The sequence below is a fragment of the Dunckerocampus dactyliophorus genome, chromosome 21, assembly GCF_027744805.1.
Source record: "Dunckerocampus dactyliophorus isolate RoL2022-P2 chromosome 21, RoL_Ddac_1.1, whole genome shotgun sequence".
In the NCBI taxonomy this organism is placed as follows: Eukaryota; Metazoa; Chordata; class Actinopteri; order Syngnathiformes; family Syngnathidae; genus Dunckerocampus; species Dunckerocampus dactyliophorus.
This window is the reverse complement of record NC_072839.1, coordinates 8,179,488-8,251,576: the sequence shown is the minus strand read 5'-3', so window position 1 is coordinate 8,251,576 and position 72,089 is coordinate 8,179,488.

The window sequence follows — 72,089 nt, the reverse complement described above, 5'->3', positions numbered from 1 at the left end:
GCACATTCTGCTGGCTTGCAATCACTAAATCTAACAGTTATTGCTTAAAAAGGCGTTTCAGGCCGAATAGAGTGCAATTGTGAACATTGCCCACAACTGCCCTACAATGAACCACATATGCACCAAACCACCTAAAAAGTGCTTTAAACAGCTTGTCAGGCCGAATGAGTTACTTTTTCTCATTTTGCCTGTAACTGCCCAGCAGTACATCCCAGCATCACCAAACCACATTCACATGCAGGGGGTGAGAAGCTACACCACATATATGAGATTCAGGCCTCTAGCACGTTCTGCTGGCTTGCAATCACTAAATCTAACAGTTATTGCTTAAAAAGTTAATTCAGGCCGAATAGAGTGCAATTGTGAACATTGCCCACAACTGCCCTACAATGAACCACATATGCACCAAACCACCTAAAAAGTGCTTTAAACAGCTTGTCAGGCCGAATGAGTTATTTTTCTCATTTTGCCTCTAACTGCCCAGCAGTACATCCCAGCATCACCAAACCACATTCACATGCAGGGGGTGAGAAGCTACACCACATATATGAGATTCAGGCCTCTGGCACGTTCTGCTGGCTTGCAATCACTAAATTTAACAGTTATTGCTTAAAAAGTTAATTCAGACCGAATAGAGTGCAATTGTGAACATTGCCCACAACTGCCCTACAATGAACCACATATGCACCAAACCACCTAAAAAGTGCTTTAAACAGCTTGTCAGGCCGAATGAGTTACTTTTTCTCATTTTGCCTGTAACTGCCCAGCAGTACATCCCAGCATCACCAAACCACATTCACATGCAGGGGGTGAGAAGCTACACCACATATAGGAGATTCAGGCCTCTAGCACATTCTGCTGGCTTGCAATCACTAAATCTAACAGTTATTGCTTAAAAAGGCGTTTCAGGCCGAATAGAGTGCAATTGTGAACATTGCCCACAACTGCCCTACAATGAACCACATATGCACCAAACCACCTAAAAAGTGCTTTAAACAGCTTGTCAGGCCGAATGAGTTACTTTTTCTCATTTTGCCTGTAACTGCCCAGCAGTACATCCCAGCATCACCAAACCACATTCACATGCAGGGGGTGAGAAGCTACACCACATATATGAGATTCAGGCCTCTAGCACGTTCTGCTGGCTTGCAATCACTAAATCTAACAGTTATTGCTTAAAAAGGCGTTTCAGGCCGAATAGAGTGCAATTGTGAACATTGCCCACAACTGCCCTACAATGAACCACATATGCACCAAACCACCTAAAAAGTGCTTTAAACAGCTTGTCAGGCCGAATGAGTTACTTTTTCTCATTTTGCCTGTAACTGCCCAGCAGTACATCCCAGCATCACCAAACCACATTCCCATGCAGGGGGTGAGAAGCTACACCACATATATGAGATTCAGGCCTCTAGCACGTTCTGCTGGCTTGCAATCACTAAATCTAACAGTTATTGCTTAAAAAGTTAATTCAGACCGAATAGAGTGCAATTGTGAACATTGCCCACAACTGCCCTACAATGAACCACATATGCACCAAACCACCTAAAAAGTGCTTTAAACAGCTTGTCAGGCCGAATGAGTTACTTTTTCTCATTTTGCCTGTAACTGCCCAGCAGTACATCCCAGCATCACCAAACCACATTCACATGCAGGGGGTGAGAAGCTACACCACATATATGAGATTCAGGCCTCTAGCACGTTCTGCTGGCTTGCAATCACTAAATCTAACAGTTATTGCTTAAAAAGGCGTTTCAGGCCGAATAGAGTGCAATTGTGAACATTGCCCACAACTGCCCTACAATGAACCACATATGCACCAAACCACCTAAAAAGTGCTTTAAACAGCTTGTCAGGCCGAATGAGTTACTTTTTCTCATTTTGCCTGTAACTGCCCAGCAGTACATCCCAGCATCACCAAACCACATTCACATGCAGGGGGTGAGAAGCTACACCACATATATGAGATTCAGGCCTCTAGCACGTTCTGCTGGCTTGCAATCACTAAATCTAACAGTTATTGCTTAAAAAGGCGTTTCAGGCCGAATAGAGTGCAATTGTGAACATTGCCCACAACTGCCCTACAATGAACCACATATGCACCAAACCACCTAAAAAGTGCTTTAAACAGCTTGTCAGGCCGAATGAGTTACTTTTTCTCATTTTGCCTGTAACTGCCCAGCAGTACATCCCAGCATCACCAAACCACATTCACATGCAGGGGGTGAGAAGCTACACCACATATATGAGATTCAGGCCTCTAGCACGTTCTGCTGGCTTGCAATCACTAAATCTAACAGTTATTGCTTAAAAAGGCGTTTCAGGCCGAATAGAGTGCAATTGTGAACATTGCCCACAACTGCCCTACAATGAACCACATATGCACCAAACCACCTAAAAAGTGCTTTAAACAGCTTGTCAGGCCGAATGAGTTACTTTTTCTCATTTTGCCTGTAACTGCCCAGCAGTACATCCCAGCATCACCAAACCACATTCACATGCAGGGGGTGAGAAGCTACACCACATATATGAGATTCAGGCCTCTAGCACGTTCTGCTGGCTTGCAATCACTAAATCTAACAGTTATTGCTTAAAAAGGCGTTTCAGGCCGAATAGAGTGCAATTGTGAACATTGCCCACAACTGCCCTACAATGAACCACATATGCACCAAACCACCTAAAAAGTGCTTTAAACAGCTTGTCAGGCCGAATGAGTTACTTTTTCTCATTTTGCCTGTAACTGCCCAGCAGTACATCCCAGCATCACCAAACCACATTCCCATGCAGGGGGTGAGAAGCTACACCACATATATGAGATTCAGGCCTCTAGCACGTTCTGCTGGCTTGCAATCACTAAATCTAACAGTTATTGCTTAAAAAGTTAATTCAGACCGAATAGAGTGCAATTGTGAACATTGCCCACAACTGCCCTACAATGAACCACATATGCACCAAACCACCTAAAAAGTGCTTTAAACAGCTTGTCAGGCCGAATGAGTTACTTTTTCTCATTTTGCCTGTAACTGCCCAGCAGTACATCCCAGCATCACCAAACCACATTCACATGCAGGGGGTGAGAAGCTACACCACATATATGAGATTCAGGCCTCTAGCACGTTCTGCTGGCTTGCAATCACTAAATCTAACAGTTATTGCTTAAAAAGGCGTTTCAGGCCGAATAGAGTGCAATTGTGAACATTGCCCACAACTGCCCTACAATGAACCACATATGCACCAAACCACCTAAAAAGTGCTTTAAACAGCTTGTCAGGCCGAATGAGTTACTTTTTCTCATTTTGCCTGTAACTGCCCAGCAGTACATCCCAGCATCACCAAACCACATTCACATGCAGGGGGTGAGAAGCTACACCACATATATGAGATTCAGGCCTCTAGCACGTTCTGCTGGCTTGCAATCACTAAATCTAACAGTTATTGCTTAAAAAGGCGTTTCAGGCCGAATAGAGTGCAATTGTGAACATTGCCCACAACTGCCCTACAATGAACCACATATGCACCAAACCACCTAAAAAGTGCTTTAAACAGCTTGTCAGGCCGAATGAGTTACTTTTTCTCATTTTGCCTGTAACTGCCCAGCAGTACATCCCAGCATCACCAAACCACATTCCCATGCAGGGGGTGAGAAGCTACACCACATATATGAGATTCAGGCCTCTAGCACGTTCTGCTGGCTTGCAATCACTAAATCTAACAGTTATTGCTTAAAAAGTTAATTCAGACCGAATAGAGTGCAATTGTGAACATTGCCCACAACTGCCCTACAATGAACCACATATGCACCAAACCACCTAAAAAGTGCTTTAAACAGCTTGTCAGGCCGAATGAGTTACTTTTTCTCATTTTGCCTGTAACTGCCCAGCAGTACATCCCAGCATCACCAAACCACATTCACATGCAGGGGGTGAGAAGCTACACCACATATATGAGATTCAGGCCTCTAGCACGTTCTGCTGGCTTGCAATCACTAAATCTAACAGTTATTGCTTAAAAAGGCGTTTCAGGCCGAATAGAGTGCAATTGTGAACATTGCCCACAACTGCCCTACAATGAACCACATATGCACCAAACCACCTAAAAAGTGCTTTAAACAGCTTGTCAGGCCGAATGAGTTACTTTTTCTCATTTTGCCTGTAACTGCCCAGCAGTACATCCCAGCATCACCAAACCACATTCCCATGCAGGGGGTGAGAAGCTACACCACATATATGAGATTCAGGCCTCTAGCACATTCTGCTGGCTTGCAATCACTAAATCTAACAGTTATTGCTTAAAAAGGCGTTTCAGGCCGAATAGAGTGCAATTGTGAACATTGCCCACAACTGCCCTACAATGAACCACATATGCACCAAACCACCTAAAAAGTGCTTTAAACAGCTTGTCAGGCCGAATGAGTTACTTTTTCTCATTTTGCCTGTAACTGCCCAGCAGTACATCCCAGTATCACCAAACCACATTCACATGCAGGGGGTGAGAAGCTACACCACATATATGAGATTCAGGCCTCTAGCACGTTCTGCTGGCTTGCAATCACTAAATCTAACAGTTATTGCTTAAAAAGTTGTTTCAGGCCGAATAGAGTGCAATTGTGAACATTGCCCACAACTGCCCTACAATGAACCACATATGCACCAAACCACCTAAAAAGTGCTTTAAACAGCTTGTCAGGCCGAATGAGTTACTTTTTCTCATTTTGCCTGTAACTGCCCAGCAGTACATCCCAGCATCACCAAACCACATTCACATGCAGGGGGTGAGAAGCTACACCACATATATGAGATTCAGGCCTCTAGCACGTTCTGCTGGCTTGCAATCACTAAATCTAACAGTTATTGCTTAAAAAGTTAATTCAGGCCGAATAGAGTGCAATTGTGAACATTGCCCACAACTGCCCTACAATGAACCACATATGCACCAAACCACCTAAAAAGTGCTTTAAACAGCTTGTCAGGCCGAATGAGTTATTTTTCTCATTTTGCCTCTAACTGCCCAGCAGTACATCCCAGCATCACCAAACCACATTCACATGCAGGGGGTGAGAAGCTACACCACATATATGAGATTCAGGCCTCTGGCACGTTCTGCTGGCTTGCAATCACTAAATTTAACAGTTATTGCTTAAAAAGTTAATTCAGACCGAATAGAGTGCAATTGTGAACATTGCCCACAACTGCCCTACAATGAACCACATATGCACCAAACCACCTAAAAAGTGCTTTAAACAGCTTGTCAGGCCGAATGAGTTACTTTTTCTCATTTTGCCTGTAACTGCCCAGCAGTACATCCCAGCATCACCAAACCACATTCACATGCAGGGGGTGAGAAGCTACACCACATATAGGAGATTCAGGCCTCTAGCACATTCTGCTGGCTTGCAATCACTAAATCTAACAGTTATTGCTTAAAAAGGCGTTTCAGGCCGAATAGAGTGCAATTGTGAACATTGCCCACAACTGCCCTACAATGAACCACATATGCACCAAACCACCTAAAAAGTGCTTTAAACAGCTTGTCAGGCCGAATGAGTTACTTTTTCTCATTTTGCCTGTAACTGCCCAGCAGTACATCCCAGCATCACCAAACCACATTCACATGCAGGGGGTGAGAAGCTACACCACATATATGAGATTCAGGCCTCTAGCACGTTCTGCTGGCTTGCAATCACTAAATCTAACAGTTATTGCTTAAAAAGGCGTTTCAGGCCGAATAGAGTGCAATTGTGAACATTGCCCACAACTGCCCTACAATGAACCACATATGCACCAAACCACCTAAAAAGTGCTTTAAACAGCTTGTCAGGCCGAATGAGTTACTTTTTCTCATTTTGCCTGTAACTGCCCAGCAGTACATCCCAGCATCACCAAACCACATTCACATGCAGGGGGTGAGAAGCTACACCACATATATGAGATTCAGGCCTCTAGCACGTTCTGCTGGCTTGCAATCACTAAATCTAACAGTTATTGCTTAAAAAGTTAATTCAGGCCGAATAGAGTGCAATTGTGAACATTGCCCACAACTGCCCTACAATGAACCACATATGCACCAAACCACCTAAAAAGTGCTTTAAACAGCTTGTCAGGCCGAATGAGTTATTTTTCTCATTTTGCCTCTAACTGCCCAGCAGTACATCCCAGCATCACCAAACCACATTCACATGCAGGGGGTGAGAAGCTACACCACATATATGAGATTCAGGCCTCTGGCACGTTCTGCTGGCTTGCAATCACTAAATTTAACAGTTATTGCTTAAAAAGTTAATTCAGACCGAATAGAGTGCAATTGTGAACATTGCCCACAACTGCCCTACAATGAACCACATATGCACCAAACCACCTAAAAAGTGCTTTAAACAGCTTGTCAGGCCGAATGAGTTACTTTTTCTCATTTTGCCTGTAACTGCCCAGCAGTACATCCCAGCATCACCAAACCACATTCACATGCAGGGGGTGAGAAGCTACACCACATATATGAGATTCAGGCCTCTAGCACGTTCTGCTGGCTTGCAATCACTAAATCTAACAGTTATTGCTTAAAAAGTTGTTTCAGGCCGAATAGAGTGCAATTGTGAACATTGCCCACAACTGCCCTACAATGAACCACATATGCACCAAACCACCTAAAAAGTGCTTTAAACAGCTTGTCAGGCCGAATGAGTTACTTTTTCTCATTTTGCCTGTAACTGCCCAGCAGTACATCCCAGCATCACCAAACCACATTCACATGCAGGGGGTGAGAAGCTACACCACATATATGAGATTCAGGCCTCTAGCACGTTCTGCTGGCTTGCAATCACTAAATCTAACAGTTATTGCTTAAAAAGGCGTTTCAGACCGAATAGAGTGCAATTGTGAACATTGCCCACAACTGCCCTACAATGAACCACATATGCACCAAACCACCTAAAAAGTGCTTTAAACAGCTTGTCAGGCCGAATGAGTTACTTTTTCTCATTTTGCCTGTAACTGCCCAGCAGTACATCCCAGCATCACCAAACCACATTCACATGCAGGGGGTGAGAAGCTACACCACATATATGAGATTCAGGCCTCTAGCACGTTCTGCTGGCTTGCAATCACTAAATCTAACAGTTATTGCTTAAAAAGTTAATTCAGACCGAATAGAGTGCAATTGTGAACATTGCCCACAACTGCCCTACAATGAACCACATATGCACCAAACCACCTAAAAAGTGCTTTAAACAGCTTGTCAGGCCGAATGAGTTACTTTTTCTCATTTTGCCTGTAACTGCCCAGCAGTACATCCCAGCATCACCAAACCACATTCACATGCAGGGGGTGAGAAGCTACACCACATATATGAGATTCAGGCCTCTAGCACGTTCTGCTGGCTTGCAATCACTAAATCTAACAGTTATTGCTTAAAAAGGCGTTTCAGGCCGAATAGAGTGCAATTGTGAACATTGCCCACAACTGCCCTACAATGAACCACATATGCACCAAACCACCTAAAAAGTGCTTTAAACAGCTTGTCAGGCCGAATGAGTTACTTTTTCTCATTTTGCCTCTAACTGCCCAGCAGTACATCCCAGCATCACCAAACCACATTCACATGCAGGGGGTGAGAAGCTACACCACATATATGAGATTCAGGCCTCTGGCACGTTCTGCTGGCTTGCAATCACTAAATTTAACAGTTATTGCTTAAAAAGTTAATTCAGACCGAATAGAGTGCAATTGTGAACATTGCCCACAACTGCCCTACAATGAACCACATATGCACCAAACCACCTAAAAAGTGCTTTAAACAGCTTGTCAGGCCGAATGAGTTACTTTTTCTCATTTTGCCTGTAACTGCCCAGCAGTACATCCCAGCATCACCAAACCACATTCACATGCAGGGGGTGAGAAGCTACACCACATATATGAGATTCAGGCCTCTAGCACGTTCTGCTGGCTTGCAATCACTAAATCTAACAGTTATTGCTTAAAAAGTTGTTTCAGGCCGAATAGAGTGCAATTGTGAACATTGCCCACAACTGCCCTACAATGAACCACATATGCACCAAACCACCTAAAAAGTGCTTTAAACAGCTTGTCAGGCCGAATGAGTTACTTTTTCTCATTTTGCCTGTAACTGCCCAGCAGTACATCCCAGCATCACCAAACCACATTCACATGCAGGGGGTGAGAAGCTACACCACATATATGAGATTCAGGCCTCTAGCACATTCTGCTGGCTTGCAATCACTAAATCTAACAGTTATTGCTTAAAAAGGCGTTTCAGGCCGAATAGAGTGCAATTGTGAACATTGCCCACAACTGCCCTACAATGAACCACATATGCACCAAACCACCTAAAAAGTGCTTTAAACAGCTTGTCAGGCCGAATGAGTTACTTTTTCTCATTTTGCCTGTAACTGCCCAGCAGTACATCCCAGTATCACCAAACCACATTCACATGCAGGGGGTGAGAAGCTACACCACATATATGAGATTCAGGCCTCTAGCACGTTCTGCTGGCTTGCAATCACTAAATCTAACAGTTATTGCTTAAAAAGTTGTTTCAGGCCGAATAGAGTGCAATTGTGAACATTGCCCACAACTGCCCTACAATGAACCACATATGCACCAAACCACCTAAAAAGTGCTTTAAACAGCTTGTCAGGCCGAATGAGTTACTTTTTCTCATTTTGCCTGTAACTGCCCAGCAGTACATCCCAGCATCACCAAACCACATTCACATGCAGGGGGTGAGAAGCTACACCACATATATGAGATTCAGGCCTCTAAGCACATTCTGCTGGCTTGCAATCACTAAATCTAACAGTTATTGCTTAAAAAGTTAATTCAGGCCGAATAGAGTGCAATTGTGAACATTGCCCACAACTGCCCTACAATGAACCACATATGCACCAAACCACCTAAAAAGTGCTTTAAACAGCTTGTCAGGCCGAATGAGTTATTTTTCTCATTTTGCCTCTAACTGCCCAGCAGTACATCCCAGCATCACCAAACCACATTCACATGCAGGGGGTGAGAAGCTACACCACATATATGAGATTCAGGCCTCTGGCACGTTCTGCTGGCTTGCAATCACTAAATTTAACAGTTATTGCTTAAAAAGTTAATTCAGACCGAATAGAGTGCAATTGTGAACATTGCCCACAACTGCCCTACAATGAACCACATATGCACCAAACCACCTAAAAAGTGCTTTAAACAGCTTGTCAGGCCGAATGAGTTACTTTTTCTCATTTTGCCTGTAACTGCCCAGCAGTACATCCCAGCATCACCAAACCACATTCACATGCAGGGGGTGAGAAGCTACACCACATATAGGAGATTCAGGCCTCTAGCACATTCTGCTGGCTTGCAATCACTAAATCTAACAGTTATTGCTTAAAAAGGCGTTTCAGGCCGAATAGAGTGCAATTGTGAACATTGCCCACAACTGCCCTACAATGAACCACATATGCACCAAACCACCTAAAAAGTGCTTTAAACAGCTTGTCAGGCCGAATGAGTTACTTTTTCTCATTTTGCCTGTAACTGCCCAGCAGTACATCCCAGCATCACCAAACCACATTCACATGCAGGGGGTGAGAAGCTACACCACATATATGAGATTCAGGCCTCTAGCACGTTCTGCTGGCTTGCAATCACTAAATCTAACAGTTATTGCTTAAAAAGGCGTTTCAGGCCGAATAGAGTGCAATTGTGAACATTGCCCACAACTGCCCTACAATGAACCACATATGCACCAAACCACCTAAAAAGTGCTTTAAACAGCTTGTCAGGCCGAATGAGTTACTTTTTCTCATTTTGCCTGTAACTGCCCAGCAGTACATCCCAGCATCACCAAACCACATTCCCATGCAGGGGGTGAGAAGCTACACCACATATATGAGATTCAGGCCTCTAGCACGTTCTGCTGGCTTGCAATCACTAAATCTAACAGTTATTGCTTAAAAAGTTAATTCAGACCGAATAGAGTGCAATTGTGAACATTGCCCACAACTGCCCTACAATGAACCACATATGCACCAAACCACCTAAAAAGTGCTTTAAACAGCTTGTCAGGCCGAATGAGTTACTTTTTCTCATTTTGCCTGTAACTGCCCAGCAGTACATCCCAGCATCACCAAACCACATTCACATGCAGGGGGTGAGAAGCTACACCACATATATGAGATTCAGGCCTCTAGCACGTTCTGCTGGCTTGCAATCACTAAATCTAACAGTTATTGCTTAAAAAGGCGTTTCAGGCCGAATAGAGTGCAATTGTGAACATTGCCCACAACTGCCCTACAATGAACCACATATGCACCAAACCACCTAAAAAGTGCTTTAAACAGCTTGTCAGGCCGAATGAGTTACTTTTTCTCATTTTGCCTGTAACTGCCCAGCAGTACATCCCAGCATCACCAAACCACATTCCCATGCAGGGGGTGAGAAGCTACACCACATATATGAGATTCAGGCCTCTAGCACGTTCTGCTGGCTTGCAATCACTAAATCTAACAGTTATTGCTTAAAAAGTTAATTCAGACCGAATAGAGTGCAATTGTGAACATTGCCCACAACTGCCCTACAATGAACCACATATGCACCAAACCACCTAAAAAGTGCTTTAAACAGCTTGTCAGGCCGAATGAGTTACTTTTTCTCATTTTGCCTGTAACTGCCCAGCAGTACATCCCAGCATCACCAAACCACATTCACATGCAGGGGGTGAGAAGCTACACCACATATATGAGATTCAGGCCTCTAGCACGTTCTGCTGGCTTGCAATCACTAAATCTAACAGTTATTGCTTAAAAAGTTAATTCAGACCGAATAGAGTGCAATTGTGAACATTGCCCACAACTGCCCTACAATGAACCACATATGCACCAAACCACCTAAAAAGTGCTTTAAACAGCTTGTCAGGCCGAATGAGTTACTTTTTCTCATTTTGCCTGTAACTGCCCAGCAGTACATCCCAGCATCACCAAACCACATTCACATGCAGGGGGTGAGAAGCTACACCACATATATGAGATTCAGGCCTCTAGCACGTTCTGCTGGCTTGCAATCACTAAATCTAACAGTTATTGCTTAAAAAGGCGTTTCAGGCCGAATAGAGTGCAATTGTGAACATTGCCCACAACTGCCCTACAATGAACCACATATGCACCAAACCACCTAAAAAGTGCTTTAAACAGCTTGTCAGGCCGAATGAGTTACTTTTTCTCATTTTGCCTGTAACTGCCCAGCAGTACATCCCAGCATCACCAAACCACATTCCCATGCAGGGGGTGAGAAGCTACACCACATATATGAGATTCAGGCCTCTAGCACGTTCTGCTGGCTTGCAATCACTAAATCTAACAGTTATTGCTTAAAAAGGCGTTTCAGGCCGAATAGAGTGCAATTGTGAACATTGCCCACAACTGCCCTACAATGAACCACATATGCACCAAACCACCTAAAAAGTGCTTTAAACAGCTTGTCAGGCCGAATGAGTTACTTTTTCTCATTTTGCCTGTAACTGCCCAGCAGTACATCCCAGCATCACCAAACCACATTCACATGCAGGGGGTGAGAAGCTACACCACATATATGAGATTCAGGCCTCTAGCACGTTCTGCTGGCTTGCAATCACTAAATCTAACAGTTATTGCTTAAAAAGGCGTTTCAGGCCGAATAGAGTGCAATTGTGAACATTGCCCACAACTGCCCTACAATGAACCACATATGCACCAAACCACCTAAAAAGTGCTTTAAACAGCTTGTCAGGCCGAATGAGTTACTTTTTCTCATTTTGCCTGTAACTGCCCAGCAGTACATCCCAGCATCACCAAACCACATTCACATGCAGGGGGTGAGAAGCTACACCACATATATGAGATTCAGGCCTCTAGCACGTTCTGCTGGCTTGCAATCACTAAATCTAACAGTTATTGCTTAAAAAGGCGTTTCAGGCCGAATAGAGTGCAATTGTGAACATTGCCCACAACTGCCCTACAATGAACCACATATGCACCAAACCACCTAAAAAGTGCTTTAAACAGCTTGTCAGGCCGAATGAGTTACTTTTTCTCATTTTGCCTGTAACTGCCCAGCAGTACATCCCAGCATCACCAAACCACATTCACATGCAGGGGGTGAGAAGCTACACCACATATATGAGATTCAGGCCTCTAGCACGTTCTGCTGGCTTGCAATCACTAAATCTAACAGTTATTGCTTAAAAAGGCGTTTCAGGCCGAATAGAGTGCAATTGTGAACATTGCCCACAACTGCCCTACAATGAACCACATATGCACCAAACCACCTAAAAAGTGCTTTAAACAGCTTGTCAGGCCGAATGAGTTACTTTTTCTCATTTTGCCTGTAACTGCCCAGCAGTACATCCCAGCATCACCAAACCACATTCCCATGCAGGGGGTGAGAAGCTACACCACATATATGAGATTCAGGCCTCTAGCACGTTCTGCTGGCTTGCAATCACTAAATCTAACAGTTATTGCTTAAAAAGTTAATTCAGACCGAATAGAGTGCAATTGTGAACATTGCCCACAACTGCCCTACAATGAACCACATATGCACCAAACCACCTAAAAAGTGCTTTAAACAGCTTGTCAGGCCGAATGAGTTACTTTTTCTCATTTTGCCTGTAACTGCCCAGCAGTACATCCCAGCATCACCAAACCACATTCACATGCAGGGGGTGAGAAGCTACACCACATATATGAGATTCAGGCCTCTAGCACGTTCTGCTGGCTTGCAATCACTAAATCTAACAGTTATTGCTTAAAAAGGCGTTTCAGGCCGAATAGAGTGCAATTGTGAACATTGCCCACAACTGCCCTACAATGAACCACATATGCACCAAACCACCTAAAAAGTGCTTTAAACAGCTTGTCAGGCCGAATGAGTTACTTTTTCTCATTTTGCCTGTAACTGCCCAGCAGTACATCCCAGCATCACCAAACCACATTCCCATGCAGGGGGTGAGAAGCTACACCACATATATGAGATTCAGGCCTCTAGCACGTTCTGCTGGCTTGCAATCACTAAATCTAACAGTTATTGCTTAAAAAGGCGTTTCAGGCCGAATAGAGTGCAATTGTGAACATTGCCCACAACTGCCCTACAATGAACCACATATGCACCAAACCACCTAAAAAGTGCTTTAAACAGCTTGTCAGGCCGAATGAGTTACTTTTTCTCATTTTGCCTGTAACTGCCCAGCAGTACATCCCAGCATCACCAAACCACATTCACATGCAGGGGGTGAGAAGCTACACCACATATATGAGATTCAGGCCTCTAGCACGTTCTGCTGGCTTGCAATCACTAAATCTAACAGTTATTGCTTAAAAAGGCGTTTCAGGCCGAATAGAGTGCAATTGTGAACATTGCCCACAACTGCCCTACAATGAACCACATATGCACCAAACCACCTAAAAAGTGCTTTAAACAGCTTGTCAGGCCGAATGAGTTACTTTTTCTCATTTTGCCTGTAACTGCCCAGCAGTACATCCCAGCATCACCAAACCACATTCACATGCAGGGGGTGAGAAGCTACACCACATATATGAGATTCAGGCCTCTAGCACGTTCTGCTGGCTTGCAATCACTAAATCTAACAGTTATTGCTTAAAAAGGCGTTTCAGGCCGAATAGAGTGCAATTGTGAACATTGCCCACAACTGCCCTACAATGAACCACATATGCACCAAACCACCTAAAAAGTGCTTTAAACAGCTTGTCAGGCCGAATGAGTTACTTTTTCTCATTTTGCCTGTAACTGCCCAGCAGTACATCCCAGCATCACCAAACCACATTCCCATGCAGGGGGTGAGAAGCTACACCACATATATGAGATTCAGGCCTCTAGCACGTTCTGCTGGCTTGCAATCACTAAATCTAACAGTTATTGCTTAAAAAGTTAATTCAGACCGAATAGAGTGCAATTGTGAACATTGCCCACAACTGCCCTACAATGAACCACATATGCACCAAACCACCTAAAAAGTGCTTTAAACAGCTTGTCAGGCCGAATGAGTTACTTTTTCTCATTTTGCCTGTAACTGCCCAGCAGTACATCCCAGCATCACCAAACCACATTCACATGCAGGGGGTGAGAAGCTACACCACATATATGAGATTCAGGCCTCTAGCACGTTCTGCTGGCTTGCAATCACTAAATCTAACAGTTATTGCTTAAAAAGGCGTTTCAGGCCGAATAGAGTGCAATTGTGAACATTGCCCACAACTGCCCTACAATGAACCACATATGCACCAAACCACCTAAAAAGTGCTTTAAACAGCTTGTCAGGCCGAATGAGTTACTTTTTCTCATTTTGCCTGTAACTGCCCAGCAGTACATCCCAGCATCACCAAACCACATTCCCATGCAGGGGGTGAGAAGCTACACCACATATATGAGATTCAGGCCTCTAGCACGTTCTGCTGGCTTGCAATCACTAAATCTAACAGTTATTGCTTAAAAAGTTAATTCAGACCGAATAGAGTGCAATTGTGAACATTGCCCACAACTGCCCTACAATGAACCACATATGCACCAAACCACCTAAAAAGTGCTTTAAACAGCTTGTCAGGCCGAATGAGTTACTTTTTCTCATTTTGCCTGTAACTGCCCAGCAGTACATCCCAGCATCACCAAACCACATTCACATGCAGGGGGTGAGAAGCTACACCACATATATGAGATTCAGGCCTCTAGCACGTTCTGCTGGCTTGCAATCACTAAATCTAACAGTTATTGCTTAAAAAGTTAATTCAGACCGAATAGAGTGCAATTGTGAACATTGCCCACAACTGCCCTACAATGAACCACATATGCACCAAACCACCTAAAAAGTGCTTTAAACAGCTTGTCAGGCCGAATGAGTTACTTTTTCTCATTTTGCCTGTAACTGCCCAGCAGTACATCCCAGCATCACCAAACCACATTCACATGCAGGGGGTGAGAAGCTACACCACATATATGAGATTCAGGCCTCTAGCACGTTCTGCTGGCTTGCAATCACTAAATCTAACAGTTATTGCTTAAAAAGGCGTTTCAGGCCGAATAGAGTGCAATTGTGAACATTGCCCACAACTGCCCTACAATGAACCACATATGCACCAAACCACCTAAAAAGTGCTTTAAACAGCTTGTCAGGCCGAATGAGTTACTTTTTCTCATTTTGCCTGTAACTGCCCAGCAGTACATCCCAGCATCACCAAACCACATTCCCATGCAGGGGGTGAGAAGCTACACCACATATATGAGATTCAGGCCTCTAGCACGTTCTGCTGGCTTGCAATCACTAAATCTAACAGTTATTGCTTAAAAAGTTAATTCAGACCGAATAGAGTGCAATTGTGAACATTGCCCACAACTGCCCTACAATGAACCACATATGCACCAAACCACCTAAAAAGTGCTTTAAACAGCTTGTCAGGCCGAATGAGTTACTTTTTCTCATTTTGCCTGTAACTGCCCAGCAGTACATCCCAGCATCACCAAACCACATTCACATGCAGGGGGTGAGAAGCTACACCACATATATGAGATTCAGGCCTCTAGCACGTTCTGCTGGCTTGCAATCACTAAATCTAACAGTTATTGCTTAAAAAGGCGTTTCAGGCCGAATAGAGTGCAATTGTGAACATTGCCCACAACTGCCCTACAATGAACCACATATGCACCAAACCACCTAAAAAGTGCTTTAAACAGCTTGTCAGGCCGAATGAGTTACTTTTTCTCATTTTGCCTGTAACTGCCCAGCAGTACATCCCAGCATCACCAAACCACATTCACATGCAGGGGGTGAGAAGCTACACCACATATATGAGATTCAGGCCTCTAGCACGTTCTGCTGGCTTGCAATCACTAAATCTAACAGTTATTGCTTAAAAAGGCGTTTCAGGCCGAATAGAGTGCAATTGTGAACATTGCCCACAACTGCCCTACAATGAACCACATATGCACCAAACCACCTAAAAAGTGCTTTAAACAGCTTGTCAGGCCGAATGAGTTACTTTTTCTCATTTTGCCTGTAACTGCCCAGCAGTACATCCCAGCATCACCAAACCACATTCACATGCAGGGGGTGAGAAGCTACACCACATATATGAGATTCAGGCCTCTAGCACGTTCTGCTGGCTTGCAATCACTAAATCTAACAGTTATTGCTTAAAAAGGCGTTTCAGGCCGAATAGAGTGCAATTGTGAACATTGCCCACAACTGCCCTACAATGAACCACATATGCACCAAACCACCTAAAAAGTGCTTTAAACAGCTTGTCAGGCCGAATGAGTTACTTTTTCTCATTTTGCCTGTAACTGCCCAGCAGTACATCCCAGCATCACCAAACCACATTCACATGCAGGGGGTGAGAAGCTACACCACATATATGAGATTCAGGCCTCTAGCACGTTCTGCTGGCTTGCAATCACTAAATCTAACAGTTATTGCTTAAAAAGTTAATTCAGACCGAATAGAGTGCAATTGTGAACATTGCCCACAACTGCCCTACAATGAACCACATATGCACCAAACCACCTAAAAAGTGCTTTAAACAGCTTGTCAGGCCGAATGAGTTACTTTTTCTCATTTTGCCTGTAACTGCCCAGCAGTACATCCCAGCATCACCAAACCACATTCACATGCAGGGGGTGAGAAGCTACACCACATATATGAGATTCAGGCCTCTAGCACGTTCTGCTGGCTTGCAATCACTAAATCTAACAGTTATTGCTTAAAAAGGCGTTTCAGGCCGAATAGAGTGCAATTGTGAACATTGCCCACAACTGCCCTACAATGAACCACATATGCACCAAACCACCTAAAAAGTGCTTTAAACAGCTTGTCAGGCCGAATGAGTTACTTTTTCTCATTTTGCCTGTAACTGCCCAGCAGTACATCCCAGCATCACCAAACCACATTCCCATGCAGGGGGTGAGAAGCTACACCACATATATGAGATTCAGGCCTCTAGCACGTTCTGCTGGCTTGCAATCACTAAATCTAACAGTTATTGCTTAAAAAGTTAATTCAGACCGAATAGAGTGCAATTGTGAACATTGCCCACAACTGCCCTACAATGAACCACATATGCACCAAACCACCTAAAAAGTGCTTTAAACAGCTTGTCAGGCCGAATGAGTTACTTTTTCTCATTTTGCCTGTAACTGCCCAGCAGTACATCCCAGCATCACCAAACCACATTCACATGCAGGGGGTGAGAAGCTACACCACATATATGAGATTCAGGCCTCTAGCACGTTCTGCTGGCTTGCAATCACTAAATCTAACAGTTATTGCTTAAAAAGTTAATTCAGGCCGAATAGAGTGCAATTGTGAACATTGCCCACAACTGCCCTACAATGAACCACATATGCACCAAACCACCTAAAAAGTGCTTTAAACAGCTTGTCAGGCCGAATGAGTTATTTTTCTCATTTTGCCTCTAACTGCCCAGCAGTACATCCCAGCATCACCAAACCACATTCACATGCAGGGGGTGAGAAGCTACACCACATATATGAGATTCAGGCCTCTAGCACGTTCTGCTGGCTTGCAATCACTAAATCTAACAGTTATTGCTTAAAAAGGCGTTTCAGGCCGAATAGAGTGCAATTGTGAACATTGCCCACAACTGCCCTACAATGAACCACATATGCACCAAACCACCTAAAAAGTGCTTTAAACAGCTTGTCAGGCCGAATGAGTTACTTTTTCTCATTTTGCCTGTAACTGCCCAGCAGTACATCCCAGCATCACCAAACCACATTCACATGCAGGGGGTGAGAAGCTACACCACATATATGAGATTCAGGCCTCTAGCACGTTCTGCTGGCTTGCAATCACTAAATCTAACAGTTATTGCTTAAAAAGGCGTTTCAGGCCGAATAGAGTGCAATTGTGAACATTGCCCACAACTGCCCTACAATGAACCACATATGCACCAAACCACCTAAAAAGTGCTTTAAACAGCTTGTCAGGCCGAATGAGTTACTTTTTCTCATTTTGCCTGTAACTGCCCAGCAGTACATCCCAGCATCACCAAACCACATTCACATGCAGGGGGTGAGAAGCTACACCACATATATGAGATTCAGGCCTCTAGCACGTTCTGCTGGCTTGCAATCACTAAATCTAACAGTTATTGCTTAAAAAGGCGTTTCAGGCCGAATAGAGTGCAATTGTGAACATTGCCCACAACTGCCCTACAATGAACCACATATGCACCAAACCACCTAAAAAGTGCTTTAAACAGCTTGTCAGGCCGAATGAGTTACTTTTTCTCATTTTGCCTGTAACTGCCCAGCAGTACATCCCAGCATCACCAAACCACATTCCCATGCAGGGGGTGAGAAGCTACACCACATATATGAGATTCAGGCCTCTAGCACGTTCTGCTGGCTTGCAATCACTAAATCTAACAGTTATTGCTTAAAAAGTTAATTCAGACCGAATAGAGTGCAATTGTGAACATTGCCCACAACTGCCCTACAATGAACCACATATGCACCAAACCACCTAAAAAGTGCTTTAAACAGCTTGTCAGGCCGAATGAGTTACTTTTTCTCATTTTGCCTGTAACTGCCCAGCAGTACATCCCAGCATCACCAAACCACATTCACATGCAGGGGGTGAGAAGCTACACCACATATATGAGATTCAGGCCTCTAGCACGTTCTGCTGGCTTGCAATCACTAAATCTAACAGTTATTGCTTAAAAAGGCGTTTCAGGCCGAATAGAGTGCAATTGTGAACATTGCCCACAACTGCCCTACAATGAACCACATATGCACCAAACCACCTAAAAAGTGCTTTAAACAGCTTGTCAGGCCGAATGAGTTACTTTTTCTCATTTTGCCTGTAACTGCCCAGCAGTACATCCCAGCATCACCAAACCACATTCCCATGCAGGGGGTGAGAAGCTACACCACATATATGAGATTCAGGCCTCTAGCACGTTCTGCTGGCTTGCAATCACTAAATCTAACAGTTATTGCTTAAAAAGTTAATTCAGACCGAATAGAGTGCAATTGTGAACATTGCCCACAACTGCCCTACAATGAACCACATATGCACCAAACCACCTAAAAAGTGCTTTAAACAGCTTGTCAGGCCGAATGAGTTACTTTTTCTCATTTTGCCTGTAACTGCCCAGCAGTACATCCCAGCATCACCAAACCACATTCACATGCAGGGGGTGAGAAGCTACACCACATATATGAGATTCAGGCCTCTAGCACGTTCTGCTGGCTTGCAATCACTAAATCTAACAGTTATTGCTTAAAAAGTTAATTCAGACCGAATAGAGTGCAATTGTGAACATTGCCCACAACTGCCCTACAATGAACCACATATGCACCAAACCACCTAAAAAGTGCTTTAAACAGCTTGTCAGGCCGAATGAGTTACTTTTTCTCATTTTGCCTGTAACTGCCCAGCAGTACATCCCAGCATCACCAAACCACATTCACATGCAGGGGGTGAGAAGCTACACCACATATATGAGATTCAGGCCTCTAGCACGTTCTGCTGGCTTGCAATCACTAAATCTAACAGTTATTGCTTAAAAAGGCGTTTCAGGCCGAATAGAGTGCAATTGTGAACATTGCCCACAACTGCCCTACAATGAACCACATATGCACCAAACCACCTAAAAAGTGCTTTAAACAGCTTGTCAGGCCGAATGAGTTACTTTTTCTCATTTTGCCTGTAACTGCCCAGCAGTACATCCCAGCATCACCAAACCACATTCCCATGCAGGGGGTGAGAAGCTACACCACATATATGAGATTCAGGCCTCTAGCACGTTCTGCTGGCTTGCAATCACTAAATCTAACAGTTATTGCTTAAAAAGGCGTTTCAGGCCGAATAGAGTGCAATTGTGAACATTGCCCACAACTGCCCTACAATGAACCACATATGCACCAAACCACCTAAAAAGTGCTTTAAACAGCTTGTCAGGCCGAATGAGTTACTTTTTCTCATTTTGCCTGTAACTGCCCAGCAGTACATCCCAGCATCACCAAACCACATTCACATGCAGGGGGTGAGAAGCTACACCACATATATGAGATTCAGGCCTCTAGCACGTTCTGCTGGCTTGCAATCACTAAATCTAACAGTTATTGCTTAAAAAGGCGTTTCAGGCCGAATAGAGTGCAATTGTGAACATTGCCCACAACTGCCCTACAATGAACCACATATGCACCAAACCACCTAAAAAGTGCTTTAAACAGCTTGTCAGGCCGAATGAGTTACTTTTTCTCATTTTGCCTGTAACTGCCCAGCAGTACATCCCAGCATCACCAAACCACATTCACATGCAGGGGGTGAGAAGCTACACCACATATATGAGATTCAGGCCTCTAGCACGTTCTGCTGGCTTGCAATCACTAAATCTAACAGTTATTGCTTAAAAAGGCGTTTCAGGCCGAATAGAGTGCAATTGTGAACATTGCCCACAACTGCCCTACAATGAACCACATATGCACCAAACCACCTAAAAAGTGCTTTAAACAGCTTGTCAGGCCGAATGAGTTACTTTTTCTCATTTTGCCTGTAACTGCCCAGCAGTACATCCCAGCATCACCAAACCACATTCACATGCAGGGGGTGAGAAGCTACACCACATATATGAGATTCAGGCCTCTAGCACGTTCTGCTGGCTTGCAATCACTAAATCTAACAGTTATTGCTTAAAAAGGCGTTTCAGGCCGAATAGAGTGCAATTGTGAACATTGCCCACAACTGCCCTACAATGAACCACATATGCACCAAACCACCTAAAAAGTGCTTTAAACAGCTTGTCAGGCCGAATGAGTTACTTTTTCTCATTTTGCCTGTAACTGCCCAGCAGTACATCCCAGCATCACCAAACCACATTCCCATGCAGGGGGTGAGAAGCTACACCACATATATGAGATTCAGGCCTCTAGCACGTTCTGCTGGCTTGCAATCACTAAATCTAACAGTTATTGCTTAAAAAGTTAATTCAGACCGAATAGAGTGCAATTGTGAACATTGCCCACAACTGCCCTACAATGAACCACATATGCACCAAACCACCTAAAAAGTGCTTTAAACAGCTTGTCAGGCCGAATGAGTTACTTTTTCTCATTTTGCCTGTAACTGCCCAGCAGTACATCCCAGCATCACCAAACCACATTCACATGCAGGGGGTGAGAAGCTACACCACATATATGAGATTCAGGCCTCTAGCACGTTCTGCTGGCTTGCAATCACTAAATCTAACAGTTATTGCTTAAAAAGGCGTTTCAGGCCGAATAGAGTGCAATTGTGAACATTGCCCACAACTGCCCTACAATGAACCACATATGCACCAAACCACCTAAAAAGTGCTTTAAACAGCTTGTCAGGCCGAATGAGTTACTTTTTCTCATTTTGCCTGTAACTGCCCAGCAGTACATCCCAGCATCACCAAACCACATTCCCATGCAGGGGGTGAGAAGCTACACCACATATATGAGATTCAGGCCTCTAGCACGTTCTGCTGGCTTGCAATCACTAAATCTAACAGTTATTGCTTAAAAAGTTAATTCAGACCGAATAGAGTGCAATTGTGAACATTGCCCACAACTGCCCTACAATGAACCACATATGCACCAAACCACCTAAAAAGTGCTTTAAACAGCTTGTCAGGCCGAATGAGTTACTTTTTCTCATTTTGCCTGTAACTGCCCAGCAGTACATCCCAGCATCACCAAACCACATTCACATGCAGGGGGTGAGAAGCTACACCACATATATGAGATTCAGGCCTCTAGCACGTTCTGCTGGCTTGCAATCACTAAATCTAACAGTTATTGCTTAAAAAGTTAATTCAGACCGAATAGAGTGCAATTGTGAACATTGCCCACAACTGCCCTACAATGAACCACATATGCACCAAACCACCTAAAAAGTGCTTTAAACAGCTTGTCAGGCCGAATGAGTTACTTTTTCTCATTTTGCCTGTAACTGCCCAGCAGTACATCCCAGCATCACCAAACCACATTCACATGCAGGGGGTGAGAAGCTACACCACATATATGAGATTCAGGCCTCTAGCACGTTCTGCTGGCTTGCAATCACTAAATCTAACAGTTATTGCTTAAAAAGGCGTTTCAGGCCGAATAGAGTGCAATTGTGAACATTGCCCACAACTGCCCTACAATGAACCACATATGCACCAAACCACCTAAAAAGTGCTTTAAACAGCTTGTCAGGCCGAATGAGTTACTTTTTCTCATTTTGCCTGTAACTGCCCAGCAGTACATCCCAGCATCACCAAACCACATTCCCATGCAGGGGGTGAGAAGCTACACCACATATATGAGATTCAGGCCTCTAGCACGTTCTGCTGGCTTGCAATCACTAAATCTAACAGTTATTGCTTAAAAAGTTAATTCAGACCGAATAGAGTGCAATTGTGAACATTGCCCACAACTGCCCTACAATGAACCACATATGCACCAAACCACCTAAAAAGTGCTTTAAACAGCTTGTCAGGCCGAATGAGTTACTTTTTCTCATTTTGCCTGTAACTGCCCAGCAGTACATCCCAGCATCACCAAACCACATTCACATGCAGGGGGTGAGAAGCTACACCACATATATGAGATTCAGGCCTCTAGCACGTTCTGCTGGCTTGCAATCACTAAATCTAACAGTTATTGCTTAAAAAGTTAATTCAGGCCGAATAGAGTGCAATTGTGAACATTGCCCACAACTGCCCTACAATGAACCACATATGCACCAAACCACCTAAAAAGTGCTTTAAACAGCTTGTCAGGCCGAATGAGTTACTTTTTCTCATTTTGCCTGTAACTGCCCAGCAGTACATCCCAGCATCACCAAACCACATTCACATGCAGGGGGTGAGAAGCTACACCACATATATGAGATTCAGGCCTCTAGCACGTTCTGCTGGCTTGCAATCACTAAATCTAACAGTTATTGCTTAAAAAGGCGTTTCAGGCCGAATAGAGTGCAATTGTGAACATTGCCCACAACTGCCCTACAATGAACCACATATGCACCAAACCACCTAAAAAGTGCTTTAAACAGCTTGTCAGGCCGAATGAGTTACTTTTTCTCATTTTGCCTGTAACTGCCCAGCAGTACATCCCAGCATCACCAAACCACATTCCCATGCAGGGGGTGAGAAGCTACACCACATATATGAGATTCAGGCCTCTAGCACGTTCTGCTGGCTTGCAATCACTAAATCTAACAGTTATTGCTTAAAAAGGCGTTTCAGGCCGAATAGAGTGCAATTGTGAACATTGCCCACAACTGCCCTACAATGAACCACATATGCACCAAACCACCTAAAAAGTGCTTTAAACAGCTTGTCAGGCCGAATGAGTTACTTTTTCTCATTTTGCCTGTAACTGCCCAGCAGTACATCCCAGCATCACCAAACCACATTCCCATGCAGGGGGTTGAGAAGCTACACCACATATATGAGATTCAGGCCTCTAGCACGTTCTGCTGGCTTGCAATCACTAAATCTAACAGTTATTGCTTAAAAAGTTAATTCAGACCGAATAGAGTGCAATTGTGAACATTGCCCACAACTGCCCTACAATGAACCACATATGCACCAAACCACCTAAAAAGTGCTTTAAACAGCTTGTCAGGCCGAATGAGTTACTTTTTCTCATTTTGCCTGTAACTGCCCAGCAGTACATCCCAGCATCACCAAACCACATTCACATGCAGGGGGTGAGAAGCTACACCACATATATGAGATTCAGGCCTCTAGCACGTTCTGCTGGCTTGCAATCACTAAATCTAACAGTTATTGCTTAAAAAGGCGTTTCAGGCCGAATAGAGTGCAATTGTGAACATTGCCCACAACTGCCCTACAATGAACCACATATGCACCAAACCACCTAAAAAGTGCTTTAAACAGCTTGTCAGGCCGAATGAGTTACTTTTTCTCATTTTGCCTGTAACTGCCCAGCAGTACATCCCAGCATCACCAAACCACATTCCCATGCAGGGGGTTGAGAAGCTACACCACATATATGAGATTCAGGCCTCTAGCACGTTCTGCTGGCTTGCAATCACTAAATCTAACAGTTATTGCTTAAAAAGTTAATTCAGACCGAATAGAGTGCAATTGTGAACATTGCCCACAACTGCCCTACAATGAACCACATATGCACCAAACCACCTAAAAAGTGCTTTAAACAGCTTGTCAGGCCGAATGAGTTATTTTTCTCATTTTGCCTGTAACTGCCCAGCAGTACATCCCAGCATCACCAAACCACATTCCCATGCAGGGGGTGAGAAGCTACACCACATATATGAGATTCAGGCCTCTAGCACGTTCTGCTGGCTTGCAATCACTAAATCTAACAGTTATTGCTTAAAAAGTTAATTCAGACCGAATAGAGTGCAATTGTGAACATTGCCCACAACTGCCCTACAATGAACCACATATGCACCAAACCACCTAAAAAGTGCTTTAAACAGCTTGTCAGGCCGAATGAGTTACTTTTTCTCATTTTGCCTGTAACTGCCCAGCAGTACATCCCAGCATCACCAAACCACATTCACATGCAGGGGGTGAGAAGCTACACCACATATATGAGATTCAGGCCTCTAGCACGTTCTGCTGGCTTGCAATCACTAAATCTAACAGTTATTGCTTAAAAAGGCGTTTCAGGCCGAATAGAGTGCAATTGTGAACATTGCCCACAACTGCCCTACAATGAACCACATATGCACCAAACCACCTAAAAAGTGCTTTAAACAGCTTGTCAGGCCGAATGAGTTACTTTTTCTCATTTTGCCTGTAACTGCCCAGCAGTACATCCCAGCATCACCAAACCACATTCACATGCAGGGGGTGAGAAGCTACACCACATATATGAGATTCAGGCCTCTAGCACGTTCTGCTGGCTTGCAATCACTAAATCTAACAGTTATTGCTTAAAAAGGCGTTTCAGGCCGAATAGAGTGCAATTGTGAACATTGCCCACAACTGCCCTACAATGAACCACATATGCACCAAACCACCTAAAAAGTGCTTTAAACAGCTTGTCAGGCCGAATGAGTTACTTTTTCTCATTTTGCCTGTAACTGCCCAGCAGTACATCCCAGCATCACCAAACCACATTCACATGCAGGGGGTGAGAAGCTACACCACATATATGAGATTCAGGCCTCTAGCACGTTCTGCTGGCTTGCAATCACTAAATCTAACAGTTATTGCTTAAAAAGGCGTTTCAGGCCGAATAGAGTGCAATTGTGAACATTGCCCACAACTGCCCTACAATGAACCACATATGCACCAAACCACCTAAAAAGTGCTTTAAACAGCTTGTCAGGCCGAATGAGTTACTTTTTCTCATTTTGCCTGTAACTGCCCAGCAGTACATCCCAGCATCACCAAACCACATTCACATGCAGGGGGTGAGAAGCTACACCACATATATGAGATTCAGGCCTCTAGCACGTTCTGCTGGCTTGCAATCACTAAATCTAACAGTTATTGCTTAAAAAGGCGTTTCAGGCCGAATAGAGTGCAATTGTGAACATTGCCCACAACTGCCCTACAATGAACCACATATGCACCAAACCACCTAAAAAGTGCTTTAAACAGCTTGTCAGGCCGAATGAGTTACTTTTTCTCATTTTGCCTGTAACTGCCCAGCAGTACATCCCAGCATCACCAAACCACATTCACATGCAGGGGGTGAGAAGCTACACCACATATATGAGATTCAGGCCTCTAGCACGTTCTGCTGGCTTGCAATCACTAAATCTAACAGTTATTGCTTAAAAAGGCGTTTCAGGCCGAATAGAGTGCAATTGTGAACATTGCCCACAACTGCCCTACAATGAACCACATATGCACCAAACCACCTAAAAAGTGCTTTAAACAGCTTGTCAGGCCGAATGAGTTACTTTTTCTCATTTTGCCTGTAACTGCCCAGCAGTACATCCCAGCATCACCAAACCACATTCACATGCAGGGGGTGAGAAGCTACACCACATATATGAGATTCAGGCCTCTAGCACGTTCTGCTGGCTTGCAATCACTAAATCTAACAGTTATTGCTTAAAAAGGCGTTTCAGGCCGAATAGAGTGCAATTGTGAACATTGCCCACAACTGCCCTACAATGAACCACATATGCACCAAACCACCTAAAAAGTGCTTTAAACAGCTTGTCAGGCCGAATGAGTTACTTTTTCTCATTTTGCCTGTAACTGCCCAGCAGTACATCCCAGCATCACCAAACCACATTCACATGCAGGGGGTGAGAAGCTACACCACATATATGAGATTCAGGCCTCTAGCACGTTCTGCTGGCTTGCAATCACTAAATCTAACAGTTATTGCTTAAAAAGGCGTTTCAGGCCGAATAGAGTGCAATTGTGAACATTGCCCACAACTGCCCTACAATGAACCACATATGCACCAAACCACCTAAAAAGTGCTTTAAACAGCTTGTCAGGCCGAATGAGTTACTTTTTCTCATTTTGCCTGTAACTGCCCAGCAGTACATCCCAGCATCACCAAACCACATTCACATGCAGGGGGTGAGAAGCTACACCACATATATGAGATTCAGGCCTCTAGCACGTTCTGCTGGCTTGCAATCACTAAATCTAACAGTTATTGCTTAAAAAGGCGTTTCAGGCCGAATAGAGTGCAATTGTGAACATTGCCCACAACTGCCCTACAATGAACCACATATGCACCAAACCACCTAAAAAGTGCTTTAAACAGCTTGTCAGGCCGAATGAGTTACTTTTTCTCATTTTGCCTGTAACTGCCCAGCAGTACATCCCAGCATCACCAAACCACATTCCCATGCAGGGGGTTGAGAAGCTACACCACATATATGAGATTCAGGCCTCTAGCACGTTCTGCTGGCTTGCAATCACTAAATCTAACAGTTATTGCTTAAAAAGTTAATTCAGACCGAATAGAGTGCAATTGTGAACATTGCCCACAACTGCCCTACAATGAACCACATATGCACCAAACCACCTAAAAAGTGCTTTAAACAGCTTGTCAGGCCGAATGAGTTACTTTTTCTCATTTTGCCTGTAACTGCCCAGCAGTACATCCCAGCATCACCAAACCACATTCACATGCAGGGGGTGAGAAGCTACACCACATATATGAGATTCAGGCCTCTAGCACGTTCTGCTGGCTTGCAATCACTAAATCTAACAGTTATTGCTTAAAAAGGCGTTTCAGGCCGAATAGAGTGCAATTGTGAACATTGCCCACAACTGCCCTACAATGAACCACATATGCACCAAACCACCTAAAAAGTGCTTTAAACAGCTTGTCAGGCCGAATGAGTTATTTTTCTCATTTTGCCTGTAACTGCCCAGCAGTACATCCCAGCATCACCAAACCACATTCCCATGCAGGGGGTGAGAAGCTACACCACATATATGAGATTCAGGCCTCTAGCACGTTCTGCTGGCTTGCAATCACTAAATCTAACAGTTATTGCTTAAAAAGTTAATTCAGACCGAATAGAGTGCAATTGTGAACATTGCCCACAACTGCCCTACAATGAACCACATATGCACCAAACCACCTAAAAAGTGCTTTAAACAGCTTGTCAGGCCGAATGAGTTACTTTTTCTCATTTTGCCTGTAACTGCCCAGCAGTACATCCCAGCATCACCAAACCACATTCACATGCAGGGGGTGAGAAGCTACACCACATATATGAGATTCAGGCCTCTAGCACGTTCTGCTGGCTTGCAATCACTAAATCTAACAGTTATTGCTTAAAAAGGCGTTTCAGGCCGAATAGAGTGCAATTGTGAACATTGCCCACAACTGCCCTACAATGAACCACATATGCACCAAACCACCTAAAAAGTGCTTTAAACAGCTTGTCAGGCCGAATGAGTTACTTTTTCTCATTTTGCCTGTAACTGCCCAGCAGTACATCCCAGCATCACCAAACCACATTCACATGCAGGGGGTGAGAAGCTACACCACATATATGAGATTCAGGCCTCTAGCACGTTCTGCTGGCTTGCAATCACTAAATCTAACAGTTATTGCTTAAAAAGGCGTTTCAGGCCGAATAGAGTGCAATTGTGAACATTGCCCACAACTGCCCTACAATGAACCACATATGCACCAAACCACCTAAAAAGTGCTTTAAACAGCTTGTCAGGCCGAATGAGTTACTTTTTCTCATTTTGCCTGTAACTGCCCAGCAGTACATCCCAGCATCACCAAACCACATTCACATGCAGGGGGTGAGAAGCTACACCACATATATGAGATTCAGGCCTCTAGCACGTTCTGCTGGCTTGCAATCACTAAATCTAACAGTTATTGCTTAAAAAGGCGTTTCAGGCCGAATAGAGTGCAATTGTGAACATTGCCCACAACTGCCCTACAATGAACCACATATGCACCAAACCACCTAAAAAGTGCTTTAAACAGCTTGTCAGGCCGAATGAGTTACTTTTTCTCATTTTGCCTGTAACTGCCCAGCAGTACATCCCAGCATCACCAAACCACATTCACATGCAGGGGGTGAGAAGCTACACCACATATATGAGATTCAGGCCTCTAGCACGTTCTGCTGGCTTGCAATCACTAAATCTAACAGTTATTGCTTAAAAAGGCGTTTCAGGCCGAATAGAGTGCAATTGTGAACATTGCCCACAACTGCCCTACAATGAACCACATATGCACCAAACCACCTAAAAAGTGCTTTAAACAGCTTGTCAGGCCGAATGAGTTACTTTTTCTCATTTTGCCTGTAACTGCCCAGCAGTACATCCCAGCATCACCAAACCACATTCACATGCAGGGGGTGAGAAGCTACACCACATATATGAGATTCAGGCCTCTAGCACGTTCTGCTGGCTTGCAATCACTAAATCTAACAGTTATTGCTTAAAAAGGCGTTTCAGGCCGAATAGAGTGCAATTGTGAACATTGCCCACAACTGCCCTACAATGAACCACATATGCACCAAACCACCTAAAAAGTGCTTTAAACAGCTTGTCAGGCCGAATGAGTTACTTTTTCTCATTTTGCCTGTAACTGCCCAGCAGTACATCCCAGCATCACCAAACCACATTCACATGCAGGGGGTGAGAAGCTACACCACATATATGAGATTCAGGCCTCTAGCACGTTCTGCTGGCTTGCAATCACTAAATCTAACAGTTATTGCTTAAAAAGGCGTTTCAGGCCGAATAGAGTGCAATTGTGAACATTGCCCACAACTGCCCTACAATGAACCACATATGCACCAAACCACCTAAAAAGTGCTTTAAACAGCTTGTCAGGCCGAATGAGTTACTTTTTCTCATTTTGCCTGTAACTGCCCAGCAGTACATCCCAGCATCACCAAACCACATTCCCATGCAGGGGGTTGAGAAGCTACACCACATATATGAGATTCAGGCCTCTAGCACGTTCTGCTGGCTTGCAATCACTAAATCTAACAGTTATTGCTTAAAAAGTTAATTCAGACCGAATAGAGTGCAATTGTGAACATTGCCCACAACTGCCCTACAATGAACCACATATGCACCAAACCACCTAAAAAGTGCTTTAAACAGCTTGTCAGGCCGAATGAGTTACTTTTTCTCATTTTGCCTGTAACTGCCCAGCAGTACATCCCAGCATCACCAAACCACATTCACATGCAGGGGGTGAGAAGCTACACCACATATATGAGATTCAGGCCTCTAGCACGTTCTGCTGGCTTGCAATCACTAAATCTAACAGTTATTGCTTAAAAAGGCGTTTCAGGCCGAATAGAGTGCAATTGTGAACATTGCCCACAACTGCCCTACAATGAACCACATATGCACCAAACCACCTAAAAAGTGCTTTAAACAGCTTGTCAGGCCGAATGAGTTATTTTTCTCATTTTGCCTGTAACTGCCCAGCAGTACATCCCAGCATCACCAAACCACATTCCCATGCAGGGGGTGAGAAGCTACACCACATATATGAGATTCAGGCCTCTAGCACGTTCTGCTGGCTTGCAATCACTAAATCTAACAGTTATTGCTTAAAAAGTTAATTCAGACCGAATAGAGTGCAATTGTGAACATTGCCCACAACTGCCCTACAATGAACCACATATGCACCAAACCACCTAAAAAGTGCTTTAAACAGCTTGTCAGGCCGAATGAGTTACTTTTTCTCATTTTGCCTGTAACTGCCCAGCAGTACATCCCAGCATCACCAAACCACATTCACATGCAGGGGGTGAGAAGCTACACCACATATATGAGATTCAGGCCTCTAGCACGTTCTGCTGGCTTGCAATCACTAAATCTAACAGTTATTGCTTAAAAAGGCGTTTCAGGCCGAATAGAGTGCAATTGTGAACATTGCCCACAACTGCCCTACAATGAACCACATATGCACCAAACCACCTAAAAAGTGCTTTAAACAGCTTGTCAGGCCGAATGAGTTACTTTTTCTCATTTTGCCTGTAACTGCCCAGCAGTACATCCCAGCATCACCAAACCACATTCACATGCAGGGGGTGAGAAGCTACACCACATATATGAGATTCAGGCCTCTAGCACGTTCTGCTGGCTTGCAATCACTAAATCTAACAGTTATTGCTTAAAAAGGCGTTTCAGGCCGAATAGAGTGCAATTGTGAACATTGCCCACAACTGCCCTACAATGAACCACATATGCACCAAACCACCTAAAAAGTGCTTTAAACAGCTTGTCAGGCCGAATGAGTTACTTTTTCTCATTTTGCCTGTAACTGCCCAGCAGTACATCCCAGCATCACCAAACCACATTCACATGCAGGGGGTGAGAAGCTACACCACATATATGAGATTCAGGCCTCTAGCACGTTCTGCTGGCTTGCAATCACTAAATCTAACAGTTATTGCTTAAAAAGGCGTTTCAGGCCGAATAGAGTGCAATTGTGAACATTGCCCACAACTGCCCTACAATGAACCACATATGCACCAAACCACCTAAAAAGTGCTTTAAACAGCTTGTCAGGCCGAATGAGTTACTTTTTCTCATTTTGCCTGTAACTGCCCAGCAGTACATCCCAGCATCACCAAACCACATTCACATGCAGGGGGTGAGAAGCTACACCACATATATGAGATTCAGGCCTCTAGCACGTTCTGCTGGCTTGCAATCACTAAATCTAACAGTTATTGCTTAAAAAGGCGTTTCAGGCCGAATAGAGTGCAATTGTGAACATTGCCCACAACTGCCCTACAATGAACCACATATGCACCAAACCACCTAAAAAGTGCTTTAAACAGCTTGTCAGGCCGAATGAGTTACTTTTTCTCATTTTGCCTGTAACTGCCCAGCAGTACATCCCAGCATCACCAAACCACATTCACATGCAGGGGGTGAGAAGCTACACCACATATATGAGATTCAGGCCTCTAGCACGTTCTGCTGGCTTGCAATCACTAAATCTAACAGTTATTGCTTAAAAAGGCGTTTCAGGCCGAATAGAGTGCAATTGTGAACATTGCCCACAACTGCCCTACAATGAACCACATATGCACCAAACCACCTAAAAAGTGCTTTAAACAGCTTGTCAGGCCGAATGAGTTACTTTTTCTCATTTTGCCTGTAACTGCCCAGCAGTACATCCCAGCATCACCAAACCACATTCACATGCAGGGGGTGAGAAGCTACACCACATATATGAGATTCAGGCCTCTAGCACGTTCTGCTGGCTTGCAATCACTAAATCTAACAGTTATTGCTTAAAAAGGCGTTTCAGGCCGAATAGAGTGCAATTGTGAACATTGCCCACAACTGCCCTACAATGAACCACATATGCACCAAACCACCTAAAAAGTGCTTTAAACAGCTTGTCAGGCCGAATGAGTTACTTTTTCTCATTTTGCCTGTAACTGCCCAGCAGTACATCCCAGCATCACCAAACCACATTCACATGCAGGGGGTGAGAAGCTACACCACATATATGAGATTCAGGCCTCTAGCACGTTCTGCTGGCTTGCAATCACTAAATCTAACAGTTATTGCTTAAAAAGGCGTTTCAGGCCGAATAGAGTGCAATTGTGAACATTGCCCACAACTGCCCTACAATGAACCACATATGCACCAAACCACCTAAAAAGTGCTTTAAACAGCTTGTCAGGCCGAATGAGTTACTTTTTCTCATTTTGCCTGTAACTGCCCAGCAGTACATCCCAGCATCACCAAACCACATTCACATGCAGGGGGTGAGAAGCTACACCACATATATGAGATTCAGGCCTCTAGCACGTTCTGCTGGCTTGCAATCACTAAATCTAACAGTTATTGCTTAAAAAGGCGTTTCAGGCCGAATAGAGTGCAATTGTGAACATTGCCCACAACTGCCCTACAATGAACCACATATGCACCAAACCACCTAAAAAGTGCATTAAACAGCTTGTCAGGCCGAATGAGTTACTTTTTCTCATTTTGCCTGTAACTGCCCAGCAGTACATCCCAGCATCACCAAACCACATTCCCATGCAGGGGGTTGAGAAGCTACACCACATATATGAGATTCAGGCCTCTAGCACGTTCTGCTGGCTTGCAATCACTAAATCTAACAGTTATTGCTTAAAAAGTTAATTCAGACCGAATAGAGTGCAATTGTGAACATTGCCCACAACTGCCCTACAATGAACCACATATGCACCAAACCACCTAAAAAGTGCTTTAAACAGCTTGTCAGGCCGAATGAGTTACTTTTTCTCATTTTGCCTGTAACTGCCCAGCAGTACATCCCAGCATCACCAAACCACATTCACATGCAGGGGGTGAGAAGCTACACCACATATATGAGATTCAGGCCTCTAGCACGTTCTGCTGGCTTGCAATCACTAAATCTAACAGTTATTGCTTAAAAAGGCGTTTCAGGCCGAATAGAGTGCAATTGTGAACATTGCCCACAACTGCCCTACAATGAACCACATATGCACCAAACCACCTAAAAAGTGCTTTAAACAGCTTGTCAGGCCGAATGAGTTACTTTTTCTCATTTTGCCTGTAACTGCCCAGCAGTACATCCCAGCATCACCAAACCACATTCACATGCAGGGGGTGAGAAGCTACACCACATATATGAGATTCAGGCCTCTAGCACGTTCTGCTGGCTTGCAATCACTAAATCTAACAGTTATTGCTTAAAAAGGCGTTTCAGGCCGAATAGAGTGCAATTGTGAACATTGCCCACAACTGCCCTACAATGAACCACATATGCACCAAACCACCTAAAAAGTGCTTTAAACAGCTTGTCAGGCCGAATGAGTTATTTTTCTCATTTTGCCTGTAACTGCCCAGCAGTACATCCCAGCATCACCAAACCACATTCCCATGCAGGGGGTGAGAAGCTACACCACATATATGAGATTCAGGCCTCTAGCACGTTCTGCTGGCTTGCAATCACTAAATCTAACAGTTATTGCTTAAAAAGTTAATTCAGACCGAATAGAGTGCAATTGTGAACATTGCCCACAACTGCCCTACAATGAACCACATATGCACCAAACCACCTAAAAAGTGCTTTAAACAGCTTGTCAGGCCGAATGAGTTACTTTTTCTCATTTTGCCTGTAACTGCCCAGCAGTACATCCCAGCATCACCAAACCACATTCACATGCAGGGGGTGAGAAGCTACACCACATATATGAGATTCAGGCCTCTAGCACGTTCTGCTGGCTTGCAATCACTAAATCTAACAGTTATTGCTTAAAAAGGCGTTTCAGGCCGAATAGAGTGCAATTGTGAACATTGCCCACAACTGCCCTACAATGAACCACATATGCACCAAACCACCTAAAAAGTGCTTTAAACAGCTTGTCAGGCCGAATGAGTTACTTTTTCTCATTTTGCCTGTAACTGCCCAGCAGTACATCCCAGCATCACCAAACCACATTCACATGCAGGGGGTGAGAAGCTACACCACATATATGAGATTCAGGCCTCTAGCACGTTCTGCTGGCTTGCAATCACTAAATCTAACAGTTATTGCTTAAAAAGGCGTTTCAGGCCGAATAGAGTGCAATTGTGAACATTGCCCACAACTGCCCTACAATGAACCACATATGCACCAAACCACCTAAAAAGTGCTTTAAACAGCTTGTCAGGCCGAATGAGTTACTTTTTCTCATTTTGCCTGTAACTGCCCAGCAGTACATCCCAGCATCACCAAACCACATTCACATGCAGGGGGTGAGAAGCTACACCACATATATGAGATTCAGGCCTCTAGCACGTTCTGCTGGCTTGCAATCACTAAATCTAACAGTTATTGCTTAAAAAGGCGTTTCAGGCCGAATAGAGTGCAATTGTGAACATTGCCCACAACTGCCCTACAATGAACCACATATGCACCAAACCACCTAAAAAGTGCTTTAAACAGCTTGTCAGGCCGAATGAGTTATTTTTCTCATTTTGCCTGTAACTGCCCAGCAGTACATCCCAGCATCACCAAACCACATTCCCATGCAGGGGGTGAGAAGCTACACCACATATATGAGATTCAGGCCTCTAGCACGTTCTGCTGGCTTGCAATCACTAAATCTAACAGTTATTGCTTAAAAAGTTAATTCAGACCGAATAGAGTGCAATTGTGAACATTGCCCACAACTGCCCTACAATGAACCACATATGCACCAAACCACCTAAAAAGTGCTTTAAACAGCTTGTCAGGCCGAATGAGTTACTTTTTCTCATTTTGCCTGTAACTGCCCAGCAGTACATCCCAGCATCACCAAACCACATTCACATGCAGGGGGTGAGAAGCTACACCACATATATGAGATTCAGGCCTCTAGCACGTTCTGCTGGCTTGCAATCACTAAATCTAACAGTTATTGCTTAAAAAGGCGTTTCAGGCCGAATAGAGTGCAATTGTGAACATTGCCCACAACTGCCCTACAATGAACCACATATGCACCAAACCACCTAAAAAGTGCTTTAAACAGCTTGTCAGGCCGAATGAGTTACTTTTTCTCATTTTGCCTGTAACTGCCCAGCAGTACATCCCAGCATCACCAAACCACATTCACATGCAGGGGGTGAGAAGCTACACCACATATATGAGATTCAGGCCTCTAGCACGTTCTGCTGGCTTGCAATCACTAAATCTAACAGTTATTGCTTAAAAAGGCGTTTCAGGCCGAATAGAGTGCAATTGTGAACATTGCCCACAACTGCCCTACAATGAACCACATATGCACCAAACCACCTAAAAAGTGCTTTAAACAGCTTGTCAGGCCGAATGAGTTACTTTTTCTCATTTTGCCTGTAACTGCCCAGCAGTACATCCCAGCATCACCAAACCACATTCACATGCAGGGGGTGAGAAGCTACACCACATATATGAGATTCAGGCCTCTAGCACGTTCTGCTGGCTTGCAATCACTAAATCTAACAGTTATTGCTTAAAAAGGCGTTTCAGGCCGAATAGAGTGCAATTGTGAACATTGCCCACAACTGCCCTACAATGAACCACATATGCACCAAACCACCTAAAAAGTGCTTTAAACAGCTTGTCAGGCCGAATGAGTTACTTTTTCTCATTTTGCCTGTAACTGCCCAGCAGTACATCCCAGCATCACCAAACCACATTCACATGCAGGGGGTGAGAAGCTACACCACATATATGAGATTCAGGCCTCTAGCACGTTCTGCTGGCTTGCAATCACTAAATCTAACAGTTATTGCTTAAAAAGGCGTTTCAGGCCGAATAGAGTGCAATTGTGAACATTGCCCACAACTGCCCTACAATGAACCACATATGCACCAAACCACCTAAAAAGTGCTTTAAACAGCTTGTCAGGCCGAATGAGTTACTTTTTCTCATTTTGCCTGTAACTGCCCAGCAGTACATCCCAGCATCACCAAACCACATTCACATGCAGGGGGTGAGAAGCTACACCACATATATGAGATTCAGGCCTCTAGCACGTTCTGCTGGCTTGCAATCACTAAATCTAACAGTTATTGCTTAAAAAGGCGTTTCAGGCCGAATAGAGTGCAATTGTGAACATTGCCCACAACTGCCCTACAATGAACCACATATGCACCAAACCACCTAAAAAGTGCTTTAAACAGCTTGTCAGGCCGAATGAGTTACTTTTTCTCATTTTGCCTGTAACTGCCCAGCAGTACATCCCAGCATCACCAAACCACATTCACATGCAGGGGGTGAGAAGCTACACCACATATATGAGATTCAGGCCTCTAGCACGTTCTGCTGGCTTGCAATCACTAAATCTAACAGTTATTGCTTAAAAAGGCGTTTCAGGCCGAATAGAGTGCAATTGTGAACATTGCCCACAACTGCCCTACAATGAACCACATATGCACCAAACCACCTAAAAAGTGCTTTAAACAGCTTGTCAGGCCGAATGAGTTACTTTTTCTCATTTTGCCTGTAACTGCCCAGCAGTACATCCCAGCATCACCAAACCACATTCACATGCAGGGGGTGAGAAGCTACACCACATATATGAGATTCAGGCCTCTAGCACGTTCTGCTGGCTTGCAATCACTAAATCTAACAGTTATTGCTTAAAAAGGCGTTTCAGGCCGAATAGAGTGCAATTGTGAACATTGCCCACAACTGCCCTACAATGAACCACATATGCACCAAACCACCTAAAAAGTGCTTTAAACAGCTTGTCAGGCCGAATGAGTTACTTTTTCTCATTTTGCCTGTAACTGCCCAGCAGTACATCCCAGCATCACCAAACCACATTCACATGCAGGGGGTGAGAAGCTACACCACATATATGAGATTCAGGCCTCTAGCACGTTCTGCTGGCTTGCAATCACTAAATCTAACAGTTATTGCTTAAAAAGGCGTTTCAGGCCGAATAGAGTGCAATTGTGAACATTGCCCACAACTGCCCTACAATGAACCACATATGCACCAAACCACCTAAAAAGTGCTTTAAACAGCTTGTCAGGCCGAATGAGTTACTTTTTCTCATTTTGCCTGTAACTGCCCAGCAGTACATCCCAGCATCACCAAACCACATTCACATGCAGGGGGTGAGAAGCTACACCACATATATGAGATTCAGGCCTCTAGCACGTTCTGCTGGCTTGCAATCACTAAATCTAACAGTTATTGCTTAAAAAGGCGTTTCAGGCCGAATAGAGTGCAATTGTGAACATTGCCCACAACTGCCCTACAATGAACCACATATGCACCAAACCACCTAAAAAGTGCTTTAAACAGCTTGTCAGGCCGAATGAGTTACTTTTTCTCATTTTGCCTGTAACTGCCCAGCAGTACATCCCAGCATCACCAAACCACATTCCCATGCAGGGGGTTGAGAAGCTACACCACATATATGAGATTCAGGCCTCTAGCACGTTCTGCTGGCTTGCAATCACTAAATCTAACAGTTATTGCTTAAAAAGTTAATTCAGACCGAATAGAGTGCAATTGTGAACATTGCCCACAACTGCCCTACAATGAACCACATATGCACCAAACCACCTAAAAAGTGCTTTAAACAGCTTGTCAGGCCGAATGAGTTACTTTTTCTCATTTTGCCTGTAACTGCCCAGCAGTACATCCCAGCATCACCAAACCACATTCACATGCAGGGGGTGAGAAGCTACACCACATATATGAGATTCAGGCCTCTAGCACGTTCTGCTGGCTTGCAATCACTAAATCTAACAGTTATTGCTTAAAAAGGCGTTTCAGGCCGAATAGAGTGCAATTGTGAACATTGCCCACAACTGCCCTACAATGAACCACATATGCACCAAACCACCTAAAAAGTGCTTTAAACAGCTTGTCAGGCCGAATGAGTTACTTTTTCTCATTTTGCCTGTAACTGCCCAGCAGTACATCCCAGCATCACCAAACCACATTCACATGCAGGGGGTGAGAAGCTACACCACATATATGAGATTCAGGCCTCTAGCACGTTCTGCTGGCTTGCAATCACTAAATCTAACAGTTATTGCTTAAAAAGGCGTTTCAGGCCGAATAGAGTGCAATTGTGAACATTGCCCACAACTGCCCTACAATGAACCACATATGCACCAAACCACCTAAAAAGTGCTTTAAACAGCTTGTCAGGCCGAATGAGTTACTTTTTCTCATTTTGCCTGTAACTGCCCAGCAGTACATCCCAGCATCACCAAACCACATTCACATGCAGGGGGTGAGAAGCTACACCACATATATGAGATTCAGGCCTCTAGCACGTTCTGCTGGCTTGCAATCACTAAATCTAACAGTTATTGCTTAAAAAGGCGTTTCAGGCCGAATAGAGTGCAATTGTGAACATTGCCCACAACTGCCCTACAATGAACCACATATGCACCAAACCACCTAAAAAGTGCTTTAAACAGCTTGTCAGGCCGAATGAGTTACTTTTTCTCATTTTGCCTGTAACTGCCCAGCAGTACATCCCAGCATCACCAAACCACATTCCCATGCAGGGGGTTGAGAAGCTACACCACATATATGAGATTCAGGCCTCTAGCACGTTCTGCTGGCTTGCAATCACTAAATCTAACAGTTATTGCTTAAAAAGTTAATTCAGACCGAATAGAGTGCAATTGTGAACATTGCCCACAACTGCCCTACAATGAACCACATATGCACCAAACCACCTAAAAAGTGCTTTAAACAGCTTGTCAGGCCGAATGAGTTACTTTTTCTCATTTTGCCTGTAACTGCCCAGCAGTACATCCCAGCATCACCAAACCACATTCACATGCAGGGGGTGAGAAGCTACACCACATATATGAGATTCAGGCCTCTAGCACGTTCTGCTGGCTTGCAATCACTAAATCTAACAGTTATTGCTTAAAAAGGCGTTTCAGGCCGAATAGAGTGCAATTGTGAACATTGCCCACAACTGCCCTACAATGAACCACATATGCACCAAACCACCTAAAAAGTGCTTTAAACAGCTTGTCAGGCCGAATGAGTTACTTTTTCTCATTTTGCCTGTAACTGCCCAGCAGTACATCCCAGCATCACCAAACCACATTCACATGCAGGGGGTGAGAAGCTACACCACATATATGAGATTCAGGCCTCTAGCACGTTCTGCTGGCTTGCAATCACTAAATCTAACAGTTATTGCTTAAAAAGGCGTTTCAGGCCGAATAGAGTGCAATTGTGAACATTGCCCACAACTGCCCTACAATGAACCACATATGCACCAAACCACCTAAAAAGTGCTTTAAACAGCTTGTCAGGCCGAATGAGTTACTTTTTCTCATTTTGCCTGTAACTGCCCAGCAGTACATCCCAGCATCACCAAACCACATTCACATGCAGGGGGTGAGAAGCTACACCACATATATGAGATTCAGGCCTCTAGCACGTTCTGCTGGCTTGCAATCACTAAATCTAACAGTTATTGCTTAAAAAGGCGTTTCAGGCCGAATAGAGTGCAATTGTGAACATTGCCCACAACTGCCCTACAATGAACCACATATGCACCAAACCACCTAAAAAGTGCTTTAAACAGCTTGTCAGGCCGAATGAGTTACTTTTTCTCATTTTGCCTGTAACTGCCCAGCAGTACATCCCAGCATCACCAAACCACATTCACATGCAGGGGGTGAGAAGCTACACCACATATATGAGATTCAGGCCTCTAGCACGTTCTGCTGGCTTGCAATCACTAAATCTAACAGTTATTGCTTAAAAAGGCGTTTCAGGCCGAATAGAGTGCAATTGTGAACATTGCCCACAACTGCCCTACAATGAACCACATATGCACCAAACCACCTAAAAAGTGCTTTAAACAGCTTGTCAGGCCGAATGAGTTACTTTTTCTCATTTTGCCTGTAACTGCCCAGCAGTACATCCCAGCATCACCAAACCACATTCCCATGCAGGAGGTTGAGAAGCTACACCACATATATGAGATTCAGGCCTCTAGCACGTTCTGCTGGCTTGCAATCACTAAATCTAACAGTTATTGCTTAAAAAGTTAATTCAGACCGAATAGAGTGCAATTGTGAACATTGCCCACAACTGCCCTACAATGAACCACATATGCACCAAACCACCTAAAAAGTGCTTTAAACAGCTTGTCAGGCCGAATGAGTTACTTTTTCTCATTTTGCCTGTAACTGCCCAGCAGTACATCCCAGCATCACCAAACCACATTCACATGCAGGGGGTGAGAAGCTACACCACATATATGAGATTCAGGCCTCTAGCACGTTCTGCTGGCTTGCAATCACTAAATCTAACAGTTATTGCTTAAAAAGGCGTTTCAGGCCGAATAGAGTGCAATTGTGAACATTGCCCACAACTGCCCTACAATGAACCACATATGCACCAAACCACCTAAAAAGTGCTTTAAACAGCTTGTCAGGCCGAATGAGTTACTTTTTCTCATTTTGCCTGTAACTGCCCAGCAGTACATCCCAGCATCACCAAACCACATTCACATGCAGGGGGTGAGAAGCTACACCACATATATGAGATTCAGGCCTCTAGCACGTTCTGCTGGCTTGCAATCACTAAATCTAACAGTTATTGCTTAAAAAGGCGTTTCAGGCCGAATAGAGTGCAATTGTGAACATTGCCCACAACTGCCCTACAATGAACCACATATGCACCAAACCACCTAAAAAGTGCTTTAAACAGCTTGTCAGGCCGAATGAGTTACTTTTTCTCATTTTGCCTGTAACTGCCCAGCAGTACATCCCAGCATCACCAAACCACATTCACATGCAGGGGGTGAGAAGCTACACCACATATATGAGATTCAGGCCTCTAGCACGTTCTGCTGGCTTGCAATCACTAAATCTAACAGTTATTGCTTAAAAAGGCGTTTCAGGCCGAATAGAGTGCAATTGTGAACATTGCCCACAACTGCCCTACAATGAACCACATATGCACCAAACCACCTAAAAAGTGCTTTAAACAGCTTGTCAGGCCGAATGAGTTACTTTTTCTCATTTTGCCTGTAACTGCCCAGCAGTACATCCCAGCATCACCAAACCACATTCCCATGCAGGGGGTGAGAAGCTACACCACATATATGAGATTCAGGCCTCTAGCACGTTCTGCTGGCTTGCAATCACTAAATCTAACAGTTATTGCTTAAAAAGTTAATTCAGACCGAATAGAGTGCAATTGTGAACATTGCCCACAACTGCCCTACAATGAACCACATATGCACCAAACCACCTAAAAAGTGCTTTAAACAGCTTGTCAGGCCGAATGAGTTACTTTTTCTCATTTTGCCTGTAACTGCCCAGCAGTACATCCCAGCATCACCAAACCACATTCACATGCAGGGGGTGAGAAGCTACACCACATATATGAGATTCAGGCCTCTAGCACGTTCTGCTGGCTTGCAATCACTAAATCTAACAGTTATTGCTTAAAAAGGCGTTTCAGGCCGAATAGAGTGCAATTGTGAACATTGCCCACAACTGCCCTACAATGAACCACATATGCACCAAACCACCTAAAAAGTGCTTTAAACAGCTTGTCAGGCCGAATGAGTTACTTTTTCTCATTTTGCCTGTAACTGCCCAGCAGTACATCCCAGCATCACCAAACCACATTCACATGCAGGGGGTGAGAAGCTACACCACATATATGAGATTCAGGCCTCTAGCACGTTCTGCTGGCTTGCAATCACTAAATCTAACAGTTATTGCTTAAAAAGGCGTTTCAGGCCGAATAGAGTGCAATTGTGAACATTGCCCACAACTGCCCTACAATGAACCACATATGCACCAAACCACCTAAAAAGTGCTTTAAACAGCTTGTCAGGCCGAATGAGTTACTTTTTCTCATTTTGCCTGTAACTGCCCAGCAGTACATCCCAGCATCACCAAACCACATTCACATGCAGGGGGTGAGAAGCTACACCACATATATGAGATTCAGGCCTCTAGCACGTTCTGCTGGCTTGCAATCACTAAATCTAACAGTTATTGCTTAAAAAGGCGTTTCAGGCCGAATAGAGTGCAATTGTGAACATTGCCCACAACTGCCCTACAATGAACCACATATGCACCAAACCACCTAAAAAGTGCTTTAAACAGCTTGTCAGGCCGAATGAGTTACTTTTTCTCATTTTGCCTGTAACTGCCCAGCAGTACATCCCAGCATCACCAAACCACATTCACATGCAGGGGGTGAGAAGCTACACCACATATATGAGATTCAGGCCTCTAGCACGTTCTGCTGGCTTGCAATCACTAAATCTAACAGTTATTGCTTAAAAAGGCGTTTCAGGCCGAATAGAGTGCAATTGTGAACATTGCCCACAACTGCCCTACAATGAACCACATATGCACCAAACCACCTAAAAAGTGCTTTAAACAGCTTGTCAGGCCGAATGAGTTACTTTTTCTCATTTTGCCTGTAACTGCCCAGCAGTACATCCCAGCATCACCAAACCACATTCACATGCAGGGGGTGAGAAGCTACACCACATATATGAGATTCAGGCCTCTAGCACGTTCTGCTGGCTTGCAATCACTAAATCTAACAGTTATTGCTTAAAAAGGCGTTTCAGGCCGAATAGAGTGCAATTGTGAACATTGCCCACAACTGCCCTACAATGAACCACATATGCACCAAACCACCTAAAAAGTGCTTTAAACAGCTTGTCAGGCCGAATGAGTTACTTTTTCTCATTTTGCCTGTAACTGCCCAGCAGTACATCCCAGCATCACCAAACCACATTCACATGCAGGGGGTGAGAAGCTACACCACATATATGAGATTCAGGCCTCTAGCACGTTCTGCTGGCTTGCAATCACTAAATCTAACAGTTATTGCTTAAAAAGGCGTTTCAGGCCGAATAGAGTGCAATTGTGAACATTGCCCACAACTGCCCTACAATGAACCACATATGCACCAAACCACCTAAAAAGTGCTTTAAACAGCTTGTCAGGCCGAATGAGTTACTTTTTCTCATTTTGCCTGTAACTGCCCAGCAGTACATCCCAGCATCACCAAACCACATTCCCATGCAGGGGGTTGAGAAGCTACACCACATATATGAGATTCAGGCCTCTAGCACGTTCTGCTGGCTTGCAATCACTAAATCTAACAGTTATTGCTTAAAAAGTTAATTCAGACCGAATAGAGTGCAATTGTGAACATTGCCCACAACTGCCCTACAATGAACCACATATGCACCAAACCACCTAAAAAGTGCTTTAAACAGCTTGTCAGGCCGAATGAGTTACTTTTTCTCATTTTGCCTGTAACTGCCCAGCAGTACATCCCAGCATCACCAAACCACATTCACATGCAGGGGGTGAGAAGCTACACCACATATATGAGATTCAGGCCTCTAGCACGTTCTGCTGGCTTGCAATCACTAAATCTAACAGTTATTGCTTAAAAAGGCGTTTCAGGCCGAATAGAGTGCAATTGTGAACATTGCCCACAACTGCCCTACAATGAACCACATATGCACCAAACCACCTAAAAAGTGCTTTAAACAGCTTGTCAGGCCGAATTAGTTACTTTTTCTCATTTTGCCTGTAACTGCCCAGCAGTACATCCCAGCATCACCAAACCACATTCCCATGCAGGGGGTTGAGAAGCTACACCACATATATGAGATTCAGGCCTCTAGCACGTTCTGCTGGCTTGCAATCACTAAATCTAACAGTTATTGCTTAAAAAGTTAATTCAGACCGAATAGAGTGCAATTGTGAACATTGCCCACAACTGCCCTACAATGAACCACATATGCACCAAACCACCTAAAAAGTGCTTTAAACAGCTTGTCAGGCCGAATGAGTTACTTTTTCTCATTTTGCCTGTAACTGCCCAGCAGTACATCCCAGCATCACCAAACCACATTCCCATGCAGGGGGTGAGAAGCTACACCACATATATGAGATTCAGGCCTCTAGCACGTTCTGCTGGCTTGCAATCACTAAATCTAACAGTTATTGCTTAAAAAGTTAATTCAGACCGAATAGAGTGCAATTGTGAACATTGCCCACAACTGCCCTACAATGAACCACATATGCACCAAACCACCTAAAAAGTGCTTTAAACAGCTTGTCAGGCCGAATGAGTTACTTTTTCTCATTTTGCCTGTAACTGCCCAGCAGTACATCCCAGCATCACCAAACCACATTCACATGCAGGGGGTGAGAAGCTACACCACATATATGAGATTCAGGCCTCTAGCACGTTCTGCTGGCTTGCAATCACTAAATCTAACAGTTATTGCTTAAAAAGGCGTTTCAGGCCGAATAGAGTGCAATTGTGAACATTGCCCACAACTGCCCTACAATGAACCACATATGCACCAAACCACCTAAAAAGTGCTTTAAACAGCTTGTCAGGCCGAATGAGTTACTTTTTCTCATTTTGCCTGTAACTGCCCAGCAGTACATCCCAGCATCACCAAACCACATTCACATGCAGGGGGTGAGAAGCTACACCACATATATGAGATTCAGGCCTCTAGCACGTTCTGCTGGCTTGCAATCACTAAATCTAACAGTTATTGCTTAAAAAGGCGTTTCAGGCCGAATAGAGTGCAATTGTGAACATTGCCCACAACTGCCCTACAATGAACCACATATGCACCAAACCACCTAAAAAGTGCTTTAAACAGCTTGTCAGGCCGAATGAGTTACTTTTTCTCATTTTGCCTGTAACTGCCCAGCAGTACATCCCAGCATCACCAAACCACATTCACATGCAGGGGGTGAGAAGCTACACCACATATATGAGATTCAGGCCTCTAGCACGTTCTGCTGGCTTGCAATCACTAAATCTAACAGTTATTGCTTAAAAAGGCGTTTCAGGCCGAATAGAGTGCAATTGTGAACATTGCCCACAACTGCCCTACAATGAACCACATATGCACCAAACCACCTAAAAAGTGCTTTAAACAGCTTGTCAGGCCGAATGAGTTACTTTTTCTCATTTTGCCTGTAACTGCCCAGCAGTACATCCCAGCATCACCAAACCACATTCACATGCAGGGGGTGAGAAGCTACACCACATATATGAGATTCAGGCCTCTAGCACGTTCTGCTGGCTTGCAATCACTAAATCTAACAGTTATTGCTTAAAAAGGCGTTTCAGGCCGAATAGAGTGCAATTGTGAACATTGCCCACAACTGCCCTACAATGAACCACATATGCACCAAACCACCTAAAAAGTGCTTTAAACAGCTTGTCAGGCCGAATGAGTTACTTTTTCTCATTTTGCCTGTAACTGCCCAGCAGTACATCCCAGCATCACCAAACCACATTCACATGCAGGGGGTGAGAAGCTACACCACATATATGAGATTCAGGCCTCTAGCACGTTCTGCTGGCTTGCAATCACTAAATCTAACAGTTATTGCTTAAAAAGGCGTTTCAGGCCGAATAGAGTGCAATTGTGAACATTGCCCACAACTGCCCTACAATGAACCACATATGCACCAAACCACCTAAAAAGTGCTTTAAACAGCTTGTCAGGCCGAATGAGTTACTTTTTCTCATTTTGCCTGTAACTGCCCAGCAGTACATCCCAGCATCACCAAACCACATTCACATGCAGGGGGTGAGAAGCTACACCACATATATGAGATTCAGGCCTCTAGCACGTTCTGCTGGCTTGCAATCACTAAATCTAACAGTTATTGCTTAAAAAGGCGTTTCAGGCCGAATAGAGTGCAATTGTGAACATTGCCCACAACTGCCCTACAATGAACCACATATGCACCAAACCACCTAAAAAGTGCTTTAAACAGCTTGTCAGGCCGAATGAGTTACTTTTTCTCATTTTGCCTGTAACTGCCCAGCAGTACATCCCAGCATCACCAAACCACATTCACATGCAGGGGGTGAGAAGCTACACCACATATATGAGATTCAGGCCTCTAGCACGTTCTGCTGGCTTGCAATCACTAAATCTAACAGTTATTGCTTAAAAAGGCGTTTCAGGCCGAATAGAGTGCAATTGTGAACATTGCCCACAACTGCCCTACAATGAACCACATATGCACCAAACCACCTAAAAAGTGCTTTAAACAGCTTGTCAGGCCGAATGAGTTACTTTTTCTCATTTTGCCTGTAACTGCCCAGCAGTACATCCCAGCATCACCAAACCACATTCACATGCAGGGGGTGAGAAGCTACACCACATATATGAGATTCAGGCCTCTAGCACGTTCTGCTGGCTTGCAATCACTAAATCTAACAGTTATTGCTTAAAAAGGCGTTTCAGGCCGAATAGAGTGCAATTGTGAACATTGCCCACAACTGCCCTACAATGAACCACATATGCACCAAACCACCTAAAAAGTGCTTTAAACAGCTTGTCAGGCCGAATGAGTTACTTTTTCTCATTTTGCCTGTAACTGCCCAGCAGTACATCCCAGCATCACCAAACCACATTCACATGCAGGGGGTGAGAAGCTACACCACATATATGAGATTCAGGCCTCTAGCACGTTCTGCTGGCTTGCAATCACTAAATCTAACAGTTATTGCTTAAAAAGGCGTTTCAGGCCGAATAGAGTGCAATTGTGAACATTGCCCACAACTGCCCTACAATGAACCACATATGCACCAAACCACCTAAAAAGTGCTTTAAACAGCTTGTCAGGCCGAATGAGTTACTTTTTCTCATTTTGCCTGTAACTGCCCAGCAGTACATCCCAGCATCACCAAACCACATTCCCATGCAGGGGGTTGAGAAGCTACACCACATATATGAGATTCAGGCCTCTAGCACGTTCTGCTGGCTTGCAATCACTAAATCTAACAGTTATTGCTTAAAAAGTTAATTCAGACCGAATAGAGTGCAATTGTGAACATTGCCCACAACTGCCCTACAATGAACCACATATGCACCAAACCACCTAAAAAGTGCTTTAAACAGCTTGTCAGGCCGAATGAGTTACTTTTTCTCATTTTGCCTGTAACTGCCCAGCAGTACATCCCAGCATCACCAAACCACATTCACATGCAGGGGGTGAGAAGCTACACCACATATATGAGATTCAGGCCTCTAGCACGTTCTGCTGGCTTGCAATCACTAAATCTAACAGTTATTGCTTAAAAAGGCGTTTCAGGCCGAATAGAGTGCAATTGTGAACATTGCCCACAACTGCCCTACAATGAACCACATATGCACCAAACCACCTAAAAAGTGCTTTAAACAGCTTGTCAGGCCGAATGAGTTACTTTTTCTCATTTTGCCTGTAACTGCCCAGCAGTACATCCCAGCATCACCAAACCACATTCCCATGCAGGGGGTTGAGAAGCTACACCACATATATGAGATTCAGGCCTCTAGCACGTTCTGCTGGCTTGCAATCACTAAATCTAACAGTTATTGCTTAAAAAGTTAATTCAGACCGAATAGAGTGCAATTGTGAACATTGCCCACAACTGCCCTACAATGAACCACATATGCACCAAACCACCTAAAAAGTGCTTTAAACAGCTTGTCAGGCCGAATGAGTTACTTTTTCTCATTTTGCCTGTAACTGCCCAGCAGTACATCCCAGCATCACCAAACCACATTCACATGCAGGGGGTGAGAAGCTACACCACATATATGAGATTCAGGCCTCTAGCACGTTCTGCTGGCTTGCAATCACTAAATCTAACAGTTATTGCTTAAAAAGGCGTTTCAGGCCGAATAGAGTGCAATTGTGAACATTGCCCACAACTGCCCTACAATGAACCACATATGCACCAAACCACCTAAAAAGTGCTTTAAACAGCTTGTCAGGCCGAATGAGTTACTTTTTCTCATTTTGCCTGTAACTGCCCAGCAGTACATCCCAGCATCACCAAACCACATTCACATGCAGGGGGTGAGAAGCTACACCACATATATGAGATTCAGGCCTCTAGCACGTTCTGCTGGCTTGCAATCACTAAATCTAACAGTTATTGCTTAAAAAGGCGTTTCAGGCCGAATAGAGTGCAATTGTGAACATTGCCCACAACTGCCCTACAATGAACCACATATGCACCAAACCACCTAAAAAGTGCTTTAAACAGCTTGTCAGGCCGAATGAGTTACTTTTTCTCATTTTGCCTGTAACTGCCCAGCAGTACATCCCAGCATCACCAAACCACATTCACATGCAGGGGGTGAGAAGCTACACCACATATATGAGATTCAGGCCTCTAGCACGTTCTGCTGGCTTGCAATCACTAAATCTAACAGTTATTGCTTAAAAAGGCGTTTCAGGCCGAATAGAGTGCAATTGTGAACATTGCCCACAACTGCCCTACAATGAACCACATATGCACCAAACCACCTAAAAAGTGCTTTAAACAGCTTGTCAGGCCGAATGAGTTACTTTTTCTCATTTTGCCTGTAACTGCCCAGCAGTACATCCCAGCATCACCAAACCACATTCACATGCAGGGGGTGAGAAGCTACACCACATATATGAGATTCAGGCCTCTAGCACGTTCTGCTGGCTTGCAATCACTAAATCTAACAGTTATTGCTTAAAAAGGCGTTTCAGGCCGAATAGAGTGCAATTGTGAACATTGCCCACAACTGCCCTACAATGAACCACATATGCACCAAACCACCTAAAAAGTGCTTTAAACAGCTTGTCAGGCCGAATGAGTTATTTTTCTCATTTTGCCTGTAACTGCCCAGCAGTACATCCCAGCATCACCAAACCACATTCCCATGCAGGGGGTGAGAAGCTACACCACATATATGAGATTCAGGCCTCTAGCACGTTCTGCTGGCTTGCAATCACTAAATCTAACAGTTATTGCTTAAAAAGTTAATTCAGACCGAATAGAGTGCAATTGTGAACATTGCCCACAACTGCCCTACAATGAACCACATATGCACCAAACCACCTAAAAAGTGCTTTAAACAGCTTGTCAGGCCGAATGAGTTACTTTTTCTCATTTTGCCTGTAACTGCCCAGCAGTACATCCCAGCATCACCAAACCACATTCACATGCAGGGGGTGAGAAGCTACACCACATATATGAGATTCAGGCCTCTAGCACGTTCTGCTGGCTTGCAATCACTAAATCTAACAGTTATTGCTTAAAAAGGCGTTTCAGGCCGAATAGAGTGCAATTGTGAACATTGCCCACAACTGCCCTACAATGAACCACATATGCACCAAACCACCTAAAAAGTGCTTTAAACAGCTTGTCAGGCCGAATGAGTTATTTTTCTCATTTTGCCTGTAACTGCCCAGCAGTACATCCCAGCATCACCAAACCACATTCACATGCAGGGGGTGAGAAGCTACACCACATATATGAGATTCAGGCCTCTAGCACGTTCTGCTGGCTTGCAATCACTAAATCTAACAGTTATTGCTTAAAAAGGCGTTTCAGGCCGAATAGAGTGCAATTGTGAACATTGCCCACAACTGCCCTACAATGAACCACATATGCACCAAACCACCTAAAAAGTGCTTTAAACAGCTTGTCAGGCCGAATGAGTTACTTTTTCTCATTTTGCCTGTAACTGCCCAGCAGTACATCCCAGCATCACCAAACCACATTCACATGCAGGGGGTGAGAAGCTACACCACATATATGAGATTCAGGCCTCTAGCACGTTCTGCTGGCTTGCAATCACTAAATCTAACAGTTATTGCTTAAAAAGGCGTTTCAGGCCGAATAGAGTGCAATTGTGAACATTGCCCACAACTGCCCTACAATGAACCACATATGCACCAAACCACCTAAAAAGTGCTTTAAACAGCTTGTCAGGCCGAATGAGTTACTTTTTCTCATTTTGCCTGTAACTGCCCAGCAGTACATCCCAGCATCACCAAACCACATTCCCATGCAGGGGGTTGAGAAGCTACACCACATATATGAGATTCAGGCCTCTAGCACGTTCTGCTGGCTTGCAATCACTAAATCTAACAGTTATTGCTTAAAAAGTTAATTCAGACCGAATAGAGTGCAATTGTGAACATTGCCCACAACTGCCCTACAATGAACCACATATGCACCAAACCACCTAAAAAGTGCTTTAAACAGCTTGTCAGGCCGAATGAGTTACTTTTTCTCATTTTGCCTGTAACTGCCCAGCAGTACATCCCAGCATCACCAAACCACATTCACATGCAGGGGGTGAGAAGCTACACCACATATATGAGATTCAGGCCTCTAGCACGTTCTGCTGGCTTGCAATCACTAAATCTAACAGTTATTGCTTAAAAAGGCGTTTCAGGCCGAATAGAGTGCAATTGTGAACATTGCCCACAACTGCCCTACAATGAACCACATATGCACCAAACCACCTAAAAAGTGCTTTAAACAGCTTGTCAGGCCGAATGAGTTATTTTTCTCATTTTGCCTGTAACTGCCCAGCAGTACATCCCAGCATCACCAAACCACATTCACATGCAGGGGGTGAGAAGCTACACCACATATATGAGATTCAGGCCTCTAGCACGTTCTGCTGGCTTGCAATCACTAAATCTAACAGTTATTGCTTAAAAAGGCGTTTCAGGCCGAATAGAGTGCAATTGTGAACATTGCCCACAACTGCCCTACAATGAACCACATATGCACCAAACCACCTAAAAAGTGCTTTAAACAGCTTGTCAGGCCGAATGAGTTACTTTTTCTCATTTTGCCTGTAACTGCCCAGCAGTACATCCCAGCATCACCAAACCACATTCACATGCAGGGGGTGAGAAGCTACACCACATATATGAGATTCAGGCCTCTAGCACGTTCTGCTGGCTTGCAATCACTAAATCTAACAGTTATTGCTTAAAAAGGCGTTTCAGGCCGAATAGAGTGCAATTGTGAACATTGCCCACAACTGCCCTACAATGAACCACATATGCACCAAACCACCTAAAAAGTGCTTTAAACAGCTTGTCAGGCCGAATGAGTTACTTTTTCTCATTTTGCCTGTAACTGCCCAGCAGTACATCCCAGCATCACCAAACCACATTCACATGCAGGGGGTGAGAAGCTACACCACATATATGAGATTCAGGCCTCTAGCACGTTCTGCTGGCTTGCAATCACTAAATCTAACAGTTATTGCTTAAAAAGGCGTTTCAGGCCGAATAGAGTGCAATTGTGAACATTGCCCACAACTGCCCTACAATGAACCACATATGCACCAAACCACCTAAAAAGTGCTTTAAACAGCTTGTCAGGCCGAATGAGTTACTTTTTCTCATTTTGCCTGTAACTGCCCAGCAGTACATCCCAGCATCACCAAACCACATTCACATGCAGGGGGTGAGAAGCTACACCACATATATGAGATTCAGGCCTCTAGCACGTTCTGCTGGCTTGCAATCACTAAATCTAACAGTTATTGCTTAAAAAGGCGTTTCAGGCCGAATAGAGTGCAATTGTGAACATTGCCCACAACTGCCCTACAATGAACCACATATGCACCAAACCACCTAAAAAGTGCTTTAAACAGCTTGTCAGGCCGAATGAGTTACTTTTTCTCATTTTGCCTGTAACTGCCCAGCAGTACATCCCAGCATCACCAAACCACATTCACATGCAGGGGGTGAGAAGCTACACCACATATATGAGATTCAGGCCTCTAGCACGTTCTGCTGGCTTGCAATCACTAAATCTAACAGTTATTGCTTAAAAAGGCGTTTCAGGCCGAATAGAGTGCAATTGTGAACATTGCCCACAACTGCCCTACAATGAACCACATATGCACCAAACCACCTAAAAAGTGCTTTAAACAGCTTGTCAGGCCGAATGAGTTACTTTTTCTCATTTTGCCTGTAACTGCCCAGCAGTACATCCCAGCATCACCAAACCACATTCACATGCAGGGGGTGAGAAGCTACACCACATATATGAGATTCAGGCCTCTAGCACGTTCTGCTGGCTTGCAATCACTAAATCTAACAGTTATTGCTTAAAAAGGCGTTTCAGGCCGAATAGAGTGCAATTGTGAACATTGCCCACAACTGCCCTACAATGAACCACATATGCACCAAACCACCTAAAAAGTGCTTTAAACAGCTTGTCAGGCCGAATGAGTTACTTTTTCTCATTTTGCCTGTAACTGCCCAGCAGTACATCCCAGCATCACCAAACCACATTCACATGCAGGGGGTGAGAAGCTACACCACATATATGAGATTCAGGCCTCTAGCACGTTCTGCTGGCTTGCAATCACTAAATCTAACAGTTATTGCTTAAAAAGGCGTTTCAGGCCGAATAGAGTGCAATTGTGAACATTGCCCACAACTGCCCTACAATGAACCACATATGCACCAAACCACCTAAAAAGTGCTTTAAACAGCTTGTCAGGCCGAATGAGTTACTTTTTCTCATTTTGCCTGTAACTGCCCAGCAGTACATCCCAGCATCACCAAACCACATTCACATGCAGGGGGTGAGAAGCTACACCACATATATGAGATTCAGGCCTCTAGCACGTTCTGCTGGCTTGCAATCACTAAATCTAACAGTTATTGCTTAAAAAGGCGTTTCAGGCCGAATAGAGTGCAATTGTGAACATTGCCCACAACTGCCCTACAATGAACCACATATGCACCAAACCACCTAAAAAGTGCTTTAAACAGCTTGTCAGGCCGAATGAGTTACTTTTTCTCATTTTGCCTGTAACTGCCCAGCAGTACATCCCAGCATCACCAAACCACATTCACATGCAGGGGGTGAGAAGCTACACCACATATATGAGATTCAGGCCTCTAGCACGTTCTGCTGGCTTGCAATCACTAAATCTAACAGTTATTGCTTAAAAAGGCGTTTCAGGCCGAATAGAGTGCAATTGTGAACATTGCCCACAACTGCCCTACAATGAACCACATATGCACCAAACCACCTAAAAAGTGCTTTAAACAGCTTGTCAGGCCGAATGAGTTACTTTTTCTCATTTTGCCTGTAACTGCCCAGCAGTACATCCCAGCATCACCAAACCACATTCACATGCAGGGGGTGAGAAGCTACACCACATATATGAGATTCAGGCCTCTAGCACGTTCTGCTGGCTTGCAATCACTAAATCTAACAGTTATTGCTTAAAAAGGCGTTTCAGGCCGAATAGAGTGCAATTGTGAACATTGCCCACAACTGCCCTACAATGAACCACATATGCACCAAACCACCTAAAAAGTGCTTTAAACAGCTTGTCAGGCCGAATGAGTTATTTTTCTCATTTTGCCTGTAACTGCCCAGCAGTACATCCCAGCATCACCAAACCACATTCACATGCAGGGGGTGAGAAGCTACACCACATATATGAGATTCAGGCCTCTAGCACGTTCTGCTGGCTTGCAATCACTAAATCTAACAGTTATTGCTTAAAAAGTTAATTCAGACCGAATAGAGTGCAATTGTGAACATTGCCCACAACTGCCCTACAATGAACCACATATGCACCAAACCACCTAAAAAGTGCTTTAAACAGCTTGTCAGGCCGAATGAGTTATTTTTCTCATTTTGCCTGTAACTGCCCAGCAGTACATCCCAGCATCACCAAACCACATTCCCATGCAGGGGGTGAGAAGCTACACCACATATATGAGATTCAGGCCTCTAGCACGTTCTGCTGGCTTGCAATCACTAAATCTAACAGTTATTGCTTAAAAAGTTAATTCAGACCGAATAGAGTGCAATTGTGAACATTGCCCACAACTGCCCTACAATGAACCACATATGCACCAAACCACCTAAAAAGTGCTTTAAACAGCTTGTCAGGCCGAATGAGTTACTTTTTCTCATTTTGCCTGTAACTGCCCAGCAGTACATCCCAGCATCACCAAACCACATTCACATGCAGGGGGTGAGAAGCTACACCACATATATGAGATTCAGGCCTCTAGCACGTTCTGCTGGCTTGCAATCACTAAATCTAACAGTTATTGCTTAAAAAGGCGTTTCAGGCCGAATAGAGTGCAATTGTGAACATTGCCCACAACTGCCCTACAATGAACCACATATGCACCAAACCACCTAAAAAGTGCTTTAAACAGCTTGTCAGGCCGAATGAGTTACTTTTTCTCATTTTGCCTGTAACTGCCCAGCAGTACATCCCAGCATCACCAAACCACATTCACATGCAGGGGGTGAGAAGCTACACCACATATATGAGATTCAGGCCTCTAGCACGTTCTGCTGGCTTGCAATCACTAAATCTAACAGTTATTGCTTAAAAAGGCGTTTCAGGCCGAATAGAGTGCAATTGTGAACATTGCCCACAACTGCCCTACAATGAACCACATATGCACCAAACCACCTAAAAAGTGCTTTAAACAGCTTGTCAGGCCGAATGAGTTACTTTTTCTCATTTTGCCTGTAACTGCCCAGCAGTACATCCCAGCATCACCAAACCACATTCACATGCAGGGGGTGAGAAGCTACACCACATATATGAGATTCAGGCCTCTAGCACGTTCTGCTGGCTTGCAATCACTAAATCTAACAGTTATTGCTTAAAAAGGCGTTTCAGGCCGAATAGAGTGCAATTGTGAACATTGCCCACAACTGCCCTACAATGAACCACATATGCACCAAACCACCTAAAAAGTGCTTTAAACAGCTTGTCAGGCCGAATGAGTTACTTTTTCTCATTTTGCCTGTAACTGCCCAGCAGTACATCCCAGCATCACCAAACCACATTCACATGCAGGGGGTGAGAAGCTACACCACATATATGAGATTCAGGCCTCTAGCACGTTCTGCTGGCTTGCAATCACTAAATCTAACAGTTATTGCTTAAAAAGGCGTTTCAGGCCGAATAGAGTGCAATTGTGAACATTGCCCACAACTGCCCTACAATGAACCACATATGCACCAAACCACCTAAAAAGTGCTTTAAACAGCTTGTCAGGCCGAATGAGTTACTTTTTCTCATTTTGCCTGTAACTGCCCAGCAGTACATCCCAGCATCACCAAACCACATTCCCATGCAGGGGGTGAGAAGCTACACCACATATATGAGATTCAGGCCTCTAGCACGTTCTGCTGGCTTGCAATCACTAAATCTAACAGTTATTGCTTAAAAAGTTAATTCAGACCGAATAGAGTGCAATTGTGAACATTGCCCACAACTGCCCTACAATGAACCACATATGCACCAAACCACCTAAAAAGTGCTTTAAACAGCTTGTCAGGCCGAATGAGTTACTTTTTCTCATTTTGCCTGTAACTGCCCAGCAGTACATCCCAGCATCACCAAACCACATTCACATGCAGGGGGTGAGAAGCTACACCACATATATGAGATTCAGGCCTCTAGCACGTTCTGCTGGCTTGCAATCACTAAATCTAACAGTTATTGCTTAAAAAGGCGTTTCAGGCCGAATAGAGTGCAATTGTGAACATTGCCCACAACTGCCCTACAATGAACCACATATGCACCAAACCACCTAAAAAGTGCTTTAAACAGCTTGTCAGGCCGAATGAGTTACTTTTTCTCATTTTGCCTGTAACTGCCCAGCAGTACATCCCAGCATCACCAAACCACATTCACATGCAGGGGGTGAGAAGCTACACCACATATATGAGATTCAGGCCTCTAGCACGTTCTGCTGGCTTGCAATCACTAAATCTAACAGTTATTGCTTAAAAAGGCGTTTCAGGCCGAATAGAGTGCAATTGTGAACATTGCCCACAACTGCCCTACAATGAACCACATATGCACCAAACCACCTAAAAAGTGCTTTAAACAGCTTGTCAGGCCGAATGAGTTACTTTTTCTCATTTTGCCTGTAACTGCCCAGCAGTACATCCCAGCATCACCAAACCACATTCACATGCAGGGGGTGAGAAGCTACACCACATATATGAGATTCAGGCCTCTAGCACGTTCTGCTGGCTTGCAATCACTAAATCTAACAGTTATTGCTTAAAAAGGCGTTTCAGGCCGAATAGAGTGCAATTGTGAACATTGCCCACAACTGCCCTACAATGAACCACATATGCACCAAACCACCTAAAAAGTGCTTTAAACAGCTTGTCAGGCCGAATGAGTTACTTTTTCTCATTTTGCCTGTAACTGCCCAGCAGTACATCCCAGCATCACCAAACCACATTCCCATGCAGGGGGTTGAGAAGCTACACCACATATATGAGATTCAGGCCTCTAGCACGTTCTGCTGGCTTGCAATCACTAAATCTAACAGTTATTGCTTAAAAAGGCGTTTCAGACCGAATAGAGTGCAATTGTGAACATTGCCCACAACTGCCCTACAATGAACCACATATGCACAAAACCACCTAAAAAGTGCTTTAAACAGCTTGTCAGGCCGAATGAGTTACTTTTTCTCATTTTGCCTGTAACTGCCCAGCAGTACATCCCAGCATCACCAAACCACATTCACATGCAGGGGGTGAGAAGCTACACCACATATATGAGATTCAGGCCTCTAGCACGTTCTGCTGGCTTGCAATCACTAAATCTAACAGTTATTGCTTAAAAAGGCGTTTCAGGCCGAATAGAGTGCAATTGTGAACATTGCCCACAACTGCCCTACAATGAACCACATATGCACCAAACCACCTAAAAAGTGCTTTAAACAGCTTGTCAGGCCGAATGAGTTACTTTTTCTCATTTTGCCTGTAACTGCCCAGCAGTACATCCCAGCATCACCAAACCACATTCACATGCAGGGGGTGAGAAGCTACACCACATATATGAGATTCAGGCCTCTAGCACGTTCTGCTGGCTTGCAATCACTAAATCTAACAGTTATTGCTTAAAAAGGCGTTTCAGGCCGAATAGAGTGCAATTGTGAACATTGCCCACAACTGCCCTACAATGAACCACATATGCACCAAACCACCTAAAAAGTGCTTTAAACAGCTTGTCAGGCCGAATGAGTTACTTTTTCTCATTTTGCCTGTAACTGCCCAGCAGTACATCCCAGCATCACCAAACCACATTCACATGCAGGGGGTGAGAAGCTACACCACATATATGAGATTCAGGCCTCTAGCACGTTCTGCTGGCTTGCAATCACTAAATCTAACAGTTATTGCTTAAAAAGGCGTTTCAGGCCGAATAGAGTGCAATTGTGAACATTGCCCACAACTGCCCTACAATGAACCACATATGCACCAAACCACCTAAAAAGTGCTTTAAACAGCTTGTCAGGCCGAATGAGTTACTTTTTCTCATTTTGCCTGTAACTGCCCAGCAGTACATCCCAGCATCACCAAACCACATTCACATGCAGGGGGTGAGAAGCTACACCACATATATGAGATTCAGGCCTCTAGCACGTTCTGCTGGCTTGCAATCACTAAATCTAACAGTTATTGCTTAAAAAGTTAATTCAGGCCGAATAGAGTGCAATTGTGAACATTGCCCACAACTGCCCTACAATGAACCACATATGCACCAAACCACCTAAAAAGTGCTTTAAACAGCTTGTCAGGCCGAATGAGTTATTTTTCTCATTTTGCCTGTAACTGCCCAGCAGTACATCCCAGCATCACCAAACCACATTCCCATGCAGGGGGTGAGAAGCTACACCACATATATGAGATTCAGGCCTCTAGCACGTTCTGCTGGCTTGCAATCACTAAATCTAACAGTTATTGCTTAAAAAGTTAATTCAGACCGAATAGAGTGCAATTGTGAACATTGCCCACAACTGCCCTACAATGAACCACATATGCACCAAACCACCTAAAAAGTGCTTTAAACAGCTTGTCAGGCCGAATGAGTTACTTTTTCTCATTTTGCCTGTAACTGCCCAGCAGTACATCCCAGCATCACCAAACCACATTCACATGCAGGGGGTGAGAAGCTACACCACATATATGAGATTCAGGCCTCTAGCACGTTCTGCTGGCTTGCAATCACTAAATCTAACAGTTATTGCTTAAAAAGGCGTTTCAGGCCGAATAGAGTGCAATTGTGAACATTGCCCACAACTGCCCTACAATGAACCACATATGCACCAAACCACCTAAAAAGTGCTTTAAACAGCTTGTCAGGCCGAATGAGTTACTTTTTCTCATTTTGCCTGTAACTGCCCAGCAGTACATCCCAGCATCACCAAACCACATTCACATGCAGGGGGTGAGAAGCTACACCACATATATGAGATTCAGGCCTCTAGCACGTTCTGCTGGCTTGCAATCACTAAATCTAACAGTTATTGCTTAAAAAGGCGTTTCAGGCCGAATAGAGTGCAATTGTGAACATTGCCCACAACTGCCCTACAATGAACCACATATGCACCAAACCACCTAAAAAGTGCTTTAAACAGCTTGTCAGGCCGAATGAGTTACTTTTTCTCATTTTGCCTGTAACTGCCCAGCAGTACATCCCAGCATCACCAAACCACATTCACATGCAGGGGGTGAGAAGCTACACCACATATATGAGATTCAGGCCTCTAGCACGTTCTGCTGGCTTGCAATCACTAAATCTAACAGTTATTGCTTAAAAAGGCGTTTCAGGCCGAATAGAGTGCAATTGTGAACATTGCCCACAACTGCCCTACAATGAACCACATATGCACCAAACCACCTAAAAAGTGCTTTAAACAGCTTGTCAGGCCGAATGAGTTACTTTTTCTCATTTTGCCTGTAACTGCCCAGCAGTACATCCCAGCATCACCAAACCACATTCACATGCAGGGGGTGAGAAGCTACACCACATATATGAGATTCAGGCCTCTAGCACGTTCTGCTGGCTTGCAATCACTAAATCTAACAGTTATTGCTTAAAAAGGCGTTTCAGGCCGAATAGAGTGCAATTGTGAACATTGCCCACAACTGCCCTACAATGAACCACATATGCACCAAACCACCTAAAAAGTGCTTTAAACAGCTTGTCAGGCCGAATGAGTTACTTTTTCTCATTTTGCCTGTAACTGCCCAGCAGTACATCCCAGCATCACCAAACCACATTCACATGCAGGGGGTGAGAAGCTACACCACATATATGAGATTCAGGCCTCTAGCACGTTCTGCTGGCTTGCAATCACTAAATCTAACAGTTATTGCTTAAAAAGTTAATTCAGGCCGAATAGAGTGCAATTGTGAACATTGCCCACAACTGCCCTACAATGAACCACATATGCACCAAACCACCTAAAAAGTGCTTTAAACAGCTTGTCAGGCCGAATGAGTTATTTTTCTCATTTTGCCTGTAACTGCCCAGCAGTACATCCCAGCATCACCAAACCACATTCCCATGCAGGGGGTGAGAAGCTACACCACATATATGAGATTCAGGCCTCTAGCACGTTCTGCTGGCTTGCAATCACTAAATCTAACAGTTATTGCTTAAAAAGGCGTTTCAGGCCGAATAGAGTGCAATTGTGAACATTGCCCACAACTGCCCTACAATGAACCACATATGCACCAAACCACCTAAAAAGTGCTTTAAACAGCTTGTCAGGCCGAATGAGTTACTTTTTCTCATTTTGCCTGTAACTGCCCAGCAGTACATCCCAGCATCACCAAACCACATTCACATGCAGGGGGTGAGAAGCTACACCACATATATGAGATTCAGGCCTCTAGCACGTTCTGCTGGCTTGCAATCACTAAATCTAACAGTTATTGCTTAAAAAGGCGTTTCAGGCCGAATAGAGTGCAATTGTGAACATTGCCCACAACTGCCCTACAATGAACCACATATGCACCAAACCACCTAAAAAGTGCTTTAAACAGCTTGTCAGGCCGAATGAGTTACTTTTTCTCATTTTGCCTGTAACTGCCCAGCAGTACATCCCAGCATCACCAAACCACATTCACATGCAGGGGGTGAGAAGCTACACCACATATATGAGATTCAGGCCTCTAGCACGTTCTGCTGGCTTGCAATCACTAAATCTAACAGTTATTGCTTAAAAAGGCGTTTCAGGCCGAATAGAGTGCAATTGTGAACATTGCCCACAACTGCCCTACAATGAACCACATATGCACCAAACCACCTAAAAAGTGCTTTAAACAGCTTGTCAGGCCGAATGAGTTACTTTTTCTCATTTTGCCTGTAACTGCCCAGCAGTACATCCCAGCATCACCAAACCACATTCACATGCAGGGGGTGAGAAGCTACACCACATATATGAGATTCAGGCCTCTAGCACGTTCTGCTGGCTTGCAATCACTAAATCTAACAGTTATTGCTTAAAAAGGCGTTTCAGGCCGAATAGAGTGCAATTGTGAACATTGCCCACAACTGCCCTACAATGAACCACATATGCACCAAACCACCTAAAAAGTGCTTTAAACAGCTTGTCAGGCCGAATGAGTTACTTTTTCTCATTTTGCCTGTAACTGCCCAGCAGTACATCCCAGCATCACCAAACCACATTCACATGCAGGGGGTGAGAAGCTACACCACATATATGAGATTCAGGCCTCTAGCACGTTCTGCTGGCTTGCAATCACTAAATCTAACAGTTATTGCTTAAAAAGGCGTTTCAGGCCGAATAGAGTGCAATTGTGAACATTGCCCACAACTGCCCTACAATGAACCACATATGCACCAAACCACCTAAAAAGTGCTTTAAACAGCTTGTCAGGCCGAATGAGTTACTTTTTCTCATTTTGCCTGTAACTGCCCAGCAGTACATCCCAGCATCACCAAACCACATTCACATGCAGGGGGTGAGAAGCTACACCACATATATGAGATTCAGGCCTCTAGCACGTTCTGCTGGCTTGCAATCACTAAATCTAACAGTTATTGCTTAAAAAGTTAATTCAGGCCGAATAGAGTGCAATTGTGAACATTGCCCACAACTGCCCTACAATGAACCACATATGCACCAAACCACCTAAAAAGTGCTTTAAACAGCTTGTCAGGCCGAATGAGTTATTTTTCTCATTTTGCCTGTAACTGCCCAGCAGTACATCCCAGCATCACCAAACCACATTCCCATGCAGGGGGTGAGAAGCTACACCACATATATGAGATTCAGGCCTCTAGCACGTTCTGCTGGCTTGCAATCACTAAATCTAACAGTTATTGCTTAAAAAGGCGTTTCAGGCCGAATAGAGTGCAATTGTGAACATTGCCCACAACTGCCCTACAATGAACCACATATGCACCAAACCACCTAAAAAGTGCTTTAAACAGCTTGTCAGGCCGAATGAGTTACTTTTTCTCATTTTGCCTGTAACTGCCCAGCAGTACATCCCAGCATCACCAAACCACATTCACATGCAGGGGGTGAGAAGCTACACCACATATATGAGATTCAGGCCTCTAGCACGTTCTGCTGGCTTGCAATCACTAAATCTAACAGTTATTGCTTAAAAAGGCGTTTCAGGCCGAATAGAGTGCAATTGTGAACATTGCCCACAACTGCCCTACAATGAACCACATATGCACCAAACCACCTAAAAAGTGCTTTAAACAGCTTGTCAGGCCGAATGAGTTACTTTTTCTCATTTTGCCTGTAACTGCCCAGCAGTACATCCCAGCATCACCAAACCACATTCACATGCAGGGGGTGAGAAGCTACACCACATATATGAGATTCAGGCCTCTAGCACGTTCTGCTGGCTTGCAATCACTAAATCTAACAGTTATTGCTTAAAAAGGCGTTTCAGGCCGAATAGAGTGCAATTGTGAACATTGCCCACAACTGCCCTACAATGAACCACATATGCACCAAACCACCTAAAAAGTGCTTTAAACAGCTTGTCAGGCCGAATGAGTTACTTTTTCTCATTTTGCCTGTAACTGCCCAGCAGTACATCCCAGCATCACCAAACCACATTCACATGCAGGGGGTGAGAAGCTACACCACATATATGAGATTCAGGCCTCTAGCACGTTCTGCTGGCTTGCAATCACTAAATCTAACAGTTATTGCTTAAAAAGGCGTTTCAGGCCGAATAGAGTGCAATTGTGAACATTGCCCACAACTGCCCTACAATGAACCACATATGCACCAAACCACCTAAAAAGTGCTTTAAACAGCTTGTCAGGCCGAATGAGTTACTTTTTCTCATTTTGCCTGTAACTGCCCAGCAGTACATCCCAGCATCACCAAACCACATTCACATGCAGGGGGTGAGAAGCTACACCACATATATGAGATTCAGGCCTCTAGCACGTTCTGCTGGCTTGCAATCACTAAATCTAACAGTTATTGCTTAAAAAGGCGTTTCAGGCCGAATAGAGTGCAATTGTGAACATTGCCCACAACTGCCCTACAATGAACCACATATGCACCAAACCACCTAAAAAGTGCTTTAAACAGCTTGTCAGGCCGAATGAGTTACTTTTTCTCATTTTGCCTGTAACTGCCCAGCAGTACATCCCAGCATCACCAAACCACATTCACATGCAGGGGGTGAGAAGCTACACCACATATATGAGATTCAGGCCTCTAGCACGTTCTGCTGGCTTGCAATCACTAAATCTAACAGTTATTGCTTAAAAAGGCGTTTCAGGCCGAATAGAGTGCAATTGTGAACATTGCCCACAACTGCCCTACAATGAACCACATATGCACCAAACCACCTAAAAAGTGCTTTAAACAGCTTGTCAGGCCGAATGAGTTATTTTTCTCATTTTGCCTGTAACTGCCCAGCAGTACATCCCAGCATCACCAAACCACATTCACATGCAGGGGGTGAGAAGCTACACCACATATATGAGATTCAGGCCTCTAGCACGTTCTGCTGGCTTGCAATCACTAAATCTAACAGTTATTGCTTAAAAAGGCGTTTCAGGCCGAATAGAGTGCAATTGTGAACATTGCCCACAACTGCCCTACAATGAACCACATATGCACCAAACCACCTAAAAAGTGCTTTAAACAGCTTGTCAGGCCGAATGAGTTATTTTTCTCATTTTGCCTGTAACTGCCCAGCAGTACATCCCAGCATCACCAAACCACATTCACATGCAGGGGGTGAGAAGCTACACCACATATATGAGATTCAGGCCTCTAGCACGTTCTGCTGGCTTGCAATCACTAAATCTAACAGTTATTGCTTAAAAAGGCGTTTCAGGCCGAATAGAGTGCAATTGTGAACATTGCCCACAACTGCCCTACAATGAACCACATATGCACCAAACCACCTAAAAAGTGCTTTAAACAGCTTGTCAGGCCGAATGAGTTACTTTTTCTCATTTTGCCTGTAACTGCCCAGCAGTACATCCCAGCATCACCAAACCACATTCACATGCAGGGGGTGAGAAGCTACACCACATATATGAGATTCAGGCCTCTAGCACGTTCTGCTGGCTTGCAATCACTAAATCTAACAGTTATTGCTTAAAAAGTTAATTCAGGCCGAATAGAGTGCAATTGTGAACATTGCCCACAACTGCCCTACAATGAACCACATATGCACCAAACCACCTAAAAAGTGCTTTAAACAGCTTGTCAGGCCGAATGAGTTATTTTTCTCATTTTGCCTGTAACTGCCCAGCAGTACATCCCAGCATCACCAAACCACATTCCCATGCAGGGGGTGAGAAGCTACACCACATATATGAGATTCAGGCCTCTAGCACGTTCTGCTGGCTTGCAATCACTAAATCTAACAGTTATTGCTTAAAAAGGCGTTTCAGGCCGAATAGAGTGCAATTGTGAACATTGCCCACAACTGCCCTACAATGAACCACATATGCACCAAACCACCTAAAAAGTGCTTTAAACAGCTTGTCAGGCCGAATGAGTTACTTTTTCTCATTTTGCCTGTAACTGCCCAGCAGTACATCCCAGCATCACCAAACCACATTCACATGCAGGGGGTGAGAAGCTACACCACATATATGAGATTCAGGCCTCTAGCACGTTCTGCTGGCTTGCAATCACTAAATCTAACAGTTATTGCTTAAAAAGGCGTTTCAGGCCGAATAGAGTGCAATTGTGAACATTGCCCACAACTGCCCTACAATGAACCACATATGCACCAAACCACCTAAAAAGTGCTTTAAACAGCTTGTCAGGCCGAATGAGTTACTTTTTCTCATTTTGCCTGTAACTGCCCAGCAGTACATCCCAGCATCACCAAACCACATTCACATGCAGGGGGTGAGAAGCTACACCACATATATGAGATTCAGGCCTCTAGCACGTTCTGCTGGCTTGCAATCACTAAATCTAACAGTTATTGCTTAAAAAGGCGTTTCAGGCCGAATAGAGTGCAATTGTGAACATTGCCCACAACTGCCCTACAATGAACCACATATGCACCAAACCACCTAAAAAGTGCTTTAAACAGCTTGTCAGGCCGAATGAGTTACTTTTTCTCATTTTGCCTGTAACTGCCCAGCAGTACATCCCAGCATCACCAAACCACATTCACATGCAGGGGGTGAGAAGCTACACCACATATATGAGATTCAGGCCTCTAGCACGTTCTGCTGGCTTGCAATCACTAAATCTAACAGTTATTGCTTAAAAAGGCGTTTCAGGCCGAATAGAGTGCAATTGTGAACATTGCCCACAACTGCCCTACAATGAACCACATATGCACCAAACCACCTAAAAAGTGCTTTAAACAGCTTGTCAGGCCGAATGAGTTACTTTTTCTCATTTTGCCTGTAACTGCCCAGCAGTACATCCCAGCATCACCAAACCACATTCACATGCAGGGGGTGAGAAGCTACACCACATATATGAGATTCAGGCCTCTAGCACGTTCTGCTGGCTTGCAATCACTAAATCTAACAGTTATTGCTTAAAAAGTTAATTCAGGCCGAATAGAGTGCAATTGTGAACATTGCCCACAACTGCCCTACAATGAACCACATATGCACCAAACCACCTAAAAAGTGCTTTAAACAGCTTGTCAGGCCGAATGAGTTACTTTTTCTCATTTTGCCTGTAACTGCCCAGCAGTACATCCCAGCATCACCAAACCACATTCACATGCAGGGGGTGAGAAGCTACACCACATATATGAGATTCAGGCCTCTAGCACGTTCTGCTGGCTTGCAATCACTAAATCTAACAGTTATTGCTTAAAAAGTTAATTCAGGCCGAATAGAGTGCAATTGTGAACATTGCCCACAACTGCCCTACAATGAACCACATATGCACCAAACCACCTAAAAAGTGCTTTAAACAGCTTGTCAGGCCGAATGAGTTATTTTTCTCATTTTGCCTGTAACTGCCCAGCAGTACATCCCAGCATCACCAAACCACATTCACATGCAGGGGGTGAGAAGCTACACCACATATATGAGATTCAGGCCTCTAGCACGTTCTGCTGGCTTGCAATCACTAAATCTAACAGTTATTGCTTAAAAAGGCGTTTCAGGCCGAATAGAGTGCAATTGTGAACATTGCCCACAACTGCCCTACAATGAACCACATATGCACCAAACCACCTAAAAAGTGCTTTAAACAGCTTGTCAGGCCGAATGAGTTACTTTTTCTCATTTTGCTGTAACTGCCCAGCAGTACATCCCAGCATCACCAAACCACATTCACATGCAGGGGGTGAGAAGCTACACCACATATATGAGATTCAGGCCTCTAGCACGTTCTGCTGGCTTGCAATCACTAAATCTAACAGTTATTGCTTAAAAAGGCGTTTCAGGCCGAATAGAGTGCAATTGTGAACATTGCCCACAACTGCCCTACAATGAACCACATATGCACCAAACCACCTAAAAAGTGCTTTAAACAGCTTGTCAGGCCGAATGAGTTACTTTTTCTCATTTTGCCTGTAACTGCCCAGCAGTACATCCCAGCATCACCAAACCACATTCCCATGCAGGGGGTGAGAAGCTACACCACATATATGAGATTCAGGCCTCTAGCACGTTCTGCTGGCTTGCAATCACTAAATCTAACAGTTATTGCTTAAAAAGTTAATTCAGACCGAATAGAGTGCAATTGTGAACATTGCCCACAACTGCCCTACAATGAACCACATATGCACCAAACCACCTAAAAAGTGCTTTAAACAGCTTGTCAGGCCGAATGAGTTACTTTTTCTCATTTTGCCTGTAACTGCCCAGCAGTACATCCCAGCATCACCAAACCACATTCACATGCAGGGGGTGAGAAGCTACACCACATATATGAGATTCAGGCCTCTAGCACGTTCTGCTGGCTTGCAATCACTAAATCTAACAGTTATTGCTTAAAAAGGCGTTTCAGGCCGAATAGAGTGCAATTGTGAACATTGCCCACAACTGCCCTACAATGAACCACATATGCACCAAACCACCTAAAAAGTGCTTTAAACAGCTTGTCAGGCCGAATGAGTTACTTTTTCTCATTTTGCCTGTAACTGCCCAGCAGTACATCCCAGCATCACCAAACCACATTCACATGCAGGGGGTGAGAAGCTACACCACATATATGAGATTCAGGCCTCTAGCACGTTCTGCTGGCTTGCAATCACTAAATCTAACAGTTATTGCTTAAAAAGGCGTTTCAGGCCGAATAGAGTGCAATTGTGAACATTGCCAACAACTGCCCTACAATGAACCACATATGCACCAAACCACCTAAAAAGTGCTTTAAACAGCTTGTCAGGCCGAATGAGTTACTTTTTCTCATTTTGCCTGTAACTGCCCAGCAGTACATCCCAGCATCACCAAACCACATTCACATGCAGGGGGTGAGAAGCTACACCACATATATGAGATTCAGGCCTCTAGCACGTTCTGCTGGCTTGCAATCACTAAATCTAACAGTTATTGCTTAAAAAGGCGTTTCAGGCCGAATAGAGTGCAATTGTGAACATTGCCCACAACTGCCCTACAATGAACCACATATGCACCAAACCACCTAAAAAGTGCTTTAAACAGCTTGTCAGGCCGAATGAGTTACTTTTTCTCATTTTGCCTGTAACTGCCCAGCAGTACATCCCAGCATCACCAAACCACATTCACATGCAGGGGGTGAGAAGCTACACCACATATATGAGATTCAGGCCTCTAGCACGTTCTGCTGGCTTGCAATCACTAAATCTAACAGTTATTGCTTAAAAAGGCGTTTCAGGCCGAATAGAGTGCAATTGTGAACATTGCCCACAACTGCCCTACAATGAACCACATATGCACCAAACCACCTAAAAAGTGCTTTAAACAGCTTGTCAGGCCGAATGAGTTACTTTTTCTCATTTTGCCTGTAACTGCCCAGCAGTACATCCCAGCATCACCAAACCACATTCCCATGCAGGGGGTGAGAAGCTACACCACATATATGAGATTCAGGCCTCTAGCACGTTCTGCTGGCTTGCAATCACTAAATCTAACAGTTATTGCTTAAAAAGTTAATTCAGACCGAATAGAGTGCAATTGTGAACATTGCCCACAACTGCCCTACAATGAACCACATATGCACCAAACCACCTAAAAAGTGCTTTAAACAGCTTGTCAGGCCGAATGAGTTACTTTTTCTCATTTTGCCTGTAACTGCCCAGCAGTACATCCCAGCATCACCAAACCACATTCACATGCAGGGGGTGAGAAGCTACACCACATATATGAGATTCAGGCCTCTAGCACGTTCTGCTGGCTTGCAATCACTAAATCTAACAGTTATTGCTTAAAAAGGCGTTTCAGGCCGAATAGAGTGCAATTGTGAACATTGCCCACAACTGCCCTACAATGAACCACATATGCACCAAACCACCTAAAAAGTGCTTTAAACAGCTTGTCAGGCCGAATGAGTTACTTTTTCTCATTTTGCCTGTAACTGCCCAGCAGTACATCCCAGCATCACCAAACCACATTCACATGCAGGGGGTGAGAAGCTACACCACATATATGAGATTCAGGCCTCTAGCACGTTCTGCTGGCTTGCAATCACTAAATCTAACAGTTATTGCTTAAAAAGGCGTTTCAGGCCGAATAGAGTGCAATTGTGAACATTGCCCAAAACTGCCCTACAATGAACCACATATGCACCAAACCACCTAAAAAGTGCTTTAAACAGCTTGTCAGGCCGAATGAGTTACTTTTTCTCATTTTGCCTGTAACTGCCCAGCAGTACATCCCAGCATCACCAAACCACATTCACATGCAGGGGGTGAGAAGCTACACCACATATATGAGATTCAGGCCTCTAGCACGTTCTGCTGGCTTGCAATCACTAAATCTAACAGTTATTGCTTAAAAAGTTGTTTCAGGCCGAATAGAGTGCAATTGTGAACATTGCCCACAACTGCCCTACAATGAACCACATATGCACCAAACCACCTAAAAAGTGCTTTAAACAGCTTGTCAGGCCGAATGAGTTATTTTTCTCATTTTGCCTCTAACTGCCCAGCAGTACATCCCAGCATCACCAAACCACATTCACATGCAGGGGGTGAGAAGCTACACCACATATATGAGATTCAGGCCTCTGGCACGTTCTGCTGGCTTGCAATCACTAAATTTAACAGTTATTGCTTAAAAAGTTAATTCAGACCGAATAGAGTGCAATTGTGAACATTGCCCACAACTGCCCTACAATGAACCACATATGCACCAAACCACCTAAAAAGTGCTTTAAACAGCTTGTCAGGCCGAATGAGTTACTTTTTCTCATTTTGCCTGTAACTGCCCAGCAGTACATCCCAGCATCACCAAACCACATTCACATGCAGGGGGTGAGAAGCTACACCACATATATGAGATTCAGGCCTCTAGCACGTTCTGCTGGCTTGCAATCACTAAATCTAACAGTTATTGCTTAAAAAGGCGTTTCAGGCCGAATAGAGTGCAATTGTGAACATTGCCCACAACTGCCCTACAATGAACCACATATGCACCAAACCACCTAAAAAGTGCTTTAAACAGCTTGTCAGGCCGAATGAGTTACTTTTTCTCATTTTGCCTGTAACTGCCCAGCAGTACATCCCAGCATCACCAAACCACATTCCCATGCAGGGGGTGAGAAGCTACACCACATATATGAGATTCAGGCCTCTAGCACGTTCTGCTGGCTTGCAATCACTAAATCTAACAGTTATTGCTTAAAAAGTTAATTCAGACCGAATAGAGTGCAATTGTGAACATTGCCCACAACTGCCCTACAATGAACCACATATGCACCAAACCACCTAAAAAGTGCTTTAAACAGCTTGTCAGGCCGAATGAGTTACTTTTTCTCATTTTGCCTGTAACTGCCCAGCAGTACATCCCAGCATCACCAAACCACATTCACATGCAGGGGGTGAGAAGCTACACCACATATATGAGATTCAGGCCTCTAGCACGTTCTGCTGGCTTGCAATCACTAAATCTAACAGTTATTGCTTAAAAAGGCGTTTCAGGCCGAATAGAGTGCAATTGTGAACATTGCCCACAACTGCCCTACAATGAACCACATATGCACCAAACCACCTAAAAAGTGCTTTAAACAGCTTGTCAGGCCGAATGAGTTACTTTTTCTCATTTTGCCTGTAACTGCCCAGCAGTACATCCCAGCATCACCAAACCACATTCACATGCAGGGGGTGAGAAGCTACACCACATATATGAGATTCAGGCCTCTAGCACGTTCTGCTGGCTTGCAATCACTAAATCTAACAGTTATTGCTTAAAAAGGCGTTTCAGGCCGAATAGAGTGCAATTGTGAACATTGCCCACAACTGCCCTACAATGAACCACATATGCACCAAACCACCTAAAAAGTGCTTTAAACAGCTTGTCAGGCCGAATGAGTTACTTTTTCTCATTTTGCCTGTAACTGCCCAGCAGTACATCCCAGCATCACCAAACCACATTCACATGCAGGGGGTGAGAAGCTACACCACATATATGAGATTCAGGCCTCTAGCACGTTCTGCTGGCTTGCAATCACTAAATCTAACAGTTATTGCTTAAAAAGGCGTTTCAGGCCGAATAGAGTGCAATTGTGAACATTGCCCACAACTGCCCTACAATGAACCACATATGCACCAAACCACCTAAAAAGTGCTTTAAACAGCTTGTCAGGCCGAATGAGTTACTTTTTCTCATTTTGCCTGTAACTGCCCAGCAGTACATCCCAGCATCACCAAACCACATTCACATGCAGGGGGTGAGAAGCTACACCACATATATGAGATTCAGGCCTCTAGCACGTTCTGCTGGCTTGCAATCACTAAATCTAACAGTTATTGCTTAAAAAGGCGTTTCAGGCCGAATAGAGTGCAATTGTGAACATTGCCCACAACTGCCCTACAATGAACCACATATGCACCAAACCACCTAAAAAGTGCTTTAAACAGCTTGTCAGGCCGAATGAGTTACTTTTTCTCATTTTGCCTGTAACTGCCCAGCAGTACATCCCAGCATCACCAAACCACATTCACATGCAGGGGGTGAGAAGCTACACCACATATATGAGATTCAGGCCTCTAGCACGTTCTGCTGGCTTGCAATCACTAAATCTAACAGTTATTGCTTAAAAAGGCGTTTCAGGCCGAATAGAGTGCAATTGTGAACATTGCCCACAACTGCCCTACAATGAACCACATATGCACCAAACCACCTAAAAAGTGCTTTAAACAGCTTGTCAGGCCGAATGAGTTACTTTTTCTCATTTTGCCTGTAACTGCCCAGCAGTACATCCCAGCATCACCAAACCACATTCACATGCAGGGGGTGAGAAGCTACACCACATATATGAGATTCAGGCCTCTAGCACGTTCTGCTGGCTTGCAATCACTAAATCTAACAGTTATTGCTTAAAAAGGCGTTTCAGGCCGAATAGAGTGCAATTGTGAACATTGCCAACAACTGCCCTACAATGAACCACATATGCACCAAACCACCTAAAAAGTGCTTTAAACAGCTTGTCAGGCCGAATGAGTTACTTTTTCTCATTTTGCCTGTAACTGCCCAGCAGTACATCCCAGCATCACCAAACCACATTCACATGCAGGGGGTGAGAAGCTACACCACATATATGAGATTCAGGCCTCTAGCACGTTCTGCTGGCTTGCAATCACTAAATCTAACAGTTATTGCTTAAAAAGGCGTTTCAGGCCGAATAGAGTGCAATTGTGAACATTGCCCACAACTGCCCTACAATGAACCACATATGCACCAAACCACCTAAAAAGTGCTTTAAACAGCTTGTCAGGCCGAATGAGTTACTTTTTCTCATTTTGCCTGTAACTGCCCAGCAGTACATCCCAGCATCACCAAACCACATTCACATGCAGGGGGTGAGAAGCTACACCACATATATGAGATTCAGGCCTCTAGCACGTTCTGCTGGCTTGCAATCACTAAATCTAACAGTTATTGCTTAAAAAGGCGTTTCAGGCCGAATAGAGTGCAATTGTGAACATTGCCCACAACTGCCCTACAATGAACCACATATGCACCAAACCACCTAAAAAGTGCTTTAAACAGCTTGTCAGGCCGAATGAGTTACTTTTTCTCATTTTGCCTGTAACTGCCCAGCAGTACATCCCAGCATCACCAAACCACATTCCCATGCAGGGGGTGAGAAGCTACACCACATATATGAGATTCAGGCCTCTAGCACGTTCTGCTGGCTTGCAATCACTAAATCTAACAGTTATTGCTTAAAAAGTTAATTCAGACCGAATAGAGTGCAATTGTGAACATTGCCCACAACTGCCCTACAATGAACCACATATGCACCAAACCACCTAAAAAGTGCTTTAAACAGCTTGTCAGGCCGAATGAGTTACTTTTTCTCATTTTGCCTGTAACTGCCCAGCAGTACATCCCAGCATCACCAAACCACATTCACATGCAGGGGGTGAGAAGCTACACCACATATATGAGATTCAGGCCTCTAGCACGTTCTGCTGGCTTGCAATCACTAAATCTAACAGTTATTGCTTAAAAAGGCGTTTCAGGCCGAATAGAGTGCAATTGTGAACATTGCCCACAACTGCCCTACAATGAACCACATATGCACCAAACCACCTAAAAAGTGCTTTAAACAGCTTGTCAGGCCGAATGAGTTACTTTTTCTCATTTTGCCTGTAACTGCCCAGCAGTACATCCCAGCATCACCAAACCACATTCACATGCAGGGGGTGAGAAGCTACACCACATATATGAGATTCAGGCCTCTAGCACGTTCTGCTGGCTTGCAATCACTAAATCTAACAGTTATTGCTTAAAAAGGCGTTTCAGGCCGAATAGAGTGCAATTGTGAACATTGCCCACAACTGCCCTACAATGAACCACATATGCACCAAACCACCTAAAAAGTGCTTTAAACAGCTTGTCAGGCCGAATGAGTTACTTTTTCTCATTTTGCCTGTAACTGCCCAGCAGTACATCCCAGC